The sequence below is a fragment of the Prionailurus bengalensis genome, chromosome A3 (genome assembly GCF_016509475.1).
Source record: "Prionailurus bengalensis isolate Pbe53 chromosome A3, Fcat_Pben_1.1_paternal_pri, whole genome shotgun sequence".
In the NCBI taxonomy this organism is placed as follows: domain Eukaryota; kingdom Metazoa; phylum Chordata; class Mammalia; order Carnivora; family Felidae; genus Prionailurus; species Prionailurus bengalensis.
In genome coordinates, this window is record NC_057354.1 from 135227846 (window position 1) to 135299934 (window position 72089).

The following is a 72089-nucleotide window of genomic DNA, read 5'->3' on the forward strand; positions in this document are numbered from 1 at the left end:
TGTCGTGCCCTGGTCTCCGTTTCTCTACTGCAAGTCAAGGAGTCAGCGATCAGTTCTCATGTGTTCAACCCAACAGGACCTGGCCCATCACTCTCAAAGGACTTTGTGCATTTGCCTTTCAGGACACAGTACTCCCTTGTTGTCTTTAGACCCCACTGACCTTTCCCCTTGAGTTTCCTTTATCAGCTGCTTCTTCCGTCTTAGATGTCTGCGGTTGGCGGACTGTAGGGCTCACCTCGTCCTCGTTTTTTCATCTGATATACTACCTGCACAGACGGCTTCATCCAGTCCCATGTCTTTATGGACGGACAAATCCCCAGATTGTCTCTCCAGGCCCAAATGGTCCCCCAGTTTCTGCTTCCTACCTGGAACCTCCATTTGAATATCTAATTGCAACTTAGTTTGAGCATGTCCAAAATAAGTTTTGACTTCTTCATTTCCTTCTCATGTTAGAAAACATCGCCAACATTCAAGAGGTGAGCCCAAGATCAGGGAGTCACTTCTGATGTCTCTCTTTTTCTTGAGCACCAGATTTGTAACTCTCGTGGGTGCTACCCCCAGAATACAGCCCTGATGGGCTGCTTCCCAGCACCCCTGTCCTCTCCTTTGCAGAAAGCTTGGCACTTCTCCATGCTCACCTCCCACCTCCTCCACAATCGCTTCTCCACCCAGCAGAGTAATTGCTGAAAAAAGCAAGCCAGGTCACTAAACCATGGCCCATCAAGTCCTCCCCTATCTTCTAACTCCATATCTGTAGAACATAATCCCAAATGGTGTCTCTGACCACATAGCCCATGCCGCCCAGTCCTTGCCTTTCTTCCTACACTCTGTCTTGTGTTTGCTCTCTAGCCTCCCTGGCCTTCTTGCTCCTCCCAGAACGAACTCCTGCCTCAAGCACGTGTACTTGCTGTTTCTGAAGACAGAGCCCATTCTCTGACTTCGAACGTGACCCCTTCAGAATGTTCTTCCTGTGCCTCCTGCCTCTTCTGTTAAATCTACCCTCCATTCCTCGTCGGTCTCCACTGCCTCATCCGGCTTATTCTTCTACATTGGACCAGGCGATGCTTGACTCTAAATTTCACTGTGTTGTGCTTTAAAAATTTTTTTTTTTTCAACGTTTATTTATTTTTGAGACAGAGAGAGACAGAGCATGAACGGGGGAGGGGCAGAGAGAGAGGGAGACACAGAATCGGAAACAGGCTCCAGGCTCTGAGCCATCAGCCCAGAGCCCGACGCGGGGCTCGAACTCACGGACCGCGAGATCGTGACCTGGCTGAAGTCGGACGCTTAACCGACTGCGCCACCCAGGCGCCCCTGTGTTGTGCTTTAATTCACACGTCTGCCTCCCCCCCTCACCCCAGCATGTAAATTCCACAAGGGTAGGAACTTGGTCTTGTTTACTGCCTCAAGAAGGGCAGATGCTTAATGAACATCTGTTGAATAAATGATCAAATAAATCACTTCTTCCACCAAAGGTACTGACCATTGTAACAATTGGGAAAGTATTTGGCTGAAAATCATTGAAACTTCAACTCCTCCTGTTTAGGCAGACAGACTACTGTGGCAAATGATGAGAGATTTGGAGGTCAGGGTCCAAACCTAGTGTAAGTGCTCAAGAGTATGGTCAGGGACCCCACTCCCTATAGGAAAGTGCAGAGACCTCTTCTCTTGAGGAACATATGATACAGAGAGCTTGAAAGTAAAACTAGACATTGTAAGAAAAACAAAGACTCTTCGGAGAACTTGGCAGGCAGAGCCATTGGCTTCTTGGTCTGGGGACCAGGAAACACTTTGCAATGATTTGGTTGTATCTTGAGGGAGGTTTGCTAATTGGATAAGAAGGATATTCTGAGCGGAGGCAGGGTTATTTGCACAAGTGTGAAGTTATGAGTGCTGAGGGCATGTTTAGAGATGGAAAGCCGGGTAGTGTGGCAGAAGCAAAGGATTGTAGGGCGTGATGGTGGACAGGGGGACTGGAACAGTGGGTGATACAGAACTGTTGCGGGACTTCTAGTAGAGAGGTAATGTCAGTAAGAACATTCTGAAGGCACCATCACTTTCGGTGGGGAGGAGGCACTGAAGGGAGAAAGACTAGACAGGGAGATTAATTTCGAGCCTACTGTCTTTGCTCCCAAACCCATCTGGGCAGATTCCTATACCACCCAGGCTAGATGTGAGCACAGCTTAGACTAGCGGTCACAATCTCAGATGGCCTCCAAGAGCCAGCAGGTGCCATCTTACATGAATCAAACCCATCTCTGGCACGGGCGGTAAGGAGCCACTGGCAAAGTGAAGGGTGACCTTCCACACACACCCCAAGGCCACGCAAATTTAATTTAGAGCAAGATGAAAAATGCAGCACCTGGCCAAAAGGTCCTCAGTACAAATTTTGCCCAGGGATGGCCAGCTTGTGAGCCCCAGTTTAGGGTGACCTGCTTAAACGGACACAGTGACACTCACACATTATGCAGGGACGTGCCATGGAGGTTCCCATCCCCGGGGCTTGAATTCAATCAGAGAGAATTCTCATTCTTGGCTCCTTTACGAGCTTGGCTGACTGGCGTTGGATTGGGCCAAATGAATGAGGAGATTCAAAGTGTGGACACCTGAGTTCGTTCAGAAACGGCGGGTTTTTTTGCAGCACACACAGCTTCTCTCACAAAGAGAAGGAGGAGTGGAAAAGCTGAGTTTCATTCAATACAAACCCGATTTTTAAATCCCGATTACAAAGCAAAACTTGAAAAATAGTTGTTGAGAGCGTACAGACATTCTTTCACATATTACTTAATTTTCATAATAGCTCTGCAGAAGAGGCGTTCTTACACCCATTTTATAGATAATGATACTCTCTGCAGTGTACCCGAGGTCACACAGCTGGTAGAGGCAATGTGTCAGATTTCTGTTAGTGCCAAGTCCCAGGCAGTTAGGACAGTGTTCATCTAAGTCCTTTGGAGTTAGGCTTGAATTATGAATCATTCTGAGTTTGAACTTGCTTCGCTTTTGCAACAGCTCAGCAGGTGAAGGACGCTGCCCGTTGCTTGCCGTGTCGTGGGTCTGAAGGCTGAACTGAGAAGCCGGTCATCGTGTGTTGAGGATTGTACCAAGCATCTAGGTCAGACTCAGAGTTCATTCATATTTGTTGAGCACCTACTACTACTCAGTAGCTATTTTTGACCGATGAGTTCCATCTCCACCAAAATCCAGATGTCATTGCCAACTAGCCATCCTGTCTTCTGTGGTTGGCGGGTGCTGTTTGTTTCACTGCTCTGGCATCCGCTTTTAACTCAGGTGTGTGTAGATGGCCGTGACCTTCTATAAGAGGAAGCTCCAAGGATTTCATAATTTTGAATCCCCGTCTTGCTCAGCATAGGTTCTGGCCTAGAGTAGATAGATGCTCCAAAAAAAAAAATTAAAATAAATAACAACAAAACAAAGAAGCTTTCCATCGGATACCATTCTCTCTCTTTATGCTCTGTCCAAGCCACCTTCTCACAGCAGAATAATTTTATTTTCACATGGAAGGAGCAACCACCCGTGGTTTGTTTTTTGTTTTTTGTTTTTTTTTCTCATCTCCTACGAGGGTTGGGGAGAAAGGAGAAATAAATAATATACTTTCTGAGACTTCTGTTATTATTTCTGGGAAAACATAATAAAGCTACAGCTGGCAGGCACTTATTTTTTTCTTAGCATTTAATAATAGAATTAATTGCTAAGTGGAAATCTTGCAACCCCCTTTCTGTTGTGTGTTGCCCTCTGCTATCATTATGAATAGATGTAAAAATCAAAGCTAATTATCATTCAGGATGTTTGAAGAAATAGACTGAACCACACACACAAAACTCATTTTACCCCTACGCCAGCTCCAGGTTACAAAGTTGAAACACACACACACACACACACACACACACACACTCTAGGATAGGGGCAATTAAATGTGAATCCTTTTACCATCGCATCGACTACAGTACGGCGATGTTGTAGAGCCCTGATGCTTTTCATTGCTCCCTAGGAGTTGGGTCTGTGTCAGCTTGAGGTCAAGGACTTGGGTTAGCCTGGGAAGATCTTTGTAGAGCCGGTTTGTGGCTTATTTGCCTCGAACGTGAAATGAATGGCTCTCTGAGCTACCGATGCCACCACACGTAATGTCAGAAAACAAAAGTGGAGGCCCTGAAAATGGGAGAAGGGGGTGGAAGTAAAACATCTCAGCTTAGAGAGGAAAGGCCGCACGCAGGCTGTATGTATGGGCCACAAGGGAATTTAGAAAAGGAAGACCCTTTAATGTTACGAGACACACAGGCATGGCAGAGAGCACAGGTGATGATAAGGAGGAACACCTTTTGCCCCCTTAGTCGTGGAAGCCCTGAATATCCCAGAAGAGAGCTGGAATCAGCAAGGGCTGTTTCAAAAAACAATAGTGGTTAGGAAACTGCTCTCTAGGCATGGAGGTGAAAAGCCTACTTTCAAGGTGTTTTGTTTTTTTTTTAATTTATGCAAAGTAGAGGATGAAAGTTAAAGCCCCTGTTCTCAAGTAAATATGAAATAAGCACAGATCAAAGGTTTTATTAACCCATTAATTAGTGGCCAAGCCGATACATCAGATTTCAAGAGCATTTCACAAGCTAAATGTGGATACAGGCACGGCTAGAGCACAAAATAGGTTAGAGTCCAACAGAGCCATGGGCCTTTGGGGTTATATGTTTCAGCAGATAGAAATTGCTAACATCTCTAACGGGCAAGCATTTACAAGTTCACAATGTCTGAGGCCTTTCATTGAGAGGAAATTGTTAAACTTAGTTCATTTTTCTAGAAAGTTTTTGGGTAGCCTCTGCCCCCATGACCTTGAGACGTCACGGTGCCCACTTCTTTGCTTATTTCCAGGTTTTGGATCACTTTCCTGACCATCCACAGGGTAGGCTTCCAGCAAGGTTCTGGGACAGGGATGGAAAGGGGCTTTGCCGGTGAAGCTGCTGGCCACAGGAAAGCGATTTGGGGTGAAATATGTCGTGGTTATACAGAATTCTTCCTGCATGTGATGTTAAGCTTTTTTTTTTAATCTACCTTTGAGATCTTCAACAAATCTACATGACTTTCTAATGTTTTGTAGAGTGGTGATCACACCAGGACCAGCTGGGGGGCTGCCCGTGGTAGGCACCCATGCTCCCTGTTCCCCACACCGGAGTGGCCAGGAGTTTTACTCATTATATTAGATCATCAGTCCCGGTAAGAGTACTTGGAGCTGGGTTCCATGGTCACCATGTTGGAGATGAAGTACCTGAGATGCAGAGAGGTTAAGTCCAGCCTGCCACACATTGAGCAAATGCCAAGCCAAGATTAAAACCAGTTCTGTAAACCTCTAGAGCCCGTTCTGCATTTTTTCCACGGACTTTGTAGGTGACAAGAGTCAAGGAAATGAGATGGCAGGCTCTGCGACACTTGGAAGTAAAATAGGCTAAGGCATTTTGTCGAATATGTTCCAGGAAACACATGAAGCACTATGTTAATTTGAAATATCACTTCATGTATTTTCCTTCAGTCATTTTGTCATGAGAGCTGAGCCAAAATCTTGGCTTGCTGCCCCATGTAGCAAAGACCACCTAGAACCTGGAGCCTTTGCTCAGCCTCGAGTTTCGTACCAGGCTTCAAATGCTCTTGCAAGACCGTGGCATTTCAAGGGAGAAAAGGACTTCACTGGGAAATCTCGGGCTGGAATTTAGCTTATCAGGAATGAATTCTGGAAAAATGTACCACAGAGTAACCTGCAGGGATGGACAGGAGGGAGGAAGGAGGAGGAAGCTGCCTGGCGTTGGTGGGGTTTCCAGGGCGCCCAACGTGTGAAGAAGACAGGTCGACCAGAAGAGTCTAAAAAAGAAGGTTCCAGAGCCTGGCAGACTTGTAACCAGGTGCAATGGAAGGTCTAACGTCACCGTCAGTGGGCACGAGTACAATACTAAGAGGAGCAGGTGGGACCAGACATACCCAGCCGCCCCTTCACCATCTTTCTATCGCATTGTCTCCCATTTTCCCACTGAGGTGTAAGAGCCCTCGCTACACGATGGATGTGAATCCTTTCATGGTTAGATATACAGAGCAAATATCTTCTCTCAATTCGTGGCTTGCTTTTTGTTTTTGTGTTTTTAGTTTCTTGAGGTTAACATAAAATTTATGTTGTCAGAGCAATCTGACATTCTTTGCCTTCAAGGTGCCTTTCATGTTATAGTTAAGAGAGCATTCACCGGGCACCTGGGTGGCTCAGGTGGTTAAGCGTCCACTTGAGCTCAGGTCATGATCTCGCAGCTTGTGAATTCAAGCCCCGCGTCGGGCTCTGTGCTGATGGCTCAGAGCCTGGAGCCTGCTTCCGATTCTGTGTCTCCCTCTCTCTCTGCTCCTCCCCCACTTGTGCTGTTTCTCTCTCTCTCTCTCTCTCTCTCTCTCTCTCTCTCTCTCTAAGTAAACATTAAAAAATAAATTAAAAAAAGAAAGCACTCACCACACTGAGGACAGGAAGATTGCATCTTACGTTATCTTCTAGAAGCTTGTTTGCCTTATAATGTTGAATCTGTTTATTTCATATACAATGTGAGATAAAATCATGTTTCATACGTATTTACAAATGGCCTCAACACCAGTTGTTGAAATGACCCATCTTTTCCCTCTGCTCTGCAGTTTCACCCCTAACATAAATCAAGTGTGTGTGTGTACGCACAGGTTATTTCCGGATTGGTCGTTTGTCTGTCCTTGTCCCCGTTCCACCTTGGTTTATATACCATCAATTTACAAGAAATTGTCATAGTCACCAGAGGAAGTCTTTCCACCTCGTACTTCAGAAATGCCCTGGCTGTTCTCGGCCTGGGGCTTTGTCATTTATGTTTTAGAATCATGTCCTCATGTTCCCCAGAAGGTCCTATTGCAGCTTTGATTGGGATGGCATTGAATTTTCAGACCTGTGGGGAAAATTGCCATCTTTACCACGTGGAGTCTCCCAATCCGTAAACACGGGGTGTCTCCCTATTGGAATTTCTTCACTGCATCTTCATTTGTATTTAACATTATATAGTATTTATTATTTGCTCTATTGTGTCTTCATTTTTAAATGCTGTTTTAATTTTGTAATGTTTTCATACATATTCTCTTACTTTTCTTACTACTGAATTTTTCATTTTGTTGTGAATTGGGTCTCCTCTTTAAAACTTGTATTCATCTTCCCGATTTCTGATACATAGAAGTGAAATAATTTTGCTTTCGTTTTATATCCTATACCTCATTAAGCTTACTTGTTTGTTCCAATATTTTATCTGTAGACTGTTTTTAATTTAATTTTTTCTTTTTTAAAATTTACATCCAAATTAGTTAGCATATCGTGAAACAATGATTTCAGGAGTAGATTCCTTAGTGCCCCTGACCCATTTAGCCCATCCCCCTTCCCACAATCCCTCCTGTAACCCTCAGTTTGTTCTCCATGTTTATGAGTCTCTTCTGTTTTGTCCCCCTCCCTGTTTTTATATTATTTTTGTTTCCCTTCCCTTATGTTCATCTGTTTTGTCTCTTCAAGTCCTCATATGAGTGAAGTCGTATGATTTTTTGTCTTTCTCTGACTAATTTCACTTAGCATAATACCCTCCAGTTCCATCCACGTAGTTGCAAATGGCAAGATTTCATTCTTTTTGGTTGCCAAGTAATACTCCATTGTATATATATACCACATCTTCCTTATCCATTCATCCATCGATGGACATTTGGGCTCTTTCCATACTTTGGCTATTGTTGATCTTGCTGCCATAAACATGGGGGTGCATGTGTCCCTTTGAAACAGCACACCTGTATCCCGTGGATAAATGCCTAGTAGTGCAATTGGCTGGGTCGTAAGGCAGTTCTATTTTTAGTTTTTTGAGGAACCTCCATCCTGTTTTCCAGAGTGGCTGCACCAGCTTGCATTGCCACCAACAGTGCAAAAGAGATCCTCTCTCTCCGCATCCTCGCCAACATCTGTTGTTGCCTGAGTTGTTAATGTTATATGTAGACTTTTCTGCATTTTCTTTGTACATAATCATTTCGCCTCTCAAAAGTGATGTCATTTTTTTCCAATGGCAGTAAGTGGGACATTCACTCTTAGTCCTTCCCTCACAGCCCTTTGGCACTGGGTCTCCTGCATTTCTCAGGGGAACTTTGCTTTTGCTTGTGTCCTTTCTTCCTTCTCTCTTCCCTTCCCTCTCCTCCCCTGCCCCCACCTTTTTGTCTTTCCTTCACTTGTGAGTTATCTTGTTTTAAGCTGCCAATTCTGTGGTAATTTCTTTTTTTTTTTAATGTTGATTTATTTTTGAGAGAGAGAGAGACAGAATGTGAGCAGGGCAGGGGCAGAGAGAGAGGGAGACACAGAATCTGAAACAAGCTCCAGGCTCCGAGCTGTCACCACAGAGCCCAACACGGGTCTCGAACTCCCCAACTGCGAGGTCATGACCTGAGCCGAAGTCGGACGCTTAACCGACTGAGCCACTCAGGCACCCTTATGTGGTAATTTCTTATGCAACCATAGAAAACCAACACAAGGAAGGATAAAAGCAATAGCAGACATTGAGAAACATCAAGCGAATAAATGATTCAGAAATTATTTTTGAAAAAAAGTAACTAAAGGCATATCCTCGTCAACTAAGACAACAGAAATAATTCAGAAATAGGGGAATTAAAATAGTAATAGCAAAGAGGTGAACAAACGTCTGAATCATTTAGAAATTTTAAAATATGGAAATAGCTCTTTAAATAAGTCCTAGATCCAAAAGGGAATTACAAAAAAAAGAAGTCAATTACCAACCTTTTAAAAAAATAATAGGATTGAAGATATTATGTGTGAATAGTTGAGAAGCATACATATTCTCTTCTAAGTCAGATTTATAATCCTAAGTATTTTTATTATTAAGCCATAATGGTAATAAATAAAACATTTAACCCAAACGATTAGTGAGAGAACAATATCAAATTTATGAAAAGGAAATGGAGGAGGTATACTTAAGACAAAAGCAGACATGAATATGTTAAAAGAAAGAAATGTGAAATATATAAATATCGAGAGTTGTCTCTGTAAAGAAAAAGATGAAGTATATAAAACACCAGCATATCTAATTAAGCAAAACAAATAGAAAACATAAATTCAATTAGGCAGAAGAACAGAAGGATATATAAACTGATACACTTGAAAAAAATCAAAAAGTCTCTAAATATGCTTTCAAATCAATATTAAAAGTTTTTAATGTTTATTTGGTTTTGAGAGAGAGAGAGAACAAGCAGGGGAGGGGCAGAGAGGGAGGGAGACACAGATCTGAAGCAGGCTCCAGGCTCTGAGCTGTCAGCACAGAGCCAGACATGGGGCGCGAACTCACAGACCGCAAGATCATGACCTGAGCCAAAGTCGGACGCTCAACCGACTGAGCCACCCAGGTGTCCCTGAATGAGTATTTTTTTAAATTTTTTTTTGTTTAGTGTTTATTTATTTTTTTATTTATTTTTGAGAGAGGGGCAGAGAGAGGAGACACAGAATCTGAAGCAGGCTCCAGGCTCTGAGCTGTCAGCACAAAGCCCAGACGCGGGGCTCAAGCTCATGAGCCTTGAGATCATGACCCGAGCCGAAGTCCGACGGTTAACTGACTGGGCCACCCAAGAGCCACTCAGTCTATATTTTAATGAACTATATATCTCTTCAATAATACCTACATCTCCTTAATAGATATCCTAATAATATTAATAATTTGTCTCTTAGTAACAAGTAAATTCTTCTTTCTTTTGTGCTTTCCAAGTTATATGATGGAACTGTATAATGTTTAAAGTCAGAAGCAAATTACACCTGCCGCTTATCGCCCATCCTCTTCCCCCCGTATCCGCAAATCTCTCGCCATTCGGGACCTCCACGACAAAGGGGATCGTCTCAGGTATCCAGCAATTTAACAGCACTAACCATTGTGCTCGCTGTCTCTTGGTGCGGGCAGGATCATTAAAGCTCACGTATCCAAGTGCTTGGGATTCCTTGGTTAGCTAAGAACTAAGCCGAAGCCACTTCGCTCCAGCTCTGCTAATCCAAGAAATGTTCCCAAATGTAGAATGGGAACAAATCTTTCGTAGGTGTGCACCTGATAGGATGAAATCACGCGTGCGGAGAAAGGATCCCGTACATGGGAAAAGATGACCACAAACCAGTGGAAGACGCCAGGGTCAAGGGGGTTCGTGATGTGGCCTCTGCCCATGGCCCGGTCCATCCTGTCTGACCGCCACCCCTAGGATCCCTCTATTCTGGCCTCACTGGACTGTTTCCAAAGCCCCAGATGCACCTGGCACTGGCCTCACCTGAAGCACTGCCTCCCACCTCTTCCTCCTACCTCCTGGTCCTCGGACCCCAGTGTAGACTAGCTCCTCTGGAAAGTGCTTCTGTTGCAGGTAGAATTTTTTAGATGCCTCTTTTCCCCGAGATTTCTGTGCCCTGGTTCGACCATCGGACCCTAATCTCGGGACGGCTGTGAAGGGACGTGCAGGTGTGATCCATGTGACAGATGGAAGATGGGGGCATAGTTGGAATTCTCCAGGCCCAAACTGATCACTTGAGCTTTAAAAGCAGGGAAATTTCTCTGGTTGGAGTCTTGTATGCAGTGGGCGAGGAAATCAGGAAAGATGAGGCCAGAGGGAAGCCAGAGAGATTGACAGCGTGAGGACAAGAGGACAAAGCTGCTGACTTTACAGATGGAAGAAGGAGGTGATAAGATGAGGAAAGTGGAAGCTTCTGGAAGTTCAGAATAAGGCTGACAACAGCAAGAACACCAGAACCTCAGTCCCGCAACCACACAGGACTGACTCTGCCAACAACCTGAACACAGAATGTGGAGGCACATGCTTCCCCAGAGCCCCTGGCAGGGAGGCAGCCTGTGGTCCCCATGCAGAGTCTCACTGACTGCACTGACCCTGTCCCGGGCCTGACAGAACAGCGCGGATGAGCACATGCAGTGTGACCGACCATGGCTGTGGTTATGCGTCACGGCAGGAGTAGAAATCTCACCCACTCCCACAAGCCCCTCCGAACAGAGTTAGGCACCAGGGTGGCATTCAGAGCCTTTCTCAGCTACTAAAGCACAGAAACCCAACAGTCAGAGGACACGATGGAGGGGTGCCCGGGGGGCTCAGGTCGTGATCTCGCAGGTCGTGAGTTCAAGCCCCGCATTGGGCTCACTGCTGTCAGTCTGTCAGCTCAGAGCTCACTTCGGATCCACCGTCCCCTTCTGTCTGCCTCTCCCCCACTCACCCCCTCTCTCAAAAACTAAATTAAACATGAAAAAGAAAACACAATGGATCAGTGCTTATGTGTAGCCCTGCAGGCCACCCATGGAGAAGGGACAGGAATGTTCCTTGAGTCGTTGGATTTGGGGAGGCTTGGAGTTCCCAGAGGAGGCTGAGGAAGAAGGGAGGCTCTGGCAAAGATGGGGACAGGGCTCTCGGGGAGCTCGCTCAAGGCATCATTGGTGACCTATGGAGAGCATCTCAGTATCTGGGCGGCCATGGGGTCGTGACTGGCGCCCTCCCTGGACTCCCCAGGGCGCTCGAACCTACATCGGTCAGTATGGGTGTCACCGTAGATCATAATGGCCCGTTCGTTTGCCCTGGGCTCCAGCAGAAAGCCAGGAAAGATACGAATCGTGTCATCGTTCACATAGACGCTGAGTGGCAACGGCGAGGTCTGGGGCGTTTGTGGGCATCAGAGCTGTGTTCAGCAGAGCTGATCACCAGGGCAGGGCAGGCCTGCTGGGCACCTGTGGGTGGCGGGTCCTCGCAGGTGGGCCGTGGTGAGAGGCGTGCATTCCCCTGGGAAGCAGCGGCTGCAGCACATGGCTGGCCGGAGCCCAGCTGGATTCTCGGACCCAGCCCTCCGCTCTGAGATCTCAGCGTCCCACAGTCCAGCTTCCGGGGAGAAGGTGGCGGGTCTGAAGATGTCCTAAGAGATGGCTTCAGGCTGGCACTCACCACTCATGTGGCGACCTTGGCAGAACAGAGGACTCTAGAGGAGCCACAGCACTCTGCAGGAAGGGGCCGCGCTTGGACAGCCGCCGGGAAGAGGGCCTTGGGGCCACGCGAGGTGGCAGGAGACAGTCACCAAAGCTGTCGGCTAAGTCAGTTTTGTGTTTGTTCTCAAGCTGGATGCACATTCACCCGTACGCTAAGTAATTATTGAGGAACTTCTGCGGAAGGAAGGTCCTATGGATAAAATGATCACGGTGGCCTCTAACCTTGACATTCTCAATCTGGTGATGCTGGCAGGGTGTGAAAAGTGAACACGGCACAATCTAGGGAGGCCTGTAACAAAGGTGCAGGTGTCCTACCAATCCCCCCCCCGCCCCCCAAGATACGTGCTGGCGACTATCTAGGGAGATCAGCTCTGGTGCCCGCCTTGCAGGCCATCCTGTCCTTTCCACCAGCCTCCTGTGGCATGAGATACGAGTGAAGTTGATGCTTGGGAGCTGAGTCATGTGTGCTTTTGAAAGAATTAAGAGTGGGGGGCAGGTGCCAAGCTCAGAGGCCACTGGATGTGGGGCTGGATGGAGTGGAGGAGCCCAGAGATAAGGCAAGAATTCATTTTGATAGAATTGCTCATTCAAAGCATTATTCTTATGAAGAGCAAACTTATTCTCATAAAGTCAGCATGGAGTGGAGTGAGCCCAGTGGGGGTATGTGCAGCTTAAATTGCTTAATTACGTCTGCTGCATGATGTTGTGTAGTAGCTTAATGCTTTAGTTTGCAGTCACTTTCTCTCATCCAGATGCCCTGCTTAGTTCCCGGGGGGTGGGGGGGGGGTGGGGGGGTGGGGGGGGCAAGCTCACGGCGTCAGACCTTGGGGAGTGATCCTGTCTTAGTGGCCCCAAGCACAACACCTTTTTAAGGTGAGTGCGCCAACCCACAGGGTGGGTTTAGGGAGGTCGAAGTCCAGTTCTCCCTGTTGTGGTTTTGGGGCCAGGGATGATGAGAAAGCAGAGGTGAGTGAGAGTCGGGAAGAGATTGATAAACAGATTCTCAGAGTTCACAGCACAGACGTCTCCATTCACAACATATTCAATGGAAGCCCGTGAGTGCTTTCAGCGACGAGGGACATCTTATCTGCAGCCAGGATGAGAAATTTCACTTGTAACAAAGCTCGGTATAGAAAGGGCTCTTATCTCAGAGTCCAGAATGAGGATATTAGTAACAGCGCCTGCTTCTTTCTGAAGCCCTATTAGCATCAGGTAATAGGTTTCCCCGATGGTCTTAGCGTTAGCTCGGCTGCGGAGAGCTACTGAAAAAGAAAGTTTCTTTGGAAACAAGATACGGAGAAACATTCCAGATCATTGAGGTTGCTACCGATTCAGGTATTTTAGAAAAGTTGATTGTGAAGAGTTTCTAGGGAGTGAGTCAGATGCTTCCCACTGACTTTCATTACGCAGATGAGAGGGGGGGTACCTCCGGGACGAGGTTTCGGGCAGCCTCGCAGAAAAACTGTGCTTCTGTGAATATAGTATCTTTATAATTTTATAATGCTTTATTGTGATCGATTGAAACTTTGGGGATACGTGAGTAAGCTTCGAGGGGTCCCCAAAGACCATGAAATTATATCCAAGAATTGTGTGCATTTTGGAGGGGAGGGGGGGAGCCATGGCTTGAACTCCCGACACCAGTAAATGCACAGAGCATCTCCACCTACGTTATTGGAGAAAAGCCAGAAAGAGGTCAGTGGAAGCCATGCTTGCATGAGGTTGGAGCAAGCGAGTGTGCACTAGCCTTGGGTCGGGAGTGATCCTGAGATGCTCAAGAAACAGCTGGGTGCCCAGTGTGGGTGGACCCAGATGAGGAGAACGGTGGCAGATGAGATCAGAAAACGAACTCAGGTAAGGGGCGGCATGTTCTAAGGACCAGACCATTCTAAGGAATTTGTCTCCTGCACTTGACTGAGATGGGAAGCCGAGGGAAGCTTTGGAACCCAGAAGTGGCTTGACTGGATTTTCATTCCAGATGATCCCACTGGCTGCCATGTTGAGCATGGAATCACGTGAGGGGCGAGGATGGCAGTGGGGAGATTGATCGGGAGGCCTTCTCAATGACCCAGGTGATTTAGGTCACCATAGGAATAGTGGAGGTGATGGATGGAGTCATTTTCTGGATGTGTTTCATAGAGCCACGAGGGTCTTTGATGGATAGGTTATGAGTGCCATAGAAAGAAAGGAACCAAGGATGACTCTAATTTTCCAGGCAAAAGCACTCAATCCCCCTTTACTGAGAAATCCTGGAGCCCAGCTGCCTTCGTGTCGGCAGCTATCAAGCAGCTGTGTGCTACTAACTCGTTGGCAGAGGAATGGCTTAGTGCCCTGGTGTTCACCCTCCGGAGGGGTCATTTAGGGGAAATTCCTTACCCACGGATGTGTCCCGACAACCTCTTCAGATCATGAGCAGAGCGTGTGGGAGAAGTCAGTACCCATGTCACCTTTGTACTAAAGGTAGAGCAAGAAGGGAGCAGTGAAGGTGGAGAAGAAGAGCCGCCCTCCCCCCCAGCCCAGGAGTGGAAGCAGAGGGGACACTCAGTTGGGCTGGGCTGGACATCTCCTGCTTGCCTTTCAGACCCCACTCTGTGCCCTTCTGCATCCTGCACTGTGACCCAGGACACTGACCCTTGGACTACACCAAGGGTCTGGCCTCAGGTTGAATTTGGGTATTGAGGAACACCTGTGTGAGACTGAAGAGAACAAGCATTATAGGGAAGGTATTTATTTCCTTTGCTCTCTCTGTTGGGCCCAGGAACTGGCTGCATCGCTTGACTTGCCTGTGGCTATCGCTGCTACCTGGTGGCCCTCCTCACGCACCTCCCCACCCCTCCCCTCTCTCCAGACTACAAGTATTAATAGCTCAAGGATTACCAGCCTCAGGAATGTGGACTGTGCTCATGATTACCCCATACCTTGTCTGCTTCCTTACAAACAGTTGCTTTATTAAGGTGTAGCTGGTGTTGCTGTCTATTTCCTGCAGGGACCTTGACTGATGCTTTTGGATCTTCAAAGGGAATTGAGAACCACAGACTAGAGATTATAACTTTGAGGATTGATTTTAATAAACTTCATTGCAGCATAATTTATGTGCAGTGAAACTCATTCATTTGACGTGTACAACTTGATGAGTCTTGATGCATGTATACAGTCATGTCACCAACAACGTAATGGAGATCTGGAACACTCGTACCGAGACAGAGCTTTCCTAACATGCTTCACTCCAGTCCATCCCTTTGCTTCACACCCTGGTCCTCGACAGCCATTGCTGGGGTTTCTGAGGTCTGTCGGCTTTCTAGGCTTTCTCACTTCAGCAAATGTGTCCTCTGTGTTGACGCCCCGGCGCAATGGAAGAGATTAGCAATAGAATCTTTTAAACTGTAAGACCTTGCCCACATCAGGAGCTGGGCAGATTTCAACCTATTCCAAAGCCAGGCTGCATGAGTAATGCAGATGCTGACAGTCACTGGATGACAAGGAGGCAGAAGAGAATAGAGAGGCAGAGAGAATAGAGAATAGAGAGAAAACGTCCTGGCTCGGGAAGCTAGTCTGAGCCTCAGATGGAGCTTTGAGGTTGGTTCTGACATTTACAAATGGGCTCTAGGGTCTAACAAATGGTGAGTTCAAATCCCCGTGCTCCTGCTGATTAGCCTGGTACTTTCAACTGTGTAGACCTCTATGGTTTCTCTATAAAATAGGACCCTTATACTTAATTTATGTATTCTTGTGAAAATTAAAGTGAACTCATGTATGTGATGACCCCAGACCAATATGAGAAGATATTTGTATAGCCCATTGGCTTCCAGTAAGTTGTTATTACGGAAATTATAACCATATACATTCGTATACAGTTTTACCCATCAGGAAGATCCATAAGACCTTGATTCTTGATCTATGTCTTAGTGTTTATTCATCAACCTTGCAAAGTTTTTGCTTGTTTTAGTATAAAATATCGCAGTATTCATTTCTAGAAATTTCAACAAGGCTGACGAAATTTTGAAATGTCTTGTTGAGATTTCTGACATATACTCTGGCTCTGCTACTCGCGAGTTGTGACAAGGGGACAGGTGTCCCCTGTGCTCTGCTCCCTGGTCTTCAGTTTCTTCCTCCTTAAAATGGTCCAGTTGGGCTGAGAGATTTCTGTTGTCTCTGCCAGGTCTAAAATATTATGACTCTTGGATTCAAAACAGGACTGTATAATATCTAATAGAAAATGCTTTGAGTGACTCCAGCCTCGTTTGGACAGAACACTCCAAGCAGCTGCTGCCCGTATTTGACCACCATTCGGGAGGATTTTCTGGTGGAAGTGTAGAGGGAAGAGTGAAGGAGAAGTTCAAAAGGATGTAGTATATCCCTGTGTAACTCACAAGACAGGAAGAGCCCCCATGAAATCTGAAGCGACTAGAAGGCATTCTCTGCCTCCCCAAATAAAGAGAAAGCAAACCTTTTGGAATTTCTCATCAGCAAATCTCTTCTTTAATAATGCTAGTAAACAAAACAGCTATTGACGCTAACAGCTGTCAGTGTTCAGACATAAAGAGCTATTAACCAGGGAATTCTTTATAACTTTACACATGCAAAATTAATGGCAATATGGGCTACTTAAGTGGTAAGTTTGAACTCAAAATATGGACTTGGGAAGCAATTAAGGGTTATTCAAATTTCATCCCCTTGAAAGTTCTTCCACTGGGTCCCTCCAGCGAAGATGCTCCTATGTATTTTTTTTTGTAAGCCACGGTAAGAAGCTGTTTTAGCGTAGCCAGTTTCTCTACTAGAATTATTTTTTATTAGCTCTTCTAATCTTGACAACAACTCTGAGTTAGGTACCGTTGTACTCACTTTACACATGAGGAAAATGAGGCTGCATAACGCGGCCAACATCACGGTGTAGAAAGTACGTAAATGGGGATTTGGCCTCAGACTCTCTGATGCCCAGATTCTGGGCTGCCCTTGCTCCCGAACAATAAGGAGCCTTTGATATTCTTGCCTATTCAAACCAATGAGCCAGAAATGTCAGCGCAGGTATTCAAGCAATGAATTCGTGCTTGGCAATTATTAAAAGGCAAAGAGGCGGGATGAGCCAAGAGGAAACTGGAGAGCCAGGCTACCTGGGAGGGACTGAACTTAAGAAGTGTTTTTGCAGACTGGCCTAAGCCTCCCTGACAGTTTCGGTTGCATTTCTGTGACACAGTGAAGAAAGATCTGTACGTAGAAGCAGTAGATGTCATGGCCCCTACAGTTAACCTGTCCACACTGCTCAGAAAAAGAATTTCCCAGCAGCCCAAGCTGGAGCACTTCTGGTCTTTATTTTCCTTTCTCCTTCCACATGGGTTTGCATCACAAAGCCCTAAAACATAGTCATAGCCAGGCAGAGAAAGGGAGACTTAGAGGTCTAAGCCAGAAAACCAGAACTCTTTCGAGTAGATTGTTATTTGGACTCCCACACTTATATGAGTTATTTTGCAGCAAGAATGGTTGTCTTTAATCAGCGGTGTGCTAGTAAATTTTTAACAAGTGGCCTCCACGATGGTTTTGGTCAGGGGAGTGCTGATTTTGTAGCATATGCTGATTTCTGTGCTCTAAATATCCTGCCTTGGTTGACTTTAGGCTACCAAGGTGACATCACTGAAGAGCGAGTTGGGAAGAATGCTCAGAAGCACACCATTATGTAGTATTTCCACTCTAAAGACATAATGGGAACAAATAATCTCAAAATCATAGGTAGTAGTTAGTATATAGGCCATACACCTGAAGCAGAAAGGCACGCAGATTTCTAGAGAGAAATGGTTCTCAAATGTGATCCCTGATCAGTGAGCAGCGGCAAAATGTGGGTGTTTGTTAGAGGTGCAAATTCTCAGGTTCAACCCAGACTTACTGAATCCAAAACCTTGGGGGTGGGGCCCCAAAATATGTTTTAATAAGCCCTTCATCTTATTCTAAGGCACATTGCAATTTGAGAAGCACAGATGAGTCTTAAGAACAGTATTTAGAAAGTGTGCTGTGTTAGAAGGCAAAATTCACCCTTAAAGCACTTGTTTTCAACAGTCTTGTGCATGGGAAACAGCAAAAAAAAAAAAAATAGCGAAACCACCCCTCACTTCCAAGTGGCTCCCACATTTCCCTTGAATCAGAGCTGTAGGAGAGCCTCGTGGTTACAAACTTTAAATGAAAAAGGTATTTCTTACTTTTAATTACGTTAGTGGTAGACACATACATCACCTACGTCCATTTCATTAAAAAGTAATCAAGCATTTCTTGTGAGTCGACACTCCCCTTGACCACAATCTGCATCTCAGCACCCTCTCCTGAGATTCCCACGCTACCTTTCTGATGTAGACCCTAACCAGTTTCTATGCATTTGTGTGCTTCTATATAAATATGATGGTGATGATGATGTTTTACAATAGATGCATCATCTTCTATATATCTTTCTGCATTTTTATTTTTGATTTAAAAATACATCTTAGAACTATTTTCATAGTGATACATGTATGAAGACATCAGTATTTATTCAGACATTTCTCCATTGTTGGACAACTGGCACTTATTCACTTGGTTTTGTTGATTATAGCAGTGGGCCTATAGTACCCAATGCCAATATTGGGCTCCTCACGACTGTTCACTCAATAAACGTGATGCAGAGATAACCCATGTAGCTGGTTGTGTTTCTCTTGATACTTAGAATTGGAGTTGCTGAGCCAGAGGTCATGAGCATTTAAAATGTTAGTACAATCTGCTCAAATTGTCCTCTGCAGTGACCAAACCAGTTTCTAACCCCTCTGTATTACATGAGAGCAACAGCTTACCTCCATTCTCCCCAACACTGAACATTACCAACCTTCTGGAAATCGCTGAGCTTATAGGTCTAAAATGGTCTCCATTGTTTAAATACAAATTTTCTGTTTATTTCTGGGATGATGCTTTTTTCAAATTTTGTTATTAATTTACATTTCTTTCTTCTGTCTTATGATAATTGCCTATTCATCTCTTTTGCCCATTTTTTCCCCATTAGATCTTTTATGCATTTCTTATTGACTTTCAGGATCTCTTATTTTCTCCTCTTCCTTCTTCCCTTGTACTTAAACATTTCATGACATCTTCGGTCACGTAAGAAGTTTGTCTTTTAATGTAGACAAATTATCTGTCACTCTATGGACACTGTCTTTTTGTCTCAATGCCTTTCCTCATTTAATGTACTGAACATATTTTTGCATTTGTCAAATATTTTTTAGGTTTTCTTTCACTTTTTTTTTTCTTTTGTGAGTGTATGAGGTAGGAATATAACAACTTTTTTCGAAATAGATAATTATCCTTTTTTTAAATGTTATTTTTTTAAATGTTTATTCATTTTTGAAAGGCAGAGAGAGACAGACCACAAGCAGGGGTGGGGCAGAGAGAGAGGGGGACACAGAATCTGAAGTAGGCTCCAGGCTCTGAGCTGTCAGCACAGAGCCTGATGTGGGGCTCGAACCCATGAACCGTGAGACCATGACCTGAGCTGAAGTCGGACGCTTAACTGACTAAGCCACCCAGGTGCCCCGATAATCATCCTTTTTAAACATCATTTATGGAATATCTTCTGCTTTCCCTACAGATTATCACATACTAAAACCTATGGAGTTTATGTGACTCTATCTTAAAGATTGACCTGCTTTCATTCCTGTGCTGTTATCATATTCTTTTAAATGTTGTGGAAAAAAAATATTTCAACTTGATTATTTTGAAATGCGTTTTAGAACTGACAATAGCAGTTGTATTTATTTTCTTTTTCTCCATGTAATATATAAAAATATTACTATTGTTACCTCCATGACAAAACTTGTTCTGATACGTCAATCCATTTTTTGAAAATTGAATTTTTCCAAGAAATTAATGATGATTGAGCTTCTGCCTGTTTATTTCCATATTCAAAGGCAGGATAGCAAATGGTATGCATGGAGATCTTTCCCAACATGTGTGAGACACAGGGCAGCTGAAGTCTTCAAATGGTGTCCTGGGAGCCTGAGCAAGATTTATGACTCCATAGGAAATCTTAGATTCACGAAATTATATGTGCATTTTATTATATACATATAATTATGCATATAATTATATGTATATTTCCTCAATGGGCAAAACATGAAATCTCTTCTTGACCATTTATGTTTAATTGATGGTTGTCTAATAAGCCAAACTATCTTAAGTATAGCACTTACCTTGCACTTAAAGGGGGTTAGAGGAGCATGAGTCCATGTCTGTGTGAATTTTGATTAGATCAATAAAATGTCTTAGATATTTAGATCAATACCACTTGAAATTTAGTACATTACTTTTTTGGGGAACAAAAGAAAACTGTGAGGGGCAATTACCAGAGCGTGTTGATTCCCTTCTTCAGAGGCTCTAAAACTATGGCATATGCTGAGCAGAAAAATTGAAGTTTGTAAGTTAGATGACTGTTTCCCAGCCTACCTGGGAGAGTTACCATTTATATCTGTTGTGTTCAAATGGGAACTTATAGTGCTTCTTCATTCTCCAGAGGCCTGTTTTGGATAATAAATCCTATAACTTCCCTGTGCATGAGGTTAATAAGCATGTTTGTGCCCACTCAGGCCTGCAATTTTCCTGGGCGAGGGAGTTGGGCCTCACTCTTATGTTCAGAGATGTTTGAGGATTCACGCACGCAGCTGGTCATGAGCTCAGAGAAAATGCACATACCAGGGATGCAAGTCCATCATCTTGCTAAGGAGGGACATGCTAAGGGAGAATAGAATTGTTGGGTTGTAGACATCTGCCTTCAGGGGCCCTTTATTTGCACCACAGGCTGCACAGGTTGAGCACCATAGGCATGGAAACTTTAGAATAGAAGGTCTGGGGCTTTGACATGACAGCCAGCTGTAGTGAGATGGGGAAGCATGGAACTTGACCCCTAGATCTGCCACCTACTAGCTGCGTGACCTTAGGGATGCCATGATGCCTTTCTGAGCCTCTTTAAAAATGGGAAGACTAACGTCCACTTGACAGGACTGGGGAATTAAGAGATATAAAAGTGTGTAGCTGTGAACAAATGTACTGGCTGGAATCATAAATGAGGAAGGGAATGAATGTCTGCTGGATGAGGGCAGGTGCAATGACTTAAAGCTTCAAAACATGTTGCAGAAATTACTGTACATCTCTCCATCAGTGTTAATGTTGATCCTCGTTAATGTTGGGGTGGAGGAGGGAGAAGGAGAGAGAAAGAGATCTGTGCTACTGTGTCTAGTTGCCTTGAAGAAAATGGATTGAAACACGCAAGTTTGACCTTGATATTTTTGTTTTTGAGAACATTTGCTGTCCTCCAGTTCAACCCCTACTGTCCTGGTTTGACAAGTTCAACAAGCCTTGCACAGAACCTCATTGTTTGGTGACTGAAGAGAGCTGGAAGATGAACGTACAGATCACTCCCCACACAGAGAAGTCTGCACGCACGGTGTAAGTGCTAGTCCCGCAGGGTGATTCAGAGGGCCCTCCTGCAGGAAAATAACACAAGTGCCACTTGTGGCTCAACGAAGACCATTGTAATTAAAAAGAAAAAAGAATTATATGTATCATCAAGTCTAGGGACCATATGCATTCTTTGTCTGCCAGTAAATTTATCTGCTCAATGGGCACAATAAACAATAATTATCTTCTCCGAGCTATGAAAACCCAGTGGCAATCGCCAGTGACAGCGGCATCCTACTGGCTCACAGTGTGAGGGAGCCTGATACTGAGAATCTCATCGGGTCCCCTCCCTGGGTCAAGTGATTATGTTGCATCGAGGTTTCTTCTGCATCCCCCACCCCAAACATGATTCTCCTAAAGGCCACACAGCTTGCCAAGCAGATGACGACATGGGGTTCTAGCCTTGGTTCTGCTGGGCCATCCAGGTGTACGTTTGATCTGGCAGCAAAACAGGGCAGATTTTATGACCAGCTGAGGTTTCAGCCCCAAATGCCTAAAGAAATACACTGGAACAAGGACCTTCATTTTTCTTCAGTAGACACAGCCCGAGGTAGACCCTTTGCCCTTTCCCTAAGCCCACTCCCAGCTCTGCACCTGACTTTTCACCTCTCCATGTTGGAGGAGGGCCAATTTAAAAAAGAAAAGGATAGTCTGCAAGAAGGAAAAGAGGACCCCCCCCCACCAGTAATGGAATTTTTAAAACCCTCGTGCTACTGTTCCTCACCTAAGAATGGGCCTCAGTGAATGTTCTCAAACTTGATGAGCTTGATCACCTCTCTTCCTCCCTGACTGTGGAGTCAGAGGACAGACCCACAGGAGATGCTCTTTCTTTTGGATCAGAGCTTCCCAGCTGGTTCTGCAGTGGGTACAGGTCTGCTGAGATATTTGTCCCCTCTTTCCTTGGGGGACAAGGGATTCCTGGGCCTGGCTCTTGTTTTAACCAGCATATTTTACAAACACTACTATATTCTACATGTGTCATAGCATGAAAACTTAGAGAAGCTCTGTTCCAGCAAACGTTGCCCAGCATTTTTATTCTTTCCTTTGTGATCCTACGTGTTCTAGCTTCCAGATCTGGTGTCAGTTAGGATGTTGTTCTGTTTAATTAGGTTGGAAGGTCTCTGGAATATGAGAGGCTCCTCTCGTCCCCACTATGAGAACATTCTCCAATCATGTTCTGCCTCCATCCATCCATATATCTACCAACTATCTGTCTGTCATCTATTTCTCATCAAAAAAAATATGGGAAACATAGATCAGGACTTTAGGAATTCATGTTTGTGAAGTAGGTCAGGATCAAACATTATTTAAGTTTGCCCACAAAGCCTGCTCCAAATTAAGCTGTTTGCTTCTGTTCCCTTTCTTAATTTATGCTCGGTAGCACTATCCATCCAGGTTAACAGGTTGAATGTGAGGTATAAATAAACCAGATTTGGGGGACCACATTGCTCAAAAGATTAGGTCTGTCCTGAGGCTTGATGCCATATTATGTAATGAGGCAAAGCATATCCTTTACCAGTAGCTCATCTCAAAAGTGAAATATTCTCCCACCTTTCTTACGGAGAAATCAGCGACCAAATGGATCAGTTTCCTTCCCCCCCACCACAAGACATTAGACATGAGAGATACACCGAAGTGTTTTGTCTCCCATATGTTTCCCTGCTTAACCCCAGTTGGAAGAGTATGTCTGAGCACGTGAGTGGAGGCTGATTTCCTTCTAGAAATTGAGGTCTGGATCTTCTTCCACTGAAATGGATACAAGGCATCTTCCAGACAGCTAATGGAACACAGTAACTCCAAGTCCCAGTGTTGAGAACTTAAAGCAGCCATAGTTGCATAGCTACTGTCTACACCAGAATGACTTTATCCTATGAATTGGCATAATTTTCTCCAAGAAACTGCCAGGAAACTCTTACGTGGGAAGATGAAATTGCAAATAACCATATAGCTTGTATGGGGAGCTTCCCTAAAATCGATTTATTTGTTATTTGAACAGACACTCAACTATTCCTCATTCTCCCCTTCTTGGCAAATAGATTGCTTACCTAGTCTCATCAAACAACTGTTTTCTCACCAAACAATTGCTTATCTTTATGACTGTCTTCAAATTTTCTTCTTGCTCTGTCCACCGATTCTAACTTGTAATGAATGAACTTGACCCAGTCTCAACTAGTGCACCCCCATTAACATTTAAAGACTTACTTTAAAACAGAAACCCCAGCCCAACCAAAACCTTTGCCCTCCCCTCAGATGCCACTAAAACACTATCAGAATGGTGCAGTGGAATCCCTTATTGTTTATAAGCAATAAACTCAGTTTTCCTTTGTCAAGAGATTATGTTGGTGGTCTTTTGGGGGAGTTAGTGGTTGATAGTTTTACCCACAAAATGTAAAAAATATAGATAGTTGTTATAGTCATATGTTACGGTCAAAGCAGTTTATAATATAAATACCAAGTTCCCTAAATAATAAATATTTCTCAGACATAAAATTCTCAAAGTCCAATAAATAAAATCATCCAGAGGGGGACCTGGGTGGCTCAGTCAGTTAAGTGGCCGACTCTTGATTTTGGCTCTGGTTATGAGCTCATGGTTCATGAGACTGAGCCCCGCATTGGGCTCTGTGCTGACAGCGTGGAGCCTGCTTGGGATTCTCTCTCTTCCTCTGCTCGTCCCCCACTCGAGCACACTCTCTGTTTCTTTCAAAATAAATAAATAAACATTAAAAAAATCATCTGGAAATGCAAAGAAGATTTAACAAAGAAGATTTCTGGACTGTCTACACCAGAATGACTTTATCCTATGCATTGGCATAATTTTCTCCAAGAAACTGCCAGGAAACTCTTACGTGGGAAGATGAAATCGCAAATAACTGTATAGCTTGTATGGGGAGCTAGTGGATTCTGAATCATCATGTGTGAGATACGAACCACGGATTTTTCAATTCCAGCCTCACAGGTAACTGAGGCTGATAGTCCCCAGACTTTGGGAGAAACAGTAATCCAGACCCACGTGGCTGTATGGCCACAGACAATAGAAGAGATTTAGTATTATCTGGGGAAAGAGATGAAGGAAATACATATTTTCTTATTTCAGCAAAATAGAGTAGGAGGCACCCCCCCCCCCCCCGCTGGATTAGGTTACTACTATGAACTTCAACTCAACTGAGAAAATAATCTCCTATCAGTTGGTTGATGGTGATCTTGTGCTGCCGTGTCCTACATGGGGGAGCAGGGGTTGGAGCTGGCCAATCATAAAAACGATTTCCCCTTGCGTGGCACCTAAAAATATTTTTTCAAAACATAATAGAAGTGCTACACTGACATGCATATTTCTCCAAGTATTTTCTTCTCCAATTGCATAAAGCCTTTCATTTCTCCTTAACTTTCCTTATTGACTCTAACATCCTGATAATCCCATGATAAATCTCTGGTCTCTATCAGTGAACTTGACTCCACTTTCTACATGAACTCATGGTGGACGACACTGACATTGCATCCTGCGTGGTGCCGTGTCCCAATCTTTCTGCCTTTGGTCATTCTCTGGCGGGATGTCAAGGTTCTGTTGCTCAGTGATAGTCCGGGGGCTGCTTTCTTGCTCAGTGTAAGGTGGGCCTTGGTATCTGCCTGACATACGACCCTTTCCTTGTGCCCCTTTTGTGTTCCTTCTGGGCAGAGTACCCACCTCAGCACCTCACACACATTCTCACTCCAGGAGGTCTGTGTGGGACAGACATGCTCATGGCTCAGCCGCCGGGCTTTTAGCCACACGCACTGCGTCCCTTGTTCAAGATGCATTCATTTGCTCTGACACCCTCCTCCATTCTTGTCACCTGCCACCTCAGTGGCTGCAGTGATTCACATCAGTGGCATCTCAGCCTGTCAGGTGCATTCATCACGGGGCAGGGCGCACCCACTTTGCCTCCTTTGGCGGGGTGACTGCACAGTAGGCATAATCAACACACCGGGGACACCTGCCCAGCCGTTGTCCTGACTCCCAAGTCATGAACCTGCCTGGCCCATCCTGTGCTGGTCACAGCACACTCCCCACCTGGGAAGCTCCCTGACTAATGCCCGGAGTTGTCTTCGCGGATCTTCTGGATTCTCCCTCTCGAATCTGCCAAACATACAGAGGTCACCCAGAATAATCCAGGGGACCAACCTGGGGCCGCTGGCCAACACAACCATCCACACGTGAACACCACACTTTGCCCACATGGAAGCTCAGCTTATCCCTAGGTGATGTGTTATTTACAAGCAGAGAACTCTACCTCTTTGACACTTGGGCAGGAGACTGGCTGTTTGTTTATGTATTATTGTATCATTTTGTGCGGTCTGTGATTCCACCCTGTGCCTTCCCAGTCCGGCAGATCTCTTAACTGCATGTAGTTATTAACTTAATGCCGGGTGACTCTCTGGGTCTTAGAGACTTAATTCTATTACAAACATGTCTCTGACTTAAAATACAGATACTAACCGGTGTGCTAGGCAGCCTTCTCGGTCACTTTTTAAGTTAGCTTCTTCAGAAGCCGACTGTGATAGGATTCGTGAACAGGAAGTTAGTAAGAAAGGCCTCTCTGGGGAGATCCGGAAGGAGTGGGCAGCCTGCCTGAGGCCCCGGAACCAGTGTTGGGACCCTCTCAGTCAGGGAGATGCCTGTCCCCTGACTGGGACAAGTGAATTTCCCTGACCCAGGGTGCATCGTACGTGTTCTACTCGAACCCTGCTCATTAGTTTAAAAAAAAAAGCCAATTACACATTCTGCCAAGGAGAGGCTCTTCAGCATAGATCACCCGGAGAGGCAGAAAGAGCCTCTAGGAATAACAGAGCATAGAATATTCTGTGTCATTATTCTGTTGTCCTCCAGGTAACATGGCCATTGTGTGTCTCTGAAAGGGTGTGTGTGTGCTGGAAATGAATATATTCTCCTCTGAAATCCCTGAAATTATAGAACCTTTATAAAGTCTGTAACTTCTAATTGGTTCTAAATCACCACTTCCCAAACTGTAATCTAGTACAACCCTCCAGTTTCAGTTTTATTCTATTTTTATTAGAAAACATTTGGATTTTCCTAAAAAATATTTACTGTTATTTACAATATTTATATGTTTTTAAAAGTTTATTTATTTATTTTGAAAGAGCGACAGAGAGAGAGTGAGCAGGGAAGGAGCAGAGAGAGGGAGAGACAGAATCCCAGGCAGGCCCTGTGCTGTCAGCTCAGCTCACAAATGGTGAGATCGTGACCTGAGCCAAAATCAAGAGTTGGACCCTTACCTGACTGAGCCACCCAAGTGCCCCTACAACTTATTTTTTTGATTGAGAACATTAATTAAACATGGAAAATCCATCTAAGTTTTCCTATGTTTTTCACATCATTCTTTTTGCTACGTATAGTTTTTATAATTCGCAAAATCATTTCACAGTTATATGTCTTGTCTCCAATTCTCTCCCTAATTGGGTTAGCATAACTGGCAATACTTTGTATCATTTGACTTGTGTTTGTGGGGATGTTTTCATGATTACTTTTTGGTACATTATGAAATTCTGCAGGCATTTTTTTCTGACCCGGAGGAGATCTTAATGCTAAGGCCCTCTGCCATCCGAAATTTCCTCATTGTATTTTATTTATGTTTTGCTAGATTTCACAGGACTCCAATGTTAGATGCTTCCTGTAAGACTCTTAATTTGCAAAGGATATCTGCTTTTATGTTTTTCTCAAATCTCTCTTCCATCATTGTCAGCTAGGGTGAAAACAAAACAAAATGAAACAGAATAACGTGTAAGAGAACTTTGTGTGTCCGTTGGTGGTTTAAAAACAACAACAACAACAACAACGTGGGAAGTACCCCAGGGACTGGCTTGAATATCGCAATGCACCCTGTAATAGAAGCCCTTCCAAGTTCCGGTGTCACTGGCTAATGTGAACACAAAAGGAAGATTCCTGGCAGAACTGAGTCCCAAATTTCAGATTTCATTACGGAATGACAAAGTTGTCATTAGAGCAATCTAATCTATCTAATATACCAAAAACAGACTTCATAGGACCTAAGAAGCCAAAACAATCCGGTAACCATTAGAGATAAGAATCCGAAATTTAAAATCTTCCTCCAAAGGTAACAGCAGCTTCCAAGGGGACCAGCCGCGGGGCAGGAAGAAATGCAAACATCTGGTGGAGGGGTTCAAGGAAGAGGCTCCCCCAGTGCCGAGGCTCCCAGGCAGGTGCTCCCGGGTGTCTGAGGGACACTGAGGAAGCTGGAGGTCCTAGGGCAGAGGGAGAAAGGGGGAGGGACGTGGAGGGGACACCTCCTGGGAGGCACAGATCACAGAAGCCCAAGGACTGTTTAGGAACCTTGTCACGACCTACAGCCCAGCGGCCCTGCTTTTGGATAAACCCCAGAGAAACACAGACATATGCACAAGGTGCCTGATCCCAGGACACCCCACCACCCAGTGCTTGCAACCAGTGAACCCCACACACAGCCTCACGCCGCCAGCAGAGTAGTGGGTAACTAACTGCCTTGTGCTGCCTTTCCACGATGGGATGTGATAGATCAATATACAGCTGCATACACACCCCCCGTCGGTGACTGTCACAGTGTCCTTTATGTGAATGTTGAACGCTCTGTGTGTGTGTGTGTGTGTGTGTGTGTGTGTATTTTACTAAATGTTTTAGAACCTTGAAAAGAAGGATGGAATTGCAGGGAGGTATGGAAGAGATTTCAATTTTATGAGTCGCCTAAAAGTGCGACTCAGGAAAGGTTGTACCTCTTATCTCTACTAAGGACTCGGACTGGCTGAACCTCACCTTTTCTTACTGCTGGACATCAGAGTTATATTTCAGTGTTTAAAAGACAATTTTCAGGGCTCCCGGGCCCCTGAGATGATATTAATCTCCGGTTCGGGGAGCCGGCAGAGGGAGTCTCCCTCCCTCCCCAATCTGCCGTCGTTACGAGACGTTCTCACAGCTGTGAGGATGGTTGGGGAATCCTCACAAAGAGCGAGAAGAATTACCTCATTTATTCTGTATGCCCGGATAGCTGCCGGGAATAGAGACCCAACCAGACTGGATCACATCATTCCTTCCACGTTGAGCACCTGGTATCTGCTGTGTGTATGTTCAGGAAAGCACAGCTCCCACTGTCGATCAGCTGGAGAAGGGTGCTTTCTGGGGAATGGGACCTCCCGGATTTAGGGTGTGGGGCGTTATGTACACTTTGCATGTTTTAGGCTGATTTTCGGATGCTTTGGGCGTTTTGTACGACAGACGGTACTAAGGTAGCTTTTCCTTCTTGGTGCACGGCCACCTGGCAGGTCACCTCAGAAGCCTGGTCCTTGTCTCCTCTGTCTTTCCCACTCCCGCCCTTTGTGGACCCTTGTCCCCAGCCACCCTCACCACCCTCACCACATTCACAAGCCTGCCACCCCGGATGTTGGCTCTTCTACATCTTGGAATTAAGAGAATTTGACAAAATCCCTCAAGAACGTATCATGTGTCAAAGTGAACTCAAGGAGAGCCTGCTGAGTGGGGGGCTGGGGGGAAAAGGGCTCTAAAAACTAAACTACATACATGTTAATTGAGTCTGATGGCTTCTTAGAGTACAGCCTGCCCACCCACAACATTGCTTCTCGGGTGTCCAAATACACGTAGTTCTAAAGCCAAATCAAATTGAAACAAAGATCGACAATTTTGTTTTTATTGGGGGGGGGGCAGAGGGGGAGGGAGAGAGAGAATCTTAAGAAGGCTCCAGGGCCAATGCTCCACACTCAGCGTCGAGCCCAACCCCGGGCTTGATCTCAAGACTGTGAGATCATGGCCCGAGCCCAAATCAAGAGTTGGATGCTCAACCAACTGAGCCACCCAGGCACCCCTATTGACAACTTTTGTCTTCAAAATTCATTTGGTGACCAAGTACCTCCCATCTTACATGGGCTATTTGTGTATCTCATCTAGTGTAAATATCCAGGTTTAACTGGAAACATGAATGTATTTAATTACAAGGTGCTGCCCCCAGATACAGAGGGGCTGCCAGTGTTAAATGCCCAGTCTTGCTTTCTTAAAATCTAAAACATACTTAATGCTGGGGCGCCTGGGTGGCTCAGTCGGTTGAGTGTCCGACTTCAGCTCAGGTCATGATCTCACAGCTCGTGAGTTGGAGCCCCACGTCGGGCTCTGTGCTGACAGCTCAGAGCCTGGAGCCTGCTTCGGATTCTATGTCTCCCTCTCTCTCTGCCCCTAACCCACTCGCATTCTGTCTCTGTCTCTCTCAAAAATAAATAAACATTAAAATTTTTTTTTGAAAAAATACTTAATGCTAAAACAAATCTGGCCCAAGTGTTTCAGATAAGAGAGTTTATCAGATCCCCATTTTATCTTCAGTCTGGTGCTTTCTTTCCTGCTTCCTATACTCCAAATACTGGCATGGAAGACCATCCTTTTGTAGAAGAAAAGAAAGAAAGAAAGAGAAAGGAAGGAAGGAAGGAAGGAAGGAAGGAAGGAAGGAAGGAAGGAAAGAAAGAAAGAAAGAAAGAAAGAAAGAAAGAAAGAAAGAAAGAAAGAAAAAGCGATGTATTTGTACTCCACTCTCCTCCTCTTAAAAAGGACTGCAGTGCACTGAGAAGTTTCTAGCAAGTTGTTGTTACATAGGATCTCTTTACTTGAAGTATTGACAGATTTCAGCTGTGAATGTTTAGAGGTTTAGTTAAGCTTTCTCATATTGGAGCACATAATTATTAAATATGATAGATTATCCCACATTCGGCTTAAATAATTTAGCCTGGCACATTCAATAATGCTAATGGCAACCAACTTGACTTTCAAAATGATGCCATGTATTTCTGAAAAGAACTTTTTACTTTAAACTGTAGTTCATTATTTTCCATTCCAAAGAAGAAAAGAAAACTGTGAAGGGGCTGTGGTGAGCTTTATGTAGCAATAGGGATTATTTCAGCCATATTCTAAATCAAATCTCCAGATGAAAGGTGGAAATCAATTATCTAAATGTTTCGAGACGTTGTTTTGAGGTGGCCAAATCCAAATTTTATAGTGATTTCACAGTTTTACCTGCTTCTCCTAAATAAGACAAATTTTATGTTAAGTGCACTCTTCAGAGAGGGTAAAAGTCACAACCCTTTCTGGCTTGATAAAAAAACTAGGACACCTAGGTGGCTCAGTTGGCTAAGCATCCGACTCTTGGTTTCAGCACGGGTCATGGTCTCACACTTGGGTGAGATCAAGCCCCGTGTTGGGCTCTGCACTGACACTGGGGAGCCTGCTGGGGATTCTCTCTCTCTGCCTCTCCCCCACTTGTGCACAAGCGCTCTCTCTCTCTCTCTCTCTCAAAATAAGTAAATAAATTAAAAAAAAAAAGACTAACAGTGTGCTGCAGGGGAAGAGTAGACATTTTTAAAGCAACCGGTTGCTATAGAAGGAGTAATGACAATCTGAGTTTCAACTGTAAAGGAAAATGTCAGAGATCCACACGGAGCGCATGCAAAAGACAAGGTCTCCCATTTGGTGCACGTGGAATGAAGACAGAACGTTTGCTTCAGATACAAGAGTGAGAAGAGCCAAGTCTTAACTCAGGAGGAACGGGGCACAGGAGAGGGCCCTGTTGTGAAGGCCGGGTCATGGGAGGCCTGGCTCAGCCCGGACACAGAGCTTGCAGGGCTGCTTGGGGCACCAATAGTGCTGATAATCAGGATGTCTACAGCCAGCTTCATACCTTCATCCCTCATTTAATTCTCTCCGTCGTGGGGAAGTAGAGGACGCCGAGGAGGGAATATTGGTGTGCAAGGACTTGATGAGCAGTTTGGCTGTCTCTAAACCTCACTGTACCCGTGTCTTTTTTCCAGAACCTTTTCGGGAAATTGCATCAAAATGCCGACCATCTCCCTTGCACCTTCCCCTCCCCCCAGTAATCTTACTCTCAAGTATTTTATAACATATGTGCAAAGTTGTACTTGATATGGCCAAGTGGTACCAAGTAACCAAAGAAAAATCCCTGACGTTTCTTTTAAAGTAAGATGATGCAGGGCACCCGGGTGGCTCAGTTGGTTACATGTCAGACTTTGGCTCAGGTCACAATCTCACAGTTCGTGGGTCGGAGCCCCGCGTGGGGCTCTGCGCTGACAGCTCAGAGCCTGGAGCCTGCTTCGGATTTTGTGTCTCCCTCTGTCTCTGCCCCTCCCCTGCTTGTGCTCTCTCTCTCTCTTTCAAAAGTAAATAAAGATTTTTAAAAAGTTAAGATGATATTGGCATACAATTAATTAATTTAATAAATATTTATTAAATTCTTATAACAGGTCAGGTTTATGTTCCATAGAAACCCAACCCAGATACGGTCCCTACCTTCCCAGAACCGCTGGAGAGTGAAAGACATTGATTCAATATTCACATTAACAGACACATAATACAGACACATGAGACGATTGTAGTTCTGGCCAAGCAGATAAAATTGGGGGAGGCTTCTCAGGGAATGGTGGCCAGATGATGTTGCTGGCCCTAACATTTGTAGCTGCTAAGTGACTGAGTATCATTCCGGGCACAGGGTGCGGCCTGACCCCTCACCAGGGTGGAAAGAACACCGGCTTTCAAGGAACTGAGGAGTGTGGTGTAGCCGGGCACAAAGAGCGACAAAACACACAGAGGTAAGGTGGACAGGAGCCGGGCACCGCAGGGTGTCCCGGGGTCCAATGGGAGCAGTGTTAGACTTTATACGTTCTCCGAGATGTGGGAGGCCTTGGGGGATGTGACATGACCAAATACACCTTTAAAGTGACTGCTGTAGCTCCAGCATGAGAGCCGAACGAAGGGAGACAGAGCACGCGGAGGGACGGTAGCGGGTCATCGTCGCAGCAGCTGAGAGATGATGGAGTTTGGACCAGGATTTTGTAGGGGGCGCAGAAAGAAATTGCTGGGACTGGGAAATGTTTGGGGGGTAGAACTGACGGGCTTTCTGGGGAGTTGCGTGGGGGGTGAGGGTGGGAAGGACAAGTCAGACGATCTCTAGATTTCCGTCCTGCGCAACCGTCGGGGAGTGGAAAAACGAAACAGAGCAGATCTGGAGGAAATCCATAGTTTTGGTTTTGAAGTTGCATTTGTGATGTCTTCCCAGCATCCACGCGAGCGCACTAAGGGAGGGTGGGGGCGGGGCGTGTCCTTGGGAAGCAGCAGCAAGCAGGAGGGACGTGGGCAGGTTGGGGGAAGATGTGGGGAGAAGCAGCTTCCTGAGAGGGCCCCTGGGTGGACGGACACCCTGAAAAGGGCTCGGGTGACCTCTGCCCCCACAGAACAGAGGGAGGAGCTGGGAGTTTCCAGGCAGAGTCCGGGGAATCACAGGTGCCACACATAGGGACCCACAGGGCCCCGGTGTCCCTCTGGCCCGAGGGGCTCACACACTGGACACTGAACGACAGCCCCCTAGATTCCTTTGCGATCACTCCTTTTCTAGATTCGGGCCCTAAAACCCTGTGAGAAAGTGGCTGCAGCAGGGCCCTCAGCTGGTCAGCACCACGCCGGACCCTTCCCCCAGGTGGCCGCTGCCTCTCCGACCCCATCTCACATCTCACATCTCACATCTCACACATGTCGGCCTAGCACCCGCTCTCGAAATCCAAGATGGGGCCTGCCGATTCCCCGCCACCCGGGAATCACAGCTTGGCGTTGCCTGGCTCAGCCCCTGTCCTTGTCCTGTGCCCCACGATGTTCCCGTAAGTAGCTGGTTTTAAGTCTGTGACCAGCAGCCCTCAGTGCAGGCGGGACATGCCATTATGCTGCCCGAGCTCTGGGGTGCTCGTGTAAATTATTAAACGGAGATGTGGGGGATGCCCCTGGTGCAGAGAAGGAGGCAGAGATCAATGTTCCTGTGACTGTGGGGTGGGCGAAGGGCTTCAAGTTCAAAGAAAAAAAACCCCACAGATTTCAGTTGTTGCAAATTGTAATTTAAAGGGTATCCATTTTTCATATGACTTTGAGAAAAATCGAGTACAATGATAGGGGAATAACATTCCCTGCTTACTCACTCTAAGTAAGATAAGTACATTAAAGTATATAGTATTTTAACAAGGGAAAGTTTAGTTAGTGTCAACATGAATGAAATCTAGAGTAGAAAAGCCAAGAGAAACCTCTAATACGAAATCCACATACTTGGCCAGTAACACTGAGTGTGGGAAGAAAAAAATGAATCCATATCAGAAGAGACTCTAACAACATGTCCAGAGGGCAATAAGCTAACTGGAAGGGATAGATGTGTGTGTGTGTGTGTGTGTGTGTGTGTGTGTGTGTGTGTGTTATGAGTACACGTGCGTATCAACATAATATATGAGGATAATTACCACAGTGCTTGACACACAACAAACCACATAAGTGGTAACTATCACAGACACACAGATACGCACACATAGATACGGGCCTGGTGCCATGCTGCCCGGAGTCTGGCGCCTTCTAGGTTAATCAAACTGTTCAGGGAGATCCACCGCTATAACACATCGGCCAACCGAAAAAGTTCAACCAAGGTTTTTTCTTTTTTTTTTTCCTTTACATGACTCAAAAGGAAATAATATCAAAGAAAAAAAGGGTGAAATTACAAAACTGCTCAACTACTCGAAAAAAGACCACAAAAAGCCCTCGAGAACCTTTGGTGTCCGCTACGAATAAAAGTATATTTTTCCCAATCCTGTCTTTAAAAACCGGGAACACCCACAGCATAGAGAGAGTGCCCCACAGCCTGGTGTGCTCGGAGGGCACGCTCTACGAATGACTTGGTGTCTCACAGGAAGGCGAGTTTCTAGAATTCTTGGTGTGTGCATCAGAGAGGTATGTATGCGTCGGAGAGGTACTTTCCTCGGCGTGCTTTGTTCTGCAGGAAGAGCAGCTAGGAATGAATCAGGACGTGCGTATTTGAGTAGGTGAAAGTCCTGGGGTCTTGCCATCCAGAGTGTGGCCCTGGCACCTGTGAAAACGTTTCTCCGCCACGTGGGAGCCCAGTGCTGCCCCGGAGCTAGGACTGAAAGCCAGACAGCGCCATACTGGTTCTCAACCGAACGGGTGTCTCAGCGAGGGTTGAATCGGTGTCCCGTTTCACCTGAGTGGGAGCATTCTGGAGACAAGGACATTTCTAGTCCCTTCCCACTTACTTCCACAGCTACCCCCCCGCCCAGGTCAAAATTGGGTTTGTAGCCTGGTGAAAACTCGTCTCCTTCCTACCATTGATGTCAGGCACACACCTCAGGGAGGGAATCATTTAGTGTGAATGTGACCTCCCCACCTGAGAAACTGCTTCTTCAGGCTGAGGACCAGGACCAGGAAAGGACCTGTGTGCCCCCCCCCCCCCGCCAGCCTCCAGGGGAAGGGTGGCCCTGAAGCCCCTGCCCTTGGGGTACCTTGTAGATTCAAGACCATTCACCAAGGGGTCGGTGGCTGAGGAAGCTTTAAAAAGCGTCATTTGCCAAGTTGTGAAGAAAGAAAGAACCCCGCTGAATTTCGTTGACGCTTTTTAGTTGGAGGAATTCACGAGGTCACAGTCAGCATGACTATTCTGGTTCATGTTTAGGTTTGCATTTGCAGCCACACTCACTGGTTTGGTTGAGGGAGCCACGTCTCCCGACACGTAGGAGATGCTCTTCTTGTTGAGTTAACGTTTGATGGCTTGAGATCATTCCATTCGTTTTGCCCTCTTACCTGCCCGTCCATCCTTCCGGCTTCTGAAATACTGATTTTGCATACATGAAAGCGTTCTAATTTAGGAGTGGATTGCATCTGAGCCTTTAACATGTAGGTCTTTTCTTTCGGATTTGAAAAGACCACGGTGAAGAAAGAATACAAATATAGACGACTGCCACCATCACCTTATTAGTGCCTCACTTTCATTGAAATGGGCTAGTGTGGGGCTGCCTGAGAGCTTACACCTGTGAAAAAGAGACTGAAAGGAAAAGACCAGACTTGGTTTTGTGGGAACTGTGTTTCTCGGCACGAAAGCACCCCAGGTCTTCACCTGCTGTGTCCCTGCACCTGTTGGAAGCCGTGGTGGCTCCAATCCTCCTGTCAATTGCAGGAAAGGCATGCAGGAAAGTTGTTCAGGAGATCGGTGTGCAGAATAAAAGTGGACTTGGAGAGAAGAAAGAGTAAAACTCTCCAATCAGTCTGGGTGCTCAGTCTGGGCCAAATTTCCAAACGTATATAGGCTGTTTCTAAATGAGAGTAATTGGGCCAGTATCCAATTTTAATGATCAAAGAAGTGAAGGTCATTCAATATCAGCCTATGTTTGCAGGTAACGTTATGATATGCAAGGTATTTTCATCTACCTTATATAATTTAATTGTTCCTAAACCTTGCAAAATGGATGTAATTTACACATGTAACATTGGTGGAAATAACCAAGGCTTAGAGAATGCACTTACTTTATCCAAACCAGAACTAAACCCAGATTTTGTGATTCTGATCTGGGCGCTTAAAACATGATTACTACCTAAAAAGAATGCATCCACTCTTAACCATTCTTTGGTCAAAATGAGGACAATTGTAACTGCTTTTTTTTTTTTTTAAAGATATAGTAAGTTGGCAAATGGTAACATCATCAGGATGATGTTTCAGATGTGAAAAATTCGTCCCCATATCTCTGCCTCAGGGAAGCCTGGCTTTATGCATTCACGTGTGTCCTCTCCTTCAAGAAAAGTCCCTAGACACCCAGCATTGGCGGAGATGCCCGCACACTGTAGGCATGATGTAGCCCCATGTTCTGCCTCTTTACAGTGAACTGACCAGAAGGTCTTCAGGGATCAAGTTCAGCAAAACCTCATCCTCCTTTATGTAGCATATCTCTTGGTGCTATCCACTCTTCCTGAACCTTCCCATTGAGTTAGTAGGTACCACATCACATCAAAGCCTCCATCAATTTAAACTCTAGGGATGGTGTTTGATAATTGTTCAATAAACTCTGAATTTTACTTCAAATCTGTATACGGAGAAGGATACTGCTAAATAAATCAGTTAAGCACATTTCTGGGGAGTATTTGTATACACAGCTTCCAGAAAGATTATTCTTCATAATCAACAAGGTGTTAACTCAAAAGAACTCAGTTCAGCAGTTGTGGCCCAAGTCACACAGGACCCTGTGAAATGAAGTAGTTATGACATAATCAAGGGAATAGGGCCGAGGCTTGCTAACCTGCAACGTGGCAGAAGGTCTATCTGCCTCTATGCAATTGGAAATAATGTGATTCTTTTCTGAAATCCCGTGACTTCCGTGTTTGTCTCAGACATCCCAGAAACAGATGCCAGAGTGGCTCAAACACGCAAGAAAGTTCTTAGGGGGAAAGACTAGGATGAAATGAAGAGAGAGCCAGGAGGGGCTGGGAGAGCCCTTATAACACATGCCGGTCAAGCCCTTGAGTAGAGGAGAGAGGGACAGAAGAGAAAAGGATGGGAGGAAGTATCTTGGGTGGCCATGACCTTCTCAAGAAAGCTCATCCAAGCCATCAGCAGCCCTGAGTCAAAGGTACCTGCCAGAGGGTCAAAGGTCCTCCGTGACTCCTGGAAAAGGGCCAGTCTTGGTATCCTTGTCACGTGCAGACACTGCTATGAGAAGCCCCTGTGAGTTTGGACTTGTAGTGATGATTTCAGGGGACAGCAGCTGGATGCTCAGTCACTGGAGATCTGAGAGGTATATTCTCAAAGTCACCACAACACCTTTCTGGTAAGACAGTCGTGTAAATAATGTGTGGTTGGCTGCATAATCCCCCCAACTCCAAGATGTCCACATCATAGTCCTCGACACCTGTGATTGTTACCTTACATGGCACAGTAGGCTTGGCAGATGTGATTGGGTCAAGGAGTGTGAGGTAGGGTGATTTTGAGGGGATATCTGCGTGGGACCGGTATAATCACAAAGGTCCTAGTAAGAGGGAGGCAGGATGGTTAGAGTCAGAGTCAGAGTCAGAGATCAGAGAGAACGAGCTTAGATGACACACAGCTGGCTTTAAAGGGAGACGAAGAGTCAGAGCCATGGAGCAGGTGGCCTCTAAAAGCTGGGAGAGGCAAGGAAGTGGATTCTCGGTACAATAGTAGCATGGAAGGATCCCAGGAAACTAACTCTGTTTGCAGTACAGCTGGAAGTAACCACAATAATAATAATGTTATTTTTATTTGATCACGCCGACTGGTTTTCATTAATTTATTTAGTCAAAACTTTATTTACCACTTCTTCTGTGCCAAGTGCTGAGCTAGGTTTGAGGATAAATTTGGTGAATAACAAAAAGCTGCAGTGCTGGGAAACATGCATGTAAGCAAATAAAGGGAAATTAAATATTTCTGGAGAGCTGTAACATCTGTTGAATATGCAAAAAACATCTATGTCCAAGACGACTGAAAAGCACCTTTTCACACACTGATCTCTACCTTTTCTTCCCTGTAGCTTCCAGATTGTCTTTCACTCCCTTCCGCTGGCTGCATTTCTTTTTGGCCCCAGGACATTTACATTTGCCAGTTCCCTCTGCCCGAAATGGTCTCCCCAGTCTCACCTATACCATGGTTAATTCCTTGTGATTCTTGCCCAAGCAACTGATAGCTCACCTTCACGGACCTTCTCTGACCACTCATGTTCAAAGTAGCTCTTGCCCCATTGGTTTCTATCTCTGCCCTGGTTTTTGTTTCGTTTCGCTTTGTTTTACTATTGATTCTGTTGAAGAATAGTTGACGGGTTCAGCCGTACAAGATAGTTATCTGACAGTTCTGTACACGAAGTGGAGCCCACCACGATAAGTGTAGTTACTCCTGTCACCATACAACGTTATTTCAATATTATTGAATATGTTCCCTCTGCTGTACTTTTCATCCCCATGACTTACAGATTTCATAACTGGAAGTTTGTGCCTCTTAATCCCCTTCATCTATTTCACCCACCCACCCTTCTCCCCTCTTGCAACCACCAGTTTGTTCCTTGTATTTATATCTGTTTCTGTTTGTTCATTTGTTTTGTTTTGTTTTTTAGATTCTACTTATAAGTAAACTCATGTGATGTTTGTCTTTCTCTGGCTTATTTCACTTGGTATAATGCCCTTCAGGTCCATCCATGTTGTCATGAATGGCGAGATCTCATTCTTTCTTATGGCTGTGTAATATTCCATTGTGGATATACATCACATCTTCTTTATCCACTCGTCAGTCGATGGACACTTGGGTGATTCCGTATCTTGGCTATTGTAAATAATGCTGCTGTAAACAGAAAGGTATCAGATATCTTTTCAAGCTAGTGTTTTCATTTTCGTTGGGTAGATACCTACTCGTGGAGTTACTGGATCATATGGTTAATTCTATTTTTAGTTTTGAGGATGCTCTATACTGTTTTCCACAGTGACTGTGCCAGTTTACAGCCCCACCAACAGTGTGCGAGGGTTCTCTTTTCTCCACATCTTCTCCAACACTTGTTTTTTCTTGTCATTTGGTAGCAGCCTTTCTGAGTCCCTTATTCTTTCTCTTTGGCAATTAGCACGATTTAATTTTTTCCATTTATTTGTGTGATTACTTATGTTACCCATAAGCCCATGCACTTCAGAGAATAGTGACAAAGTCTGGCAGGCCCAGCATTGAATGTCTATACCTGGGACAGCGCTTGGAAGCTTATAGATGCTTGGTGCATATTTATTTTGTTTAGGAGGAAACTGAGGCTGTTATTGGGAGTCCTTGAGTCACTGTCAGTATTTAAAAGCATCATAGAAATAACAATACCTGAATTTTCTTAAATGCCTGCTCACAGAACTAACTCGTGATAAAGCAACATAGGCTAAAATACAAACAAACAAAATTACTTGAGTCAGTTCTCATTATTTGGAATAGTTATGTTCTACAGAGTCATCTCAAACAATGAGTTAGCAAATACTGAACCATTGCTCCTGGGGAAATATGGAGTTAGGTTCCTAAAAGTCTCGGGTAATAGCATTTTTGTCAACTGATTAGTATACAACTCTGCTTGATGTGTGTTTCTGTTTAAAGAAACCTTATTTAATATGTAGTGTTGATTCATTAACATTTAACTGAACACCATGATAATTCATGCCTGAATGAAGGGTACCTAATACATGAATTTTCTCCCTCGTGGCTTTCGTGCTCTTAGGACCACTAGGCAGCACTTTGGCACATGGCTGTGGGTGATTTTAAGCAGCAAGATCAGCATCAAAAAGCACAAAAATGTGAAACACGTGGCATCAAACAGACCATGAAAAGGACTGTTGTCTACAGTGTGAGAGAAGAAACAAGAAGACAGAACATTGTCATGTTCAGCGGAGCTGGGAATGTGCACGAGAAAGACTCAAATACTGCGCCCTGTGCACGTGTCCCCGAATGGCCATGAAAGACTTTTGGGATGACACACGTGTTCTTGTGAGGAGACAGATTCACACGTAGAAGAATCTGTGAATGGTGAGGGTTGACTATGTTTTCTTTTGGCCAAAAACGAACCATCTTAGGGTGAGAGTAGTGGGTATCTTCCTCCGACAAAAACTCTGATAGTGCTTCACATGGGGATTTCTAGAGTTTTCGTGTCCAGCAGATGAGTGTTTTGGGTATTCAACATCGGAAGCACCTTGCCGTGGCCCCAGGTGAGGGCCGACGGGGACAGTCTGGACTGGCAGACCAACAGGCCTTGGGTTCCTGGCCAGCCTCATTCTACTGCGTCCCGTTTCTTCCACAGATATGGATTTGGAAAATAGGCCACAAAACAGTTCACGATTCATTCTAGAAAACAACTTAAAGACTTAAAGAGTTAAAAATGACGCAGAAAGACGGCATAGTGGTATCAGGGAGGTGAAAGGGGACATAGGCCACAAGTTTCGCATTTTCACTTCAGTTTTGTCACAGACTAGCTATTGGGCCTGGAGCACATTCTGACCTCTGTGAAGTTACTGAATCATTTGTTTTCAAGATGGGGACAATACTACCATCTCCTTCAGAAGATGGTCTAATTATCAGCAAGATAATGAGAGTGCTTTGTAAATAGTAAAATCAAATATGCACCCAGTATGCATACATGAATGTTAACACGCACGTAAAGTTTTATCTGTCACCTCTCACATCAGATTCATGTCCCTCCTTCCACTCTGGTTTTCTGGCAGCTTAGACATCATGTGTACCTCTGTGTGAAGGATAAAAGGCTGTTGAGAAGCAGAGCCTGGAAGAGGCAGGCGTGGGTGGGGGCAGGTGCATGCAGGGGGTGCAGACAGGACGCGAGCACTCTGTGTGGGAGGCAGGGAGGATGTGGGCTGCGTGTCACTTCAGCAGGAGACGTTGGTGCCTCCTTGCGCTACCCACGAAGGGCTGCAGGATCTTAACCTTAAGGTTTATTGGGTTTTTTTTTTCAGCTAAATACAATACACAGTGTATTCCTGGCTGTGCCCTAAACTTGACTCCCGTATTCCGCGGAGGAAACCTGCCTGGTTCCCTGTCAGCAAAAGGCACAGGAGCCGCGGAGCAGGACCGTTAAATGATATGTTCTCTGCATAGGTTGTTGGGCCCCGAGCCGCCAGCCGATCCTCTTAGGGAAATAGCGTTGAGTGATGTGAACCTGTGTCCTCAAAGAACCAAGGCCTCAGAGCGGAATGTGTTCTGCGTGCACTTGAAACGCACCCCGAGGAGGCCTGGGCCCCCAGGGCTCACTCTTGGTTCTGAAGCAGGATGGGGGTGGGGGGAGGGCGGGTATGAAAGTAGAGACACGGGCTCTACAGGCCCCGGCTGGCCCTGGAAGAGAAAATCTACCACTGCCGGTGTGTTCACTGCCCCCTGACATGTGCAGAGCCCTCCGGAGAGTGTGAAGGAGGGAACGAGGTGAGTCCAAGAGAAGCAGAAATAGAAAATGCACCCAGAAGCCTGATCCCACTGCAGACTGTGTCCGGTGGCCTCGCTTAGGCAGATGGGACATCTCCTCCCACACTCATGTTTGCTTTCCCTAAGGAGGGCCAACAACCAGAGTCCCCCAAGGAGTTCTTAGGTTGTCACACCCTGCTACCCCTCAGGGGTGACTGGTCAGGAGGCTGTAAGGAACAAAAATCGGTTGTGGGCAATCTTTAGAGAAATAACAGAAAACCGCGAAGCTCGCCGACCCACGTGTGTCAATTTGACATAATAGAGGCTGAACCAAGGCAGTTGTCGGGAGGTGAGGAGAAGTAAAGGTCTGAGAGAATCTAACAAAATAGAACTGAGCCAGCTCGTGACCAGTTAGATGGGGTGGAGAGGCTGTTGGGTGAGAAGGAGGGAAGATATATTAGATTTTACCCACTTGAATTTGATGTGCTTCTAGAAGTCCCAAGAGGAGGGGCCCAGTAGGAAGTGTGACACATGGGTCAGGAGTCCACCAGTGGCCATGCTCTGGTGTGAATGTTAGAGGCAACAGCAAACTCGCCTTACTTGGAAGCATACAGAGGGAAAGAAAGGAATCACCCGGGGACAAGATGTGCCAGGGGAGGGCATGTGCCTTCTGTGCCATACGGTTTATGTGAACGTTCACCTGCCCTACATCCTGAAGGCTGGGAATAGATCCTTTTTGAGTTGCTTGTATCTTGTAGGAAAGTTTTTTATAATAATCTGTTGTTCATTCCCTCATTTATCCAAAAAGATAGTCACAACATGCCTGCAATATGCCAGACTCTGATCCAGTCGGTCTCTGGCGATACAGCAGTAAATTATATTTTAGGGGAAGAACAAACTAATTTATGAATGGATGGATTCTGCATGGAGTTTTAGATTTGTATCAGTTAAATGAAAGAATTTCATCAGACTTCCATAGGACTAGCCCACGGTGCTGCCGAATCACTGGCAAAAAGCCGTGGACCAGGAACTACCCGTTGATGTTCCCCTGGAAAGGAACATTGCCATAGTTTAGGACTAAACTCTGGCTCCCATTGGCAGCAGAGTTGAGAAGTAAGCAAGTTCATGAGCTGCATTTGGGTGTATTCTCGTACGGCTACATCTGGACATTCCTACTGAAGTCTGTGGTGATTACGCAGCCTCTTTCTCTCTCTCTAAGGAAGACAAAGCCTGTGTCTAGTCTTCTTTTTCTCTTTTCTATGTCTGCAGAGCCTTCCAGCCTTTGCTTGATTGTGTTCTTTCCCGGTCTCCTTTATTTTCAAGCCCTCGGCTCCGGGTGCAGACATGGCTGGAATCTGCTCTGTCTTGGACTGTCGCTGATGGACCATGGCAGTCCAGGACACCAGCTACAAGCTTTCAAGGGGTCCTGTTGGTGGGAGCCAATACTGGTCTTAGGCGGACACGGGAGAGAGGCCAAGTCACGGATGATCGGCACACAGTCCATGTGACCGCAGGAGTAGCTCAGTGGACCCATTGGATCTGGGAGGTCTAAGGTGCTTCCTTACGGGCCGGTTACACAAATACCACATCAGGTGCAGTGCTTCTGAGGGAGGCTTGTTCTTGGATGAAAACCGTTCCGTCGCTTCTTCCTCCTTTATTTTTCACAGAAGGATCTTGGTTCTGCCAGCCTGACTCGCTTTGTCATGCGTCCTCCACCACAAGTGACTCCTGCCCGGACACGTGTACCATTGTTGCCTTCTGCACGGGTCTGTGTTCCTTAGACAGCTTGTGGTCAGCTTTCGCTGTGTCTTGAGTTGCTTCCCATTAAGAGGGTGTTCATTCAGGGATCCATGCTCCCGGGAGATGAGTGTCTGGAAGTACAGGTGAGGCCTGTGTCTCCTGCTGCCCTCAGACTCCAAATGGCCCACCACTGCCTCCAGGCCCCAGGCTGCCCTCCAGACACACACATCCTACACACGGCCATACAACGCAGCATTCAGCCACTTTTCTCTTGATCTTGCCCCTCTACTGGTATCAGTTCTTGAGAGAAAGTTCCTAGCAAGCTGCCCACTCCGAATAGCACCTCTGGGGCACCTGGGTGGCTCAGTCGGTTAAGCCTCTGACTTCGGCTCAGGTCATGATCCCACGGTGCGTGAGTTTGAGCCCCACATCGGGCTCTGGGCTGACATCTCGGAGCCTGGAGCCTGCTTCACATTCTGTGTCTCCCTCTGTCTCTGGTCCTCCCCCGCTCATGATCTCTCTCTCTCTCTGTATCAAAATTAAACAAAGATACAGAAAATAATAAATAATTAAATAAATAAATAGAATCCTTGGAGTGTGTGTGTTTGTGTGTGTGTGTGTGCACGTGTGTGAGGAGGTGCTGTTCTTATTTTAACTATTCAGACATTTAAAAATATGTCCCCTAAAACTAATGTTGGATTATTAATGAAAATTATTTTTAGGTGGCACTGATATTTCACTCTTTCAAAGAAGTTTCTATCTTTTAACCTTCTTTGACAGCTAATCATGTTAGTTGAGACTATGTTTAATGAGACATAAAGGGCAACGACTAAGAATTAGAGCACAGAGATTCTGGTCCAATTTTGTGACTTACTGTGTGATCTTGAGCGAGTCATAAAACCACTGAACCTTAGATTTTTTTTTTCACTTGAAAGACAGTATAATCCCTGCACAACTGGCACAGATGTTTTAAAAATTAAATTAGAGGGGTGCCTGGGTGGCTCGGTTGGTTGAGCGTCCGACTTTTGATTGGGGCTTAGATCATGATCCCAGGGTCGTGGGATCAAGCCCCACATTGGGGTCCACACTGAGTGTGGATTCTGCTTAAGATTCTCTCTCTCTCCTCTAGGCCCCTCTCCCTACTCGCACTCTCTCTCTCATAAAAATAATTTAAGAATTAAAATTGAAGTAGATAAAAATGTTTGAATTATTTGTTAACTCTGTTGGACAGTATAAATGAAAGACAGTACATGGTGTCACCATCATCCTGTTTATGATGACTTCATTTGCTTAACCATGTAGTTGCCTTTCTGTAAACTTTCATGAAGATAGAGGTCACACTTGAATGCATATGTGGTACAGTCGTATTAAAACACCCAGCATGGTGTGCGACCCACAGAAGACACTCCATAAACACTAGGTAAAGAATGAATAGATCTTGTAGGTGAGAGATTTTCAAAGAGAATAGTAAGTCACTTGTGGATCATAAACTGAATTTAACAGAACACGGCAAGCATTAAAAACAAAGTAGAACGGAATAAAATGAATGACCTGAGAAGAGAGAGCCTTGGTGTAGTAGAGCCAGGAAAGTTGGGAGTGCCTGTGCTGTTGTATTTGTTTGTCATAGATGCGCATATGTATCTGCATATGCGTGAATGCAGATGTGTGAGTCCCAGGATATAGTACACTCATGCTACCTGTCTGGAGATGTGAACCAAATGTGTAAAAAACTATGTCCCTAGATAAGAGGAATTCAGATTTTCAAATCTATGGAGCATTCCCCAGCAGGCAACATGAGTGAGGAAAATTCTGTGTCAGAGGTACTCAAGATACTTCCTGGGTGATGGTATAGCCTCTTTCCTTTTCTCCTCTCAGAAGATATACAAAAGCAACAGGGAAACGTAAAAAAAAAAAAAATAGTGTAAACTCCATTTTCAGTTGAATTTAGCCACACATAAAATCCACAGATTTCCAAAATCTACATAAAGCCTGTCAAAAAGAACCCAAGATCATGCAAAAACTCTGGTGTGAGGAATGGAAGAGGAGAGGCCCAGAACTAGTGAGAGACACAGCAGGTGGCCTTAGAATAGGCAAGGGCGTCACCCTGAAATGACAACGTTTGCTGCCAGTGTGGCAGCAGACAGACTTGGACACCAGGAAGGGAAAGGATAGTGACCGAATTGTTTCTGGAGGTAGTTTGAATCAGGGAGAAGATAAGGTAGGGTATAGAATGGCCCCCACAGAAGGAAACTGTTTGTTTCTGTGGCAGTGGAAACTATGGAGCCTTTCAGCTTTGAACCTAGTTTCTCCCTGACACCCACCACTCTCAGAAACTGTCATCGATGGGATCTAAGAAGGTCCAGCCCACCCAATAATAAGTAGTAGAAGGGGACACACAGCAGAGTCATAAAGATACTTAAGAAATAAGCGCAGGGGTGCCTGGGTGCCTCAGTCAGGTAAGCGTCTGACTTTGGCTCCAGTCATGATCTCACAATCATGAGTTTGAGCCCCGCGTCGGGCTCTGTGCTGATGGCTCAGGGCCTGGAGCCTGCTTCGGATTCTGTGTCTCCCTTTCTCTCTGCCCCTCCCCTACTCGTGCTCTGTCTCTGTGTCTCTCAAAAATAAATAAACATTTAAAAAAAATTTTTTTAAAGAAAGAAATGCAAAAGTACCTGGTAGCACACGATCACTTACAAGAAAAAGTGTTGCCATGTAGCAACAACGAAAGATTTCCCAGTTATTTCCCTGAAAAACACAACAACCGCAGCAACACAAAAGGCATTGGAATAGTTAACTCCAAGACGAACGATCACAATTCAGAAGTGCAAGACTGAAGGAAGAAACTGCGAGCCGGTGAGCAGATCAACAGTGCTGGCAGAGCTCCAGAACAAAAGTGGGAGAAAAGAAACAAAAGCATCTGAAAAATGAAGTGTGGGAGAGTAGACACTTCACAAAGTCTACCAGGGGCAGGCTTCATATAAGACATGTGGAAAAAAGTGAAATGAAAACAAAGGATTAAAAAATGATTAAAAACTAAAAGAGAACAGGATAGCCAATAAATGACCAGAAAAGTAGTGGTGACATTCACACAACTGGTGTCCCCAGAGAAACATCGAACATGCTGGTATACAACAAATATTTAATATTACAGAGGAAAACAGTATCTTTCCCAGAGTGAAATATTTGAATCTACATATTGGAAGTGTCCACTCTGTGCAATGGAAAATGGATGGTCAACTTCCAGTCTGACCTGAATGAAGTGAATGGTTTTAAAATGTTTTATTTATTTTTGAGAGAGAGAGAGAGAGAGAGAGAGAGAGAGAGAGAGAGAGAGAGAAAGAGCATGAGCAGGGGAGGGGCAGAGAGAGAGGGAGACACAGAATCTGAAGCAGGCTCCGAGCTCCGAACTGTCAGCACTGAGCCCAACACAGGGCTCGAACTCAGGAACCACAAGTTCATGACCTGAGCCGAGGTCGGACACTTAACCGACTGAGCCACCCAGGTGCCCCTGAAGTGAATGGTTTTAAAGATTCTTTATCTTTATCTTTTAGGTAAAGAATCCTTAGGGCAGCTGGGCAGAAAGTCACTAGTAAGGGTAAAAAGAATAGTTGGTCCCAAGTTCCTCTCCCTCTTCAAACAACATGTTTCTCAAGACAAAAGTTAAGGGTGGATCCACACCTTAAACCATATGCCAGTGTAATTCCAAAATGATCATATTAAAATATAAAAAATTAAACCATCAACATACTAAAAGAAACAAGGGAGGGACATGACCTTACAGTTTTGTATTGAGGAAGACCATTTTAATATGGCTCAAAATTTAAAAGTCATACAGGAAAATAATACATTTTACTAAGTAAAAAAAATGTCTACAAAAGAAACCCTTCTGCATAAAAATAACCACATAGGCAAAATCAAAAGTGAGAAGACTAGAAAATATTTACATTTACATATTTACATTTCCTATCACAAAAGTGTCTGCTACATATAAAGAACTCTAAGAAACTTTGTATAAAATGACTAAGAAAACAGTAGGAATCTGAGTGAAGAAGAATAGGTGAGTGGACAGTTTACAAGAGAGGATTTACAAGTGGTTCTCAAGCATGTGGGAAGATGCTCAGCTTGCCTCATGCATGAGGAAGGTAACTAAAAACTGCACCAAGGACCATTTTTATCTCTGTGTTTAGTAAAAGTCAAGAATTTCCTCATGCTGTTGGCAGTCTGTGTCAGTGGCCATGGTCAGACATAGATGATAGGATTGGAAGTCACTGAAACTCTTTTGGAGGACAGCCAGCCAAGTAGCAGCTGTCAGAATTGTACATGCATGGACTCTCAGACAGAGTTACCCACTTCGGAGGCTGCTTCCTCCTCCTCCTCCTCCTCCTCCTCCTCCTCCTCCTCCTCCTCCTCCTCCCTCCTTCTTCTTCCTCTTCTTCTTCTTCTTCTTCTTCTTCTTCTTCTTCTTCAATATATTTATTTATTTAATTTTATTTTTTCTTTTTATTTTTTTAAATATAATTTATTGTCATATTGGTTTCCAGACAACACCCAGTGCTCATCCCAAGTGCCCTCCTCCATGCTCATCACCCACTTTCCCCTCTCCCCCACCCCCATCAGCCCTCAGTTTGTTCTCAGTCCTTAAGAGTCTATTATGGTTTGCCTCCCTCCCTCTCTGTAACTTTTTTTCCTCCTTCCCCTCCCTCATGGTCTTCTGTTAAGTTTCTCAAGATCCACATATGAGTGAAAACATATGGTATCTGTCCTTCTCTGCCTGACTTATTTCACTCAGGATAATACCCTCCCATTCCATCCACGTTGCTGCAAATGGCCAGATTTTATTCTCTCTCGTTGCCAAGTAATATTCCATTGTATATATAAACCACATCTTCTTTATCCATTCATCAGTAGTTGGGCATTTAGGCTCTTTCCATAATTTGGCTATTGTTGAAAGTGCTGCTATAAACATTGGGGTACACGTGCCCCTCTGCATCAGCACTCCTGTATCCCTTGGGTAAATTCCTAGCAGTGCTATTGCTGAGTCATAGGTAGTTTTCATTTTTTTGATGAACCTCCACGCTGTTTTCAAGAGCAGGTGCACCAGTTTGCATTCCCACCAACAGTGCAAGAGGGTTCCCGTGTCTCCACATCCTTAATAGCATCTATAGTTTCCTGATTTGTTCATTTTAGCCACTCTGACTGGCGTGAGGTGGTATCTCAGTGTGGTTTTGATTTGGATTTCCCTGATGAGGAGTGAGTTGAGCATCTTTTCATGTGCCGTTGGCCATCTGGATGTCTTCTTTGGAAAAGTGTCTATTCATGTCTTCTGCCCATTTCTTCGCTGAATTATGTTTTTTGGGTGTGGAGTTTGGCAAGTTCTTTATAGGTTGTAGATACTAGCCCTTTATCCGATATGTCTTTTGCAAATATCTTTTCACATTCTGTCAGTTGTTTTTTAGCTTTGTTGATTGTTTCCTTTGCAGTGCAGAAGCTTTTTATCTTGATGAGATCCAAATAGTTCATTTTTGCTTTTAATTCCCTTGCCTTTGGAGATGTGTTGAGTAAGAAATTGCTGCGGCTGAGCTCAAAGAGGTTTTTTCCTGCTTTCTCTTCTGGGGTTTTGATGGTTTCCTGTCTCACATTCAGGTCCTTCATCCATTTGAGTTTATTTTTGTGTACGGTGTAAGTAAGTGGTCTAGTTTCATTCTTCTGTGCGTTGCTGTCCAGTTCTCCCAACACCATTTGTTAAAGAGACTGTCTTTTTTCCATTGGATACTCTTTCCTGCTTTGTCAAAGATTAGTTGGCCATACATTTGTGGGTCCAATTCTGGGGTCTCTATTCTATTCCATTGGTTTATGTGTCTGTTTTGTACCAACGCCATACTGTCTTGATGATTACAGCTTTGTAGTAGAGGCTAAAGTCTGGGACTGTGATGCCTCCTGCTTTGGTCTTCTTCTTCAAAATTACTTTGGCTATTTGGGGCCTTTTGTGGTTCCATACAAATTTTAGGATTGTTTGTTCTAGCTTTGAGAAGAATGCTTGTGCAATTTTGATTGGGATTGCAATGAATGTGTAGATTGCTTTGGGTAGTATTGACATTTGAACAATATTTAGTTTTCCAATCCATGAGCATGGAATGTTTTTCCATTTCTTTGTATCTTCTTCAGTTTCCTTCGTAAGATTTCTATAGTTTTCAGCATATAGATCTTTTACATCTTTGGTTAGGTTTATTCCTAGGTACTTTATGGTTCTTGGTGCAATTGTGAATGGGATCAGCTTCTTTATTTCTCTTTATGTTGTTTCATTACTGGTGTATAAAGATGTAACCGATTTCTGTACATTGATTCTGTACCCTGCGACTTTGCTGAATTCACGTATTAGTTCTAGCAGACTTTTGGTGGAATGTGTCGGGTTTTCCATGTAGAGTATCATGTCGTCTGCAAAAAGTGAAAGTTTGTAGGCACATCTACACTTGAGTGAATGATGGAGGTGCAGCGCTGTCCACCACAGCCAGGTACTGAAAACCAGCGACATGCCCAACAGTTGGGACTATTTGAGTAACTGGTGCTGCCTTTATGCCTGAGATTTGATCCAGCAATTAAAAAGTATAGTGATGGCTGTCTCTTGGTACATATAAAAACATCCACATACATTGAACTCTTCTGGAAAAAAAAGGAGAGAGACGAGTATATATTTGTACTTTGTGCTTAAAGAAATTCTGGAAGGAGACCCAGGGAAATTAGTGGCTCTTTGATCTTGTATGAGCCACCAGATGGAAGAGTATATACACCAAAACACATATTCCTTCTGAAAATCTTCATAAATCTAAAACATCTACACATATAACACTTGTAAAATCTAAATTGATATAAAGATTCTGGGGGGTAATTTGAAAATAAATTTCAAAAGCCTTAAAAATAAATATACCTTAAGGGCCCAACAGTTTCATTCATAGGGAATTTCCATAGATGCTAAAAACAAACTTCATAGTCCTTAAAATACCTCATAAGTACACTATTGCATTGGAAATGAAAACTATTTTCTTAAGTAATGATGGGTATCTCAAGCTAGTGGGCAGCATCTTTCTTAATGGAAAACACTAGAAACATTCTAGTTAAAATCAGCTAAAAACTAATAAAGTGAAGTCTCATCACTGTCATTTGGCATAGAATCACTCTCTAGCTGCTTCAACTAGAGAGGCAGTAAAAAGATATAAAAAAAAATTCAAAGGAATGAGCAAAGTTATCTTTATTTGTAGACATTAACCGCTTCATCTGCCTCACTGTCCTGAGTACAACACGAGGCGGGGATATGACATTTTCCCCCAGCTCAGTGGGTGTTGTCCTAACATTTGTCAAATACACTATCCCTTTGCCCCCTACTTAAGAGGGCATATGTATAGTCTGTTTATACCTTTAACTTGTTCCATTGGCATATCTGTCAGGTTCTCCACATACCAGTGCTCCTTTGGGTTCTGTATTTTTGTGCTGTATTTTGATATTTAGTATTGTTCACCCTTTTCAAAATTAAAAAATAATTTTGCCCATGACTAAAATTACCATAGACAATAGTGCAAAGAAAGTATAAGTATACAGATCAAATACTTAAATACCTACAAACAGCCAACTTAGGTGATGGTGATGTCTGACCTCCCTCTATACATTCAGCATTGCTCAGGGGGTCAGTGAGTATTAGCATCATCTGTTCATGGCAAAGAAACTAAAGCAACCATTACAAAGGGAAAAAATTTCAATCATAATATATTACTTGTCTACCTTTATCTTATTAATTATTCAAACATCATCAGCCCATCAGTAAAACATACAATTAAATAATAATTAAATTATTCAAACATCATCAGCCCATCAGTAAAACATACAATTAAATAATAATTACGTTGAGTGATATTTGATATTCTGCTGAATTTTAGTTACCAAAAAACCCATATAATTTTCAGACTATATCACGAAGTTTCATTTGTCAAGGTGGGCAGATAAAATCTACTTTAACAGTTTCTACGTTTGCTTTATAACTTTCAAATATTTTGACTAATGGGCCCCTCTTTCTATTCTTGCCCTAGGCCCTGCAAATTTAGGGATGGACCTCCCCAGTTACTGCCCATAACCTCCAACATCTGTAGAGTGTAGGTCCTCATTCATCAGCTGTGTGTCCCTGGGCTGGTGGCTTCACCTCCGGGAGCATTGGGCCCACCCTACTAGCCCTGCCCTCCCCAGGGTTTGCCTTTTACAAAGTTCTGTACGTACCAGAGGGTCATTTGACTTGGTTTTGGTGGCCTTATTTCCCAGGGCAGACTCTAGTTGCCTCAAAGGCAGTGACCACAGATTGTCTGTTATTTCCCACAGATCCAGGCTCAGCATACAAGTGCCTCTTCTCAGCACCCTCTAACTCCTACACCATTTGGCAGGGGAGCCTAGAAGTTGAGAACATGGTTTGAGAGTCTTCAGCTCCGGGGCTTGCTGTTGTTACCCTGTAGGAAAGGGAGGACCGGTAGCCTTTGCCACCAGACTGCCAGCCCTCATGGTCGTTAGGCTGGGGGGATGGGCCTAATGACCCATTGTCCCTACCACTACCCCTGCTCCTGCCTCTCGCCCCCTCACTCTGAATCTGTTGACCATAGTGTTCCTCCCTCTCTCTGATCAAAGCCACACAGTGCATTTCTGTCAACTGACATCCAGGCTGACAAATCAGAGTCCCTTTTCACCACCTTTCCTTCCCAGAAACTGCCAGAAGGCCAGAAAGTGTCCACAGGAGAGGAAGACTGGGGAGTGCTGAGAATAGAGATCAGGAGAATAAAAGCTTTATGAAAGTGTGTACATTCACGTGTGCTACCGTGGAAATCTTAGCTGTGCTGACATTCTGGAAGCCCAGTGCCGAATTATTTCACGGAGTTCTTTAGCAGATACGGACAAGGATCCATCACTTCACTGTCAAGTTTTGTCCTGGGTGCCTCTCAGCTCCCATCTATGCAGACCAACCATCCCTGCATCCACGCCTGCTCTCCAACACCTATATGCCCAGCTCGGGGTCCTGGGTCCCTACTCTCAATCTGGAGAACAAACTCATGTCCATTGGGATAGCAATTTGAAGGACGTGTGATCTTTATTTCTACAAAAGGGTTATTTGATCTTGGTTAAGTAAAATGAAGCATTTGCATTAGATAAACTCTTTTATATATCCTTTTATAAGCAAAGTCCTTCTTAGCCTTTATCTTGGACTTCTAAAATTCTCTAAGACTATAATGCCAATTCTAGAGTTTAGTTAGGGGCACGGTTGTGACTGCCTAATACAGATCGTCTTTTATTCAATGGGAAACTTTGTGATGTTGACAAATCTCACATCTGGGTAATGGGAACAAACAAAGCAAAAACTAGCTATGCTTGATGAACAAGGTCTGGGAAATGATGCTGACGTTTTCATCAGAATTGTTATATTGTCCCCAAGAAAACAGAAATATCCCAATGAAAGGGAAATTGAAGGGGGAATGATCAGTATTTCTCTGGGCCAATTTGGAGGACCATCGTGACCTTTTAGTGAGTAAATTAGTTTAATATGTGTATAGAAATAGTTCTCTGAGTTGGATTTTCTTGATGTACAATTACAATAATTCCACGGGTTCAGATTCTCCCCCTTTTTTGCAAATAAAACAATAAAAGGGAACATATGTAAGTTTTTAAAGAGAAATCTCCTGGGGAAAAAAAACCCAAGCCACCGCGTCAATTTAGTGCCTTTTTTTTTTTTCAAGTGGTTTGGACTGTGAAACAAGAGCATCTTCCAAAATCACATTAATTGAAGCCTTGGGTGGTTGGGGAGTGGAGGCCAGGAGGAATGTTCCAGCAAATTTTGCTTTCCTGAAGCTGTTGTTGAACTGCTCACAGCCCGTCTGAGTCATGTTCTACATTCTGAACTCACCACGAGATCTTGGTGCACTCATGGTCCTATGCATCACAGGTTTGGAGAAATCAGGGAGCGAACCAGGAGAAAAGAGACAATGCTGGCATAGGCTTTGAAGATTTTCCTAACCTGAAGGACACTCAAGAATAGAGTTTTCCCTTTTTTCTCTCATGCACTTCCCCTCCCCGAGTATTTGGAGAGAAGAGCTAGGTTGTGACTGCTAGGAATGAAAAGGGGGTGAGGGGTACAGAGAAGAACCCACACAGGTAAGATGATGCTATGATAGAACTCAAGCCCTATGGTGGTAGCTCCAACCAGGGATTCCCATATTATTTTGCCATGTTCCCAAACACAGAAATAGACCGTAGGAGGATAGAACAAAATGCACAGCTGCATATACAGGTTTTACTACTTTATAAGAGGGATTGACATCCAGCAACACCAGGTCTCCCCCTAAGCTCTTCTCCGATTGCCAGTACAACAGTTAGAACCATTTTTCATGTAAAACCTTTGTACCTTCAATTTTTCATGAATTTCCACAGGAAATTAACTGCATCAAATATTGTTAAGTGGTTTCTATGGACTCCATTCTCCCAGTAGGTCCAAGAATAGGTAAAGTTTACTCAACCACAAAAATGGGCAACATGCATACTGTGTGGCAGTTGTTCTAGGCACTGAGGACACAGCAATGCACGGTAACTAAGTCCCTGCTTTTCTACCATATGTCCCAGTGATAAGAGGTAGTTGAGATAAACAATAAACAAATACAAAGTGTATTATATACATACACACACACACACACACATACACATATACATATGTACATAGGTAGTATACATATATAACATACACATATACTACATACATGCATGTATAACATATGCATACACATATACTACGCATACACATATACTGCATATACACATACACATGTACCATATACGCATACACATACTACCTATACGCATACACATATACTACATATACACACTACTACATATATACATATACTATTTATACACATATACTACATATACACATACACATATACTACATATACATATACACATACACTTATACACATATGCATATACACATATACATATACACATATAAATGTATACATATACATATATATGCACATATACTACATATACACATACACATATACATATACACATATACTTATACACATGCATATACACATATACATATGCACATATGCAATACACATATACACATATATGTACACATATACATATACACATATAAATGTATACATATACATATATACACATATACTACACATACACCTAGAAATATACATATACACAGACATATACATATACACACATACATATATACATATACCCATTAGAACTTAATAAATGCTAAAAGCTAAAATAAAGTAGCATAAAGGGAGAGGAAGCGATGTGGGTGTTGCTTTAATTAGGATGTACGGGCACGTTCTCTCTGATCAGGTGGCCTTTGGGAGGAGACCTGCAGGAGATGGAGTGGGGACCCATGGCCATGCAGGCATATGCAGGGAGTGGACTTGGGTGTCAGAGGCCCTGAGACTGGAATCTGCTGGGCAGGACTGATGACCACTCAGCAGGCCAGTGTGGCTGCAGGGTCAGTGAGTGGAGACTGGTAAGCCGGTGGCTCCTGGTGGAAAGATCATTTGTAAGAAGTTAGTGTGTGCAATAATCAGTTCTAAAATACTATGCAAGACTGACTGATAATTATGTTCATAGAACTTATTAATTGAAAAGCACATTTAATAAAGCAATCACAGACTTAAGAACCTGGAGATCATATGAAATTAAGACTTTTCCTCGTTCTTGCAAAATTGCTTTAAGAAGAGAAAGGAAATGTAAACAGAAAAATATTTGTGGAGAAAATGAATGAAGGCCCTCCAAAATAGGGCCTGTCAGTTATCAATTCCTGGCCTCTCAGGTCCAACCACATCATGTCTGTGATAATGGAGTTCCTTTAGGAGTCTACGTGAGCTTGATGTTAAGCTTTCTCAGTGGAGGGCGCTGGACGGGCATTGCAGGGGGAAGAGGCTTCCTGCAATTTCTAGAGGGTGGGCGGGAGGGCCTGGCCTTGTGGGGGTGAGGACCCCAGTAGAGCCAGGCCCAGCTGCCAGCTCTTCCCGCAGACTCTCTACAATCTCGCAGCCTTGGCTTGGCAGTGACCTTTCCGCGGCCCTCTCAACACAAGACCTAGAGCCTCGCATGAGCCTCCTGGTCTGTGAACCTCTTGCAAGGACGACCTCAGTGAGCTCCCGCCATGCCTGTGCGCAGTGGCCTAGGGTCCCGAGGGTCACTCATGGGCCCATTGTTCCTTTTGCATCTCCCCCACCCCAAGCTGGTCCCCTTTCTCTCCCAGAGTAGCCCTCTATCTCTGAAAGACTTCTGTGACCACCCATTTCCCACCTACACACCTGATGGTGACCTACCCACTGTCTGCCAAGTGATTGGATGCCAGCTCCTACCTGGCTGACCCAGCGACTTTCTCTATGATGTAGGGCTGAAGGATACCTTCTCCAACAAAGTTTGAACCCCTTCCAAATTTTTCCTTTCTTGGGTGCCGTCCCTCAGTTCTAGGATACCAGAGAGAGTTTCCTTAAGTCTTATATCAGTCACTCTTTGATCATAGTTAATAATTCTTCATATTAAATTTCCCTATGTAGTCTGTTGTGTGGTCTCTGTCTCTTGATTGGGCCGAGCTTGCAGTAGAGACCAAACTAGGCTTTTAAGAGCCTTTAACTTAGATGATTTTATTTTTATCCAAACTCTGCCTGTGTATGTGTTTTAATAAAGCCAGCATAAAAATGTATGAACAAAAAAGCCAGACTATTCCTTCCTGTAAATGTCGATGTAAAGATGATAAATAAAATAATAACAAATAGCAATTCATGAAGGAAATAGCATAGCATGATGGTTAGTCTCATGTTCCACTTGGCCGGGCAATAGTCCCCAGTTATTCAGAGAAACATTCATCTAGGTGTTTCTGCCAAGGGACTTTGTAGTTGTGATTAAAGTCTACAATCCATAGAAATTAAGCAAAGGGGAGACAATCTCAGGGGCTCTGGGTGGGTCTGAATCAATCAGTGGAAAGTCCTTAAGAACAGAGCTCCTCTGGGGAAGAAGTCCCACCCACGGACCAGAGTCAAGCCATGCCTGAGAAATCTAGCTCACCATTCCCATTGGCTTGCTGTATGGATGCTGGGCTTACCCCCAGAACTGCATACACAAATTTCTTCCAGTATACCTCTTATATCCAATCTTAAATTTCATTCTAGGTATGTAAAAAATTATTTTATGGTCATGGGAAGAACGGATTGCCATCTCCATCCTTACATGCAAATACATGATTAATGGACCTAACAATACATAAGAATATTTCTGAAAAAAACAATTGGTGATTAAGGAGGGGTAAAGTCTTTCTATATGGTACAAAACTGAAAAAGCCAAAATGGAAATAAATGAGACATTTGACCGCATACAAATTAAAACAAAGGTGAATTGTGAAAAATTCACAAAATGAAGTTGAAGGTCAAAGACAAAAAGCAGACGTATTTACAAGAGGATAACTTATTTCCCTCCCATGTAGATAACTAGTACCATCCAAAAACAAATAATTAAGCAGCCTGTTGCAAATAAGCGTAGACAGAAAGAGGCAGAACTTAGAACTGAGAGTGTCAATGACCAGTAAGTGAATCAAAAAAGACTTTGCTCAGTATCAATTCAAGGAATTTAAATTAACAAAAGTTTAGAAAGGATGATCATAAATGATATGGGTAAGGGTTCAAGGTACTAGAGATCCTCATACACTGTTGTTGAGTATAGACTATTGGAGGAAAATGGACAATACTGATTGTAATGATTGTAGAACGGTCATGCTATTGGAATCAGCAGTTCTATTTTAAGAACTTATCCTAAGGAACAGTCACACTGTTGTACAACATCTATGTGAAATCACACTCACTGTGTGTTTATAAACAGTGGAACATTTGGAAACCAACCAAATGTGTTGTTATGTTTACCTCTGATCCATAAGAGTGTCTGTCATGGGGCCTATTCGTTGCAACAGTTGTCTGCAAAGCTCTCCCTCCTTCTGAGGCATGCAGGTCTCCAAAGCCATGATGTCCAAAATCACCAGAGTGATCCAAAATTAAGGAGAACTTAATTTTCCTGGTATTTTTTTTTTATTCCCTTAGTTCCAACAATCTCCTTCTCTTGACCAGAGACTCCTAGCCACCCCAGTGAAATCTTCTAGGACATCTGTCCCAACCTACTCCTTCAGCCCCCTCTCTCTTCAATCTCCATATCAAAGTCTGCCATTCTGTCTCTGATCAAAGCGAACAGTGAAGCTAGTGCCAGATGCTTCCTTGGCTCGCGTCCATTTCTTATCTAGTCCTTGCTTCTTTCAGAGGTTGTTACTTCAGGTGATGGGTGCATGAGCGTCTCCCATTCTGGGAACCCTGGTCACGTATCCTGCAACCCCCTCTCCAGATATGTGTGAGTGTAGCTGACACTGCAAGAGCATCACCCCGTCAGCCACATGTCTTCATGTCGAGCTGATTTGGACGTGCGGGGTCTCATTCCTCAAGTCCTGGCACAACCCTCACTCCGTATATGGACGCCTCTCATTTGGATACCCTGTTTGCACCATCGTTTACTGAGATAACCAGGAATGCAACTTGCCAGATCTTCTCTGCTAAGGACTTCCAGCAGACTCTGTGTTCTGGTTTCCCCCATGCCTTCCATCCCGGAGCCAGATTATGAGTTTGGGTGGGAAAGAAGGGGGTATGGAAGGTGCTGGATATTCTGAGGGTCCACCAATGGTATGTATATAACAAGATATAACAGTGAAAGGAGGGTCAAGAACCCTCCTGGGGGCTAATTTTGTCCCCCAGACAGATAAATGGAAGTCTCATCTTAACCCCAGGGGCCTGTGAATGTGACCTTATTTGGAAACAGGCTCTCTGTAAATGTAATTAGTTAAGATGAGACCACACTGGAGTAGGGCGGTCCCTTCATCCAATATGACTGGTGTCCTTGTAAGAAGAGGAAAAGACACAGGCATGTGGAGAACACCAAGTGCCGATGAAGGCAGACACTGGATTGGTGACGAAGGCAGGATTACTTGGTATCGATAAGCCAAGGAAGGCCAAGGATTGCCCACAACCACCAGAAGCCAGAGGAGGAGAGGAGAGACCATCTCCGAAAGCCTTCAGAGGCAGCCTAGCCTGAGGACGCCTCGATGAGAGACTTCTGGCCTCCAGAACCCCGAGACGATGAGTGTCTGTGGTTTTAAGCCATCCAGCTGTGGTACTTGGTCGCAGCTCACCCGGGAGACTGAGGCAGCCCTCAAGCGTCGACCCCTCTCTCCCATGTCTGCAGCATCCGCCTTCAGACTCGGGTCTCTCACCTAAACTAGACCAAGCTCCTCCGAGACAGACTATTTTGTTTTTTTGAACTTCGGGTGTCCTAGAGCAAAGGTCGGCCTCCTGTGGCCTGTGGGCCAAATCCAGCTCACTGCCTGATTTTGTCAATATTGGCACTCCATCACACCCATCTGGTCACGTGCTGTCCGTGGCTGCCTGCCAGCCACGGAGCTGAGTCATCAGAGACCATGTGGCCAACAAAACATTGACTCCCCGACCTTTGCAGAAAAGGCTTGCCAGACCCTACCCTGGGCCACAATAAACATTCTTTACATTTTTAGACAAATGAAATAAGTTGAATGGATCCGTGCCCGTAAGACTACCCCATCAACTTTTTTCCAGCCGTGATGAGGTGCGAGACGGCGTCCCTTCTCCACCGCCCGGCAAGGAGAAGGCGGCTTAAGCTCTTCACAGGACCTACAAGAGGGAAACTGCACAGTGATTAGGATGGATTTTCCAAGCTTTAGAAAAGCTTAGCTTTGTTTGAAAGAAAGAATTATTTGTGGTGGAAGGGAGGGCAGCCTGCCAAGGGAGAAGAGATTCCTCTTTTCTAAACAAAAGGGTTTCAAAGTGAAACCTGAGACAGGCGAGCGCGGCTTTTGTAAGGTCCTCCCAAGGCTGGGCAGGCCCGGAGCCGAACCTGGACCCCGCCGCCCAGTGCCTGGGTGGCCCCGGGGAAATTTTTGCCGACGTCTCTGGGTCTGACTCTTCTCATTTCTAAAATAAAAGGTTTCGGTAAGGAGTCGCTAAACCAAGACAAGGATTAGAATAACCTGAGCAGCTTGTTAGAACAGTGGCCCTCCAGTACCTCCTTGGAGACCGTCACTCCACAGTTCTGAACGAGGACACAAGGGCCTCTTTAAGAAGCAGGCCAGGCTACTGTTTAGCAGCCTGCTTGCTACGGTTCCACCTGCTGACACGGGTTGTCTCTGAACTAGAGTCTGGAACAGTCCTTCCAACACAGTGACTCTTTACTGAGGTTTGACAATTCAATAACCTGACCCAGGCTTCACTCAGACTGCGTTCCACCGAAGCTCTTTCTCGTATCTGTTTCTGGGGAAACGCACACACTCACACGTGCGCGCGCACACACACACACACACACACACACACACCATTAAGCTTCCTCTTTTCCTGATATGAGGAGCCTCCATATTTTGGGGGGAAAAACGATGCATTATTAACTAAACTGACCTTTCCTGAGGGTGTGTGGTATTCTAGGAAACACCCCAACTTCATCCCGGCCCCATGTTTCACTAACATCAGAAGCCTCCTGATTCGCAGGGCGGCCACAGTCCCTGCTGACACAGGACCTGGGGTGGAGCCCAAAGGCGAGTGAGCGCTTCTGGGTTCTCTGTGCACCTGTGTTCAAACATTTCCCAGCGACATATTGTGCTTTCTTAAAGCGGCGAGTGGTGAGCGTTGGTGGTTTCAACTCCAGTGCTCGGCGTTCTCCGGTTTTGAGTTTTTTGTTGTGTTTATTTCTTGATGATTTAAGAAGGTGAACAACTTCTGATCAAACTCGGTATATTATTTCAAGGGGTTCAAACAGCCCGGAAGATTAATGTGTTGCTTTCTACCAGGGTGAAACACTTTGGCAATTCCTAATTTTCAAATGGGATTAAGTCGTGTTCCTTTGAACAGATTGTCATGCATTTTAGTAAGTAAGTAGAGGTTAGAGACACATGTGATTACACGGAATGAGGCGATGAGTTAAGAAGCATGTATAAAAAGAGGTTTAAACACCAGACGTGTGCCGTTTCTGCTGCACCTAGGGAGGGAAGTTAGGAATACTGAGAAATGTGTCTCCTTTCTCTCCTCCTCTCTTGTCTTTCTCTCCGAAGTCGTTACCTTGAACATATAAGCCACAGTGATGTCTCCGAGTCGGTTTTGTTCAATTAGCAAGATGATTCCATAAATCAAATCCATGCCACGATGCTGTCTGAATGTATATTCAGAAACTTAGTGAATCCACTTCTCTGGTACCTGCATACATTTGAAAGCAGCCAATCATTCTGGCCCCCGGCTCTGAAGTTCTCCCAGTGCCCTTTGGGCAAACATAATCAGCTCTGTGCTGATGGGCCCCAGAGATAAGAGCCCAGTTCTGCACCCCCCCACCTGGCAGCAGGAACAGAAACGTACTTTCTGTCTCTCCTTCTCACGTTTAACCTGGGGCATCATAAGCACCTGCTCACAATGCAGAAGGAAGGGAAATGTGACTGCTTGCCTGGTACAGTGACCAGGATCTGAAGGGCAGAGATGAAAAGTGTGTTTCCTACACTCGAACACCCCATAGATAGATGGAGAAACAGATACATAAAGAAATAATAGAAAGACGTAGTTATAAATGCTGTGCCATGTAGGATTAGCCTTAAGGTTCTTTATTTCCATTATGTATTGAGGCACCCTCCCCGAGTAAGAAAGAGCAGGAGAGATCATACTGGTGACCAGTCCACTCTGCATTCTAACTTCTGTGGAGGAACAGAAGCCAGAGAACAGAGGAAACTGTCATTGCCTTGAGCAGTAAAAGAATACAGAACATGTGGTCAGCAGGATGCCAGGGATTCAGAAAGCTTTGTGCCCCCCCTTCCCCCCTTCACAGATCCCTTCTAACCTTCGGCCACACTTTCTTCAAGATGTCACCTGTCTGAGATGGGGACTGAGTGCCACGACACAGATGAAGTGGCCAGCCATGTCTGGCTGCTCGGTGACCATTAGTTTGGTTCCTCTTTCAAAATACAGAGCAAGTTCCTTAATGAGCTTGTCCCATCCACACACCTTCCCCAAAGTGCCACGGAACATAGGGTTAAGAGGGACCGACAGGGACACATCCCAGCTCCTGCTTGGGACACATCCCAGCTCCTGCTTGCAAGCGTGCGCAAACTTTCTGAGTTCCTGCCTCCTCGTGTGTGTGTAAGATAGGGACATGGTTGCATTTCTTTGCCGGTGTCCTGTAAAGGAGGGTGGGTGCATGCGTATGAAGAGTCTCAACAGTGCCTGGCACATGCCGGTCTCCATTGTTCACAATATTGGATACGTCTGTGTATTGCCTCTTTCTGCTGTACAAACTGCCTTCATTAAAGCCCGTTTGTCTAAGGAATAGAAAGCCCCCCATGTCTTAGCCTGCACCTGTTCATGGGACCACAGTGGAATCCCATCAAGACCACAGCTGTCTGTCCGTCTCTCACTGAACACACAGAGCTTCCTCTGACAGGACTGGTAGAGGCAAAGGAAACCCACTCCCCACATTTTGTCTCTGGCGCTGGTTTACGAGCCTATGACTTATATTAAAACTGGAAGGACCCTTAAAGGCAGCTGGTCTACACCCCTCATTTCATAAGGAGAGAGCCAGAGACACTGGGACAGGAGGGATTTGGGTCTGGCCAACCAATGTCAGAACTTGGGACTGGAATCCAGGTCCCCCCAGCCCTGCCCAATGCTCTTTCTAGAACATGTGAAGAGAGAGCACCGTAAAGGGAAAGAATGTGAACTTAAGACAGTCACACGGCCAAGTCCCAATCTTGGCTCCTCTGACATGTCACCTGAGCGTCTTTATCGAATAAATGAAGATATTAACTCCTTTCGCACAGAGTCGCTTTGAGGATTAAGCAAGGTTCTGTGTGTGAAAGCACCTGGCTTAAAGCAGGTGCTTAATGAATGTTAGTTTCTTCCCCATTGCAATAGAACTTGTATATTTATAGATGCTTGGAAACAGGAGAGAGACCCAGAATTCACAAAGGCTTCTGACAGAGCAGCTGGCCCAGCGCCTCGCTCAGAGGTGTGCACAGGTGAGTGCCTTTAGGCGCCGACCTGAACAGACACCGGAGTTGCCACAGAAAGCAACGCGATCTCTTTTTTCCAGGAACACAGCTAACCGGCTCAGACGCTGTGGGAAAGGGAAGGTAGCTTGTGAAACTCACAGGTGGCCCTGAGCACAGCAGTGACCAGAGTCAATGTCAAGGCTGTTTTCCTCTGGGCTGTGCCCACCGCCAGGCTGGCGGGGCCCGTGGCCAAGTCAAACAGGGCTACCTACACTCGGGGCTGTGCCGGGCGCTCCCAGGGACAAACGCATCAGACTCTCGGGTCAAATGTTCATCCCCTGTCACCGGGAGGCAGTGCACCTGTGTGGCTATAAGGCACCAGCTGAGGAGCCAGCCCCTCTGGCCCTCCAAAGAAGCTCCCGGGTTTGCATTTTCTTTAAAGCAGCAAGCACTAAGTGAACGCCAAGCCCTCAGCCAAGTTTAAACATTTGCCTTCGCGCCAGGCCATCCTAACACAAGGCCTCGATGCTGTCCCAGGCTGACGTGCCTTAAAAGAGATTTGAAAGTTGAAATGCGGTGGGATCATAAATATGCCAGGTAGATCGTTGACTCTGAATATCCGAATCAAAGGGTGAGGTATTAAATCCAAGGAGAAGGCGGGAAAAGCAAACTAGTTACACAGCATCCTGGAAGCCTCCAGCACCGGGAATGGCTTCCCTTCCCTGAGAGCTGCTCTCTGCCACATCCTTGCTGTGCCCTCCTGCTGAGCCTGAGCAGCAATGAATTGTCATTATGATTATTTTATTGGTGCACAAACTGAGGCTCACAGGTGATAGGTGACTTAGCACAAGGTCACAGAGCTTATGTGTGAGGGAGCCAGCTTTTAAATCAAGGTTGGTTTAGCTTAAATAAATAAATAAATAAGCGAACGAATGAATGAATGAAGTTGCACGTTGTTTTTTACTATATCATGTCAGAAAACCAGAGTGAGTGAAAAAGAAATCAAATATCCTCTTGATATCAGAGGCTTAACAAAAATGAGCCCAAGTGTGGATTTCTTCATTAGCAGTCGGCAGACAGATGCTGACAGGCCTGACGAGGGCAGGAGACAAAAGTTCAGGTTTCTGCTCATGGCCTGTGGCTCTTCTCCAATACTCTGTGGCCAGGCCAAAGTGGATTCTTTCCCAGTATGTTCCCCAAGGACTTTCTTGTTGCTGTTGCCTCGCTGTTCCTTCTGCAGAGAATGCCTTTCAGATCTCTGATTTTTGAAATCTTAACCACCCTCCATTGTCCTGCCTGCAAGATGGGTTTCTGGCTCCCCCCAGGTCAGAGAACAGAATACTGCATTCTGTGTGTGCTGCTTGAAATGAAGATTCCTGGGTTCTGCCTTAGAGGTGTTAACTCACTGAGTATAAAGTGGACCCCCCCCATTATGAATAAAGATTTACATAATTCTGATGCAGAAATACATGCTGGTGTGCCCAGCAGAGCATAGGCCTAAATTTGTGCATTCTTTCCCATTAGAAACCGTCTGTTTCTTCTTCGTATTTGCTCTTTTCTCTATGTCTGTTTCTATTTCTTTTTTTAAGTTTGTTTTTAATGTTTACTTATTTTTGAGACATAGAGCATGAGTGGGGGAAGAGCAGAGAGAGAGGGAGACCCAGAATCCGAAACAGGCTCCAGGCTCTGAGCTGTCAGCACAGAGCCCGACACAGGGCTCCAACTCACAAACCCTTATATCATGACCTAAGCTGAAGTCAGACACTTAACCGATTGAGCCACCCAAGGTACCCCTATTCCTACTTCTTTAGGCTTCGTGCAGGGGCTGTGCCTTGTTAATTTTTTTTTTAATTCTTCTAGTGTCAGACAGTTAGAGATTCTACAAATATTTATCTGAACTTGCTACTGTCTTTTTTTTTTAATTTTTTAATTTTTTTTTGAGAGATAGAGACAGAGGATGAGGAGGGGAGGGGCAAAGAGAGAGGGAGACACAGAATCCAAAGCAGGCTCCAGTCTTCATGATGTTAGCACAGAGCCCGACACGGGGCTTGAACCCACTAACTGAGATCATGACTTGAGCTGAAATTGGAGGCCTAACTGACTGAGCCACCCAGGCACCGCACTACTGTCTTTTTAATTAACAAAAAAAAAACCTATTTGGTAAATAATATTTTATGTTTTTTCCCCTTGTAGCAGGTACAAAATAAATCTGGGAGGGATGAGGGGAGGAATAAAGAGCAGGTGTGAAGAGATAGGACAAGGATGTAGAAGGAAGCGTCTGGGTGTGTCTTGTGAAAACTCACCTCACAGGGATAAGGGGGTCCCCTCACAACCATCTTTCCTGAGACAAAATTGAAGAGACCCCAAGACACAGCATTTAGTTCTATTTTTCAACTCCAGTTGACTTCGGAAGACAACCCTAGACTGTCTGCAATCCCATCTATACAGACAGGAGAGTCTGAATTACATGGATTCCTCTAGTCCTTTGGACTCTCAGCTGGGTGAGATAGAACCAGTTGGATCTCTTAAATGTTTATACATCTACACTTCAGGTAAATTAATATGTCTGCAAAAGGCCTCAAATATGATAACCTATGTGTGGCCCCAGCTCAAAGCTTCCTAAAAGCCATGTGCATTTAAATTCAGAGAAAATTACATTTCCTTATAACTTGCAACCCATTGGCAAATATTTGAGGCAGACAGAGTCAAACATTCCTCCAGGAACTCCATACTGCCTTAATGCTAATGCTTTGCTAGAGGGAAAAACAACCTTAGCTTGACCATAGTTAGGCCTCCAGGACCCTGTGAGTCTTCTTTAGCATATGGAAATCCCTTTGGAAACTTCCTCTTGACTTTACCTCCCCCAACTCCCAAACATATAACCAGTCTCTCCTCATGGTCTCAGGACAGATCTTCCTGCCTAGGGGTCCTGTTCCCGTGCTTTAATAAAATCACCTTCTTGCACTGGAAAACAAAAATCAATGAGCAAATAAATTCACTAAATTCAAAATTCATAAGGGAATCAAAGTCTCAGCCAAAGTAAGGCTTAGAACACATATGGTAGGTTCTGGAATCCAGTCTCTTCACAGCTTTAGAAAACTTAATATGAATCACCAGGACAGCCTCCCTGCTCCCATCCTTTTCACCTGTGGGCCAGATCTGTAGACCAGTCTGGTTTGTGTGTGTCCTATTCACCCATTGCAGAGTGCTTCCTTTCTGTTACCTCCTCCAGACCCAGGCGATGTTCCTTTACTCGCTGCTTGGCTCTTGCTTCTAGTGTTATGGAACCAGGCTGGAATTCTGGCAGAGCACTCGGAGATCTTGGTGGATCAGAGATTTATTTAACACCAGCGGGCTCAGAGGAGACTGTTTCTCCAAAGACCTGAGCCCCGAATGCGAGCGGGAAGGGTAATTTATAGTTGTAAGCCTCCATATTTGTGTGTTGGGGTGGGGGGGGGGGTGGTTTCACGTGCGCAACAAAGGAAGAAGAACCCAGAGGAGGGGTCTCTAAGCTAGAGATGAGAGTTTGTTTTAGCCCTCCTCGGCCATCTTTGGTGTACTTTATTCACCTCTCCAACATTCCCCCCTTTGATGCCTTTTAAAAACCTTTCAGTAGGCATCACCTTTCAGTTTTATACGTTTGTACTCTTGGAAGGCTAAGATATGTGCTGTAGTTTGGCGACCAACAGTGTTTTCAATAAAACGTACCACAGCGTTCAATATACAGGGGCTGATGGATATAAGTAAAATTATGGAGAGGAGGGGCCCCACAAGGGCAGGAAGCCAGGATACCCAATGTGAGATCCCATCCTTTCCATTGACTGATACTTTCCTTGAGTTCCTTAACCTTAGTTGTAACTATTCCTGACTGGTTTATGAAATAGCAACCTTCCTCCCCCAGAAAGATGCAAGTCCCTCCTTTTTCTGAAGTGAGGAGGTCTAGGCCTCACCTATTTTGGAGGGTCACTGCCGCCAGAGAGTTTATTTGGCTTTGTAAGGTTACCAGGGAATCTGCCACCTGTTCCATGTTTTCATTTAGCTCTTGAGATAGTCTGTGGTATAGTCCTACGGATGAACCTATGCTCCCAATTCTGGTTCCTATTACTGTTGCAATTCCTGCTCCTATCAGAACAGGTAGCAGGATTGCCCTTTTAGCCTGGGACTTGGGGCTAAAGTCTGTTAGGAACTGATCCCAGGACACAGGTATACGGATATCTCTAGGGTTAGGAAAACAGAATAACATATGAGTCCAGTTGGCCTCTAAGCATCGGTAACCCAAATTAGAACACAGATAGAACACCCCAGGGGTTGAACATAGGGTTGTATTCCTCTTTAAGGTTATATTTCTTCCACATAGAGAACCATTCATACCTTCAGGCACTGTACAGATTAGATTGTTGACATTTGTGAGATGGATCCCAGTGGCCAGGGGTCCAATTAAGACAGAGGTGCTAGTTTTGAGATTTTTCAGGAGCTTCCCACATCAAAGGGATAGGAGTGGCTAAGTAAGCCCTCCAGCTGAGGGGCAAGCACATCCAGCACGTTTGGGTGTGATTACCTATTTTATGGAGGACTTGTAGAGTAGTGTTGGCCCAACACTGGAGTGAGGAATTGGTAAGCATCTGGTTGAGGGCTGAAAGGTTCAAACCCTGGTAGGCTGCCAGAGGAGTGGTCGCCTTGATGGCTTATATTACCCTGTCCTGGGTATCCTTTATGACCTTTTAAAGGGCCCTGTCCTGCATCCCTCCCCCGTCCAAGATCCCCTGAGATCCCCCACTGAGGAAGGTAAGTGTGGCAAGCCCTCTGGAGGACCTTTTGTGACATGGGTTCCTGACATTTTGGGTTATCTCTATGGTCCAATACTTAGTCCTTGGGGCACCAGGTGACTGACAGAGAGTGGGTGTTTTTCCCTTGTAGCACTCTTTGTGGAGGGAGGTAAAGGCATTGAACACCCTTGAGCCCCTTATTGTCATATAACAATCCTGGGGGCAAAGTGGGTAAGTGGTAGTTGTGAGGGTGAGAAAGGTTATCATAATATACAGGCAATATTTAATAATTCTCCCATCCAGAGGAGGTATGTGAGACTGGCCTGCATCTTTTGTCCTATGCCCAGCTTGTTGGTGCAGCCTCTGTCAGCCCAACAGTAATAAGGAAGGTCAGGGCTATGACACCAGTGAGGGGCAAGGGCTGGCAGAGTTGTATCCAAACCCCTGGGCTCTGTCCACACGTTGATTGCTCAAGCTTCTGCCGTGTGCAGGCTAGCCGGCTTCCGGGGTGTGGCTGGAGCAGGGCTGGAGGTCTCAGGGGCCAGTGTCCCTTTTGAGGGTCAGTTTAAGCGGGTTGACTGGATCTGGATCACTTCACCAGGTTGAGGGTTCCTCTGAGTTGGCCTTCTTATCTCTGGAGTGATGGACCCATGGGGTGATACCTGAAACTGAATCTTCTATTTGGTTGTATGTCTGTAAAGTCCACCTCCAAGTCTTTGAAAGGGGTGGGTTTCTGGTAACTGTCAGATCAGGTTTAGGGAAGATATGGTTTGCATATTTAGAGATCCATCCTGTTTTCCAGTTGCTTAAATAATCATATGCCCATGGGATCTTATTATTATCCCCACAGAATAACAAGCACAGAAGATTGTCTATACACAAAATACTGTGACAATTTTTCTGAAGTTTACCTCAAGTTGTCCAGTTTAGGCAAACAACAAACATTTAAAGACAATCAGAACTAGAATTTAACATCCGTAATGGTGCATTGTTGAAACATAGTCTTTTTATTTTCTCTCTAAACCACCCCCCCTCCTTTCTAGAGATAGGCAAATTGAGACCAATGCATTTGTAGAACAAGTCCAGTCTTAACAAACCCAGCCTAATTATTTATGCAAGCTCAGCCAATAGTGACTGATCATGAGGATCTCTTAAAGTTTGCTTTGCTGGAACCTTTTATCAGGAATCTCCAGGTTGAACTTTTAGTAGCCTCTCCAGGCCAGAAGCCAAGCCAAATACTTGCCATCAGACAGGCCTGCAATACCTGTACAATTGGGCGAATTCCTCTTCGCGAGGTGCCCAAGATATCCTGAGGTTCCTGCACCGGCCAGGAAGTGACCTTCTTTACTCACCTGGTGAGGTTGCTGGGAACTCTGTAAGCAAGGTATCAGACCAACATTTCCAAGGGGCTTTATGGCTCCATGTTTCATAAAGCTAACCTTAGTTCCTTAAGGCTGTCTGGTCATATCTGAGTCTATGAATGTCATCCTCAAATATGACATTCCAGTCAAAGCCTTGGTAAAATAACCAGTATTTTCAAGATGACCTGTTACAAGATGAACAGATTCTTATTGAACTTATGCAAACAATGATAATTGCCATGAAAGAAAGAATGTGCATTGAGAGTTTTGGATTTCAGGGGAATTATGTAGAGAGAAAAGATAAATGCTTCCGTTTACAAATGCGTACTTTATGACAGTTTTGTATATCATAGATATCTTAAGAGAAAGTTTCCTTAATCTAGAAGAGGAAACATTAGAGAACCAGCAACATTTTCAACAAGAATCACAAAACTATAATCTTCTTAAGTTCATTTAATCTCATGTGCCTAATTCTTGTTTAATTTGAATGCAGCTTTTTAGTTCTGAAAATTCTTACCCATTTTAGTATTAATCTTGAAGATGTCGAATACCTGTATTTGTCCCCAAAGTCCTTTTTATAAGTCTCCTTGAAGAAAAAACACATTTTGTGAGAGAATAAGAACAATTATAAATGACAAAATCTCAGAAATAGACATTAGAGATCTGATGAGAGCTCATTATGATGCAATTGACAAAGAAATTCGGTTATTTCTGTGACACATAACATTTCAAGTAATCAGAATATTAAGTGATGAGCTTATATCAAAGCATTAAAACTTTAGGAATTGAATATATTTGGGCGGTTACAACATTTACCTGTGCAATACAACGGAAGGTTTACCATTGTACGACAGCGCTTTTCCAAGTAACTTAGCATCCCAAATAAAAGGGCTTAATTGGTCATTTACCATTTAAATCCTGAGAGGTTTGTTAAAACCCCAGGGAGTCATAAGTGCATCCTAAATAGGATTACAGATCATTACAAATCTTAAATTTTATTTATTCAACCAAATTTTATTTTATTTATTCAACCAAAGTGGCAATAAAAGATCCCAAAGGTGAATGTATCGCATTATATAGTTGTTATCAAAACCTAGCTCCTTTAACATGGAGAAGTTTTAACTAAGTAATCAAAGACCTGATAAAGATTAGGCCTAAAACTTTTATTTTCCCAGAGGACAAACCTTTGTTTGCATTGTCTTATCAAGAGCAGATCAACAGTTCAAGAAAACTTTGTCATTTGAGCAGAGAGAAAAGCAGAATTTCAACCTTATACCAGTGTACTCTTAAAATTCCATTCATCTCAACCTTCTACAACTTCCTTTTGCTTTCAAATTTTGTCCCAAAGCCATCTCTTTCCAAATAACCAGTCTTTTAGGACACAATTACTTTCTTCTACACTCAACAAAACTGTATTTCCATTCCTTGTATCTTTCTTATATACCTCCTATTTTCCTACATGCAGGTTGCTTTCTTTATTTTCATCAGTCCTAAGTACATTTAGCAGAACTTTAACTCTTCGGAAACCTTAGTCTCCTGTTGAGGACTTAGTAACCAATTGAGAGGTGTTTACATCAGAATTTTTTTAGGTGGTAAATTCATGAACCAATTAAGTACAAAGCATGCTTTCCAATAGGTCCGAAGAGCCTTAATTTTTCAGCAATAAGAAGTTAACAACACAAACCTAGGTTCAATAATCAAAGCTTTAGCATCCCATCCTATTTGGAAAGTTTCAGGTTACCAAGGACCTTGAAAGTTATCTTCACAATTACCCATGAAAACTTTGAGACAGACAAAATTAACTATCATTAACAAATTAACAGAGATAACATGAGCTCATTTGACCTTTGCCGGTAACTTCAAGGACAGGTCCAATAAACTTAAATTAGTTTAAAGATCGAATATGTTTCACCTGCGTCTACCAAAAAGTCAATCAATTTTTCCCCAATTGTCAATTTTCATTTGGGGCACCAGTGGAGGTATCTGAAATGGGTGGTCCAAGGAGAGTGCACTTTGCTCCTTGACTTGGAGGGTGGGAGGAGGAACCAATGGTGCCTGAGACATTGAGGATGGTATAGGACCACACCCAAGTTGGTGCAGAAACATGAGGGGGAGGGGGAGGCAGAAGCAGCAACTGCTTGGGAATATTCCTTAAAGTCCCTGTCCCGAGGTAGACTAACCACAGTTGGCTCCAATTATAGCTGTTACCCTGGGAAATGAGGGAGAATCCCTCACATCTATTAAGCAGAGGAACAGGGAGAGTCAGTGTTCCTTTTCAGTCTGGCTCTATCTTGGCTAGACCAATAAGGTCTCCTTCTTGAGGTTCCTCCTGATTTGGGCTGGGTTTTGGGGACTTGCCCTGCTTGGGACACTTATTCTTTTTATTGTCCTTTCCCCTTGCAGTAGGTTCATATTTATGGCCTTCTCAGCTTCCTGCTCTGATCCCCCAGACAGCCTCTTGATAACCGTGGATGTGGACTAGCATCTGGAGAGGGCCTGTGCCTGGTTGAGGGTGCAATCTGGCCGCTGGTCCTTGTGGTGGAGAGGGTTCTCTGGCCCAGAAGGGGAGGAGAAATGGGCAGCTGCTACAGGGGTGCCGTGGCAGTGTGGCTAGACAGATGGGGGAGGAGTTTCAAGTTCAGGGGAGTGGGGAGGGAGCCTAATGAGTCATGAAGAGGTGGAACATTAGGGGAGCGGTGGGTCGCTTCTTTGGCTCCCCGGGTGAGTCTCCGTATAGAGCAGCTAAAACCTTTGCCTGGCTCTCCTTGCTCTGTTCTGACCCCACAATGCTCCCGTGAGGCAGAGTCGCAAAGACAGAGGGACAGGGGCGCCCCCTCCAATGAGGAAACCAGCTAGATGCCTGCCTGGCCATGTCCCAGAGGAACCCAGGCAATGCTCAGCCCCACAGGTTTCAGCCCTGCAACCCACAATCAGAAACCATTCTGATATTGCCACAGACTGTGCGCCATCCATCATGGAATCACAGACAGGCCCACTCAGACTCCTTGGGCCCCTGGGGACCCCAAGGGCACCCGCCCATGGAGCCACAGAATTGAACTTGGCAGGCAAGCTAGACTGAGTTGCACATTCACATTCACATACACACCAGAGGTTATTACATTCCCGCCCACAGAATTCCTATCTGTGAGACTTTTGAAGTCTCGGGGAGTGATCGGGTCCCCCTTCCACTCTTACGAGTGGGCCTGACTAGATTGGGCCCCAGCCTTACCGGTTGTGACGTTGGGTCAGGTCCTCACCTGCCCAGTCTCTCGAGTCAGGCAGGAGTGGTGGAGTGGGGCTGGCCTGAGGCAACCGAGCAGGAGACTGCCAAAATTCAGGCAGGGTGCTCCCTCTCCCTTGTGATCCCTCATTCCGTCACCGCCTTGTCCTTCTCCCAAACCAGTGGCAACAATGGGCCAGCACAGTTGGGTTTCCCGGTCAGGGAACCAAATTTGTTACGGAACCAGGCTGGATCACTGGCAGAAAAACCAAGCAGCACTCAGAGATCTTGGTGGATAGGGAGATTTATTTAACACCGGCGGGCTCAGAGGAGACCATTTCTCCAAAGATCTGAGCCCCAAATGCGAGTGAGAAGGGTCATTTGTAGTTGTAAGCCTCCATCTTTGTGTGTTGGGGTTGGGGGGGGGCGGGGTTCGCGTGTGCAGCAAACAAAGGAAGAAGAACCCGAAGGAGGGATCTCTAAGCTAGAGACCAGAGCTTGTTTTAGCCCCCATCGGCCATCTTTGGCATACTGTATTCCCTTCTCCAACACTAGAATGACTGTGAAATTACAAACTTAGATGCAAACTCAAATT